The sequence below is a fragment of the Heptranchias perlo genome, unplaced genomic scaffold, assembly GCF_035084215.1.
Source record: "Heptranchias perlo isolate sHepPer1 unplaced genomic scaffold, sHepPer1.hap1 HAP1_SCAFFOLD_240, whole genome shotgun sequence".
NCBI lineage: Eukaryota > Metazoa > Chordata > Chondrichthyes > Hexanchiformes > Hexanchidae > Heptranchias > Heptranchias perlo.
In genome coordinates, this window is record NW_027139252.1 from 109,092 (window position 1) to 170,039 (window position 60,948).

Sequence of the window (60,948 nt, forward strand, 5' to 3'; positions counted from 1 at the left end):
TTACCAGGTATGGAGCCAGGCAGCACCACCAAGTAGGACAGCTTGCAAGGTATTGAAGGCCATAACATATTGCATAAAAAAATCGAAGCCAGGTAGGAATCGAACCTAATGCGTTATCCATTGCACCACTGGCCCAGATTATAACGAATTGGTAGCAGTGGGAGGCAGTGGGCATGGCGGAGGTACTAAATAAATACATTGCATCTGTCTTTCCCAAGGAAGAAGACGCTGCCAGAGTGTCAGTAAAGGAAGATGTTGTAGAGATACTGGATTGGCTAAAAATTTATAAAGAGGAGGTTCTGGAAAGGCTGGCTGTACTTAAAGTAGATACGTCATCTGGTCCGGATGGGATGCATCCTCGGTTGCTGAGGGAAGTAACGGTGGAAATTGCAGAGGTACTGGCAAAAAACCTCCAAACATCCTTAGATATGGGGGTGATGCCAGAGGACTGGAGAATTGCAAATGTTACACCCCTGTTCAAGAAAGGGTGAAAGAAAAAATCCAGCAACTGCTGACCAGTCAGTTTAACCTCAGTAGTGGAGAAAGTTCTAGCAACGATAATCCGGGACAGAATTAGCAGTCAATTGGACAAGGATTAGGGAAAGCCAGCACGGATTTGTTAAAGGCAAATCGTGTTTAATTAAATTGATACAGTTTTTTGATGAGGTAACAGAGAGTAGATGAGGGCAATGCAGTTAATGTGGTGTGTATGGACTTCGAAAAGGTGTCAGATAAAGTGGCGTATAATGGGTTTGTCATCAAGATTGAAGCCCATGGAATAAAAGGGGCAGTAGCAGCATGGATACAGAATTGGCTGAATAACAGGAAACAGAGTGTAGTGGTGAACGGTTGTTTTTCGGAATGGAGGGAGGTGTACAGTGGTGTTCCCCAGGGGTCGGTGCTGGGACCACTGCTTTCCTTGATATACATTAATGACTTGGACTTGGGGATACAGGGCACAATTTCCAAATTCTTGCTACCAAAATGCTCCACTTCACTGTCATCTGCATTAAAATTCATCGGCCAATTATACACCCATTTTGCAAGTTTATTAATGTATTTTGTATTTGGTCGCAATCTTCATCAATATTATCCAAACTCCACCCCACCCCGCCAATCTGGTGTCATCTGTAAATTTTGAAATTGTACTTCCGATTCCCGAGTCCAATTCGTTGATGTGAATTGTGAACAGTGGTCCCAGAACCAATCCTTGTGGAGCCCCACTTTCCACCTTATACAGTGTGAGTCGCTACAATTAACCCCACTCTCTGTTTTAGAGCAGGAGTCAAGAGAAACTTCTTTACATAGGGAGTAGGCAGTCTGTGGAATTCACTTCCACGGTTAGTGTTTGGGGCACACAGTTCTGTAATGACAAGTGGTCCTCATGTTTTTATCCAAGACAGGCCTCAGCCCAGTCATTTACTCTAAATGCTGGTGCAATAGTTCAAGCTCAGAGGTGCCAGGTATCGGGAGCAGCAGTAGCTGTAAATAAAATCTAAATGTAAGTAAATACCAATACAGTTCATCTTCATCTATTTCTAGTTTAATAACGTTTGCTGAATGTGGCCCAGGCCAAGTGCCAGGATATCGGGTCAGGTTCACCATCGGAAATGAGTTTGACATCCCTGAGATAGACAATGTGAACCGGATTACCCTCATCCACTAACCCAGCAACTTCTTCAAAAAACTCAAGCAAGTTTGTAAGACACCATTTTCTTTCCCAGAAGCCGTGTTGAGTATCTCTAATGGCTCCCTCTCTTTCCCCGTGATCATAAACAGCATCTCTTAGGATCCCTTCAAGCATCTTCCCTCTGATCGAGGTCACACTGATGGGCCTCTCATTCCCCGGCTCTGATTTGTCCCCTTTAATGAAAATGGGAACTATGTGAGCTCCCTTCCAATCTCAGGGGACAATCCCTGACTCTATTGAGCTGTTGAAGATACAGGCAAGGGGCTCACAGAGCACCCGTCCCATCTCTTTAAACACCCGGGGGTGGATATCATCTGGACCTGGAGCACAATGCATTTTGAGAGTTCATATTTTACCCAAAGTGACATCCCATTCTATTTTAATATTTATGATGTTATTGTTGACAGCACATCCCACAGCTGGAATCTGAGCCTCATCCACAGGAGTGCAGGCTGATGAGAAATAGTCATTCAACAGCTCTGCCATAGCCCGGGAATCTGTCCTGAACTGTCTTTCAGTGGCCCTAAAGCATCTTTAATGGTCTTCTGACTCCTGACGGAGCTGGAAAGACATTTGCTATTATTCTCAGAATTGGGAACCATCTTCTTTTCCAAAGATCTCTGAGCTTCTCTAATGGCTGCTTTTGTCTCCCTCGATTGTGGGTGATATTTGACCCAATTCTCCTGTAAACTGAATTCATCCTGATCCGATCTGGGTTAAATGTAAGACAGTTCGGGGAGTCAGGAATCATTCACCGCGAGACCCACACTGAGAGGTAAAACCCCAGACGGTTCCTTCGTAAGGATTCCTCTGGTACCTCAGCATATCTTTGTCAGCTATCTTACAGTCCACTCCTGGAGGCCCCACTCCCTGAGCCTGCAACCTTCAGCAGGGTCAGTGGTGGAGTTCCGCAGTGGGAGTGATCCCAGAGTAACTGTCGGGATTGCCCCCACTCTGTGGATGGTCCGGATCGTGTATTTTTAGTGATCCTGGTGTCTAACACGCACACATCAATAAAACCGGGAATTCTGGAAACACACTGCAGGTCCTTCTTTATCTGGAGATCAAATGACTGTTGTATAATTGTACCAGCAGTTAACAGGCTCCTGTGAACTCCTCCCTCTGCTATTTTAATTCAGACTTTAAATCATTTATTTTAAATGGGTTTATTTTAAATGAGTCAACGCCTGCCTTAAATGGTAGACTCAGGACTGTCATACAAACAGGTTAAATCTTCATAGAATAATTACCAGTCATTTTTAAACTGAACGCCACACGGTGACTTTGCTGTCAGTGAAGATAGACGAGAAAGACCAAAGTGCCGTTTGCCCCTCTCAGTGTGGCCCTGAAGGACTGTGTCCAGGCTGAAGTTCTGTTCCCACCGGACGATCCTCCCCCCAGATTGTCCTTTCTGAGCTCCAGTCAGGTGATGCTAAACACTCAGGTGAGAAAGACCAAAATCTACAACAAGGGTTTAAAACAAAACTGATTTATTGAACAGATATCCTGAATATTAAACTCTAGCCCAGTTATCGGGGTTATTAACATCAGGAGAAACAAACCCCAACTGTCAGAATGAACATGGTTCAGTCCTGGATGGGATTAACAGCAGAATCCAACCCCTGCAGTCATATGTGAACTCGCTGGTGTCTCAGCACATGTGATGACTGAGTGAATCCCTTCCCACACACGGAGCAGGTGAACAGTCTCTCCCCAGTGTGAGTGCGTCGATGTCTCAGCAGATCATTTCTGATTTTAAATCTTTTCTCACAGTCAGAACATTTAAAGGTCTCTCTTCAGTGTGAACTCGCTGGTGTGTCAGAAGGAGGGATGACCGAGTGAATCTCTTCTTTCACACAGAGCAGGAGAACGGCCTCTCCCTAGTGTGAACTCGCTGGTGAGTGCGTTGGTGTTTCAGCAGATTAAATTTGCTTTTAAACCTCTTCTTACAGTCAGAACATTTAAAAGGTCTCTCATCAGTGTGAACTCGCTGGTGTGACAGCAGGTTGGATGACTGAGTGAATCCTTTCCCACACACGGAGCAGGTGAACGGTCTCTCCCCAGTGTGGGTGCGTTGGTGTGTCAGCAGTTCAATTTTGCTTTTAAACCTCTTCTTACAGTCAGAACATTTAAAAGGTCTCTCATCAGTGTGAACTCGCTGGTGTGACAGCAGGTTGGATGACTGAGTGAATCCTTTCCCACACATGGAGCAGGTGAACGGCCTCTCCCCAGTGTGATTGCGTCGATGAGTTTCCAGCTCTGAAGGGTAATTGAATCTCTTCCCACAGTCCCCACATTTCCACGGTTTCTCCATGGTCCGGGTGTCCTTGTGTCTCTCCAGGTTGGACGATCAGTTGAAGCCTCGTCCACACACAGAACACGTGTACGGTTTCTCCCCGCTGTGAATGGTGCGATGTTTTTTCAGGCTGTGTAACTGGTTAAAGCTCTTTCCACAGTCAGTGCACTGGAACACTCTCACTCGGGTGTGTGTGTGTCTCGGTGCTTTTCCACTCACACTGATGTTTGAAATCTTCTCCCACGGATAGAACAGACAAACATTTCTCCTTCCACATTCAAAGGCCGATGATATTCAGGTCCTGATGAATCGAGTGACTCTGTCAGATCTTGACGTGATCTTTGATTTGAGTTTCCCTCTGCAAATCCTCCCCTGTTAAAGGAGTTTATAAAAGTTATCAATGTAAGTACAGGATAGAAATTCAGATCAGATAACTCGACTTTCTATGGAACATTATTTCCTCTCTCATTCCTCAAAGCTGTAAATCCCCGTCCCACACATTCTCCCTCCTCCCTGTGCTGAAATCCAAACCCATCGCATCATCTTTCAGTGGCCCTAAACCGTGAGTGAAAGGGTGAGAGAGGAATGTGAGAGTGAGAGTGTGAGAGTGTGAGTGTGAGAGAAAGTGTGAGAGAGTGTGAGTGATTGTGAGAGAGTGAGTGTGAGAAAGTGTGAGTACAGCAGTGGGCTCGGTGTGGAGAATGAAGTGGGGCAGGTGGAGCATCTTTCAGTGGGGCAGCAGTGATCATAATCTCATGAGGTTTAGAATAGTTACGGAAAAGGACAAGGAACAGTCAAATGTGAAAATTCTTAACTGGAGGAGGGCAAATTCCAGTGAGTTAAAAAGGGATCTTGTCCGTGTGGATTGGAATCAAAAATTGGCAGGCAGAACAATAATTGAATGATTGGAGGCCTTCAAGGAGGAGTTGGTTTGGGTGCAGAGTAGACAGATGTCTACGGGAGAGAAAGGAAGGACATCCAAAGCTAGAGCTCCCTGTATGACGAAAGAGATAGAGATTAAAATGAAACAGAAAAAGGAGGCTTATGAGGAATGTAAGGTTCATAATACAGTTGTGAACCAGGCTGAACAAAGAAAGTACAGAGATCTAAAAAAGGGAATAAGAGGTGCAAAGAGGGAGTATGAGAATATATTGGTGGTAAACATAAAAGGGAATCCAAAAGTCTTTTATAAACATACAAATGGTAAAAGGGGAGTCAGAGGAAGGGCGGGGTCGATTCGGGACAAAAAAGGAGATCTTCTTGTGGAGGCAGAGGGCATGGCTGAGGCACTAAATGATTACTTTACATCCGTCTTCACAAGAGAAGAGGATTCTGCCATTTTAGCAGTGAAGGAGGAGGTAGTTCTGATATTGGAGACGATAAAAATCGATAAAGAGGAGGTACTTAAAAGATTGGCAGTGCTCAAAGTAAAAAAGTCTTTTGGTCCAGATGGGATGCCTCCTCGATTACTGAGGGAAGGAAGGGTGTCGATAGCAGAGGCTCTGACCACAATCTTCCAATCCTCCTTGGATATGGGAGTGGTGTCTGAGGACTGGAGGATTGCAAGTGTCACACCCCTGTTCATAAATGTGGGAGAGGGATAAACCCGGCAATTACAGGCCAGTCAGCCTAACGTCGGTGGTGGGAAACTTCGAGAGACCCGAATCTGGGACAAAATTAATTCTCACTTGGAAGAACGTGGGTTAATAAATGAGAGCCAATATAGATTTGATAAAAGTAAAATCATGTCTGACTAATTTGATTGAGTTCTTCAATGAAATAACGAGAGGGTTGATGAGGGTCGTGACTCGATGTTGTGTACATGGACATTTAAAAGGCGTTTGGTAAAGTACCACCAAATGGACCTGTTGGTAAAATTGAAGCCCATGGCAGCATGGATACAAAATTGGCTGAGAGACAGAACGTGGAGATCAGTGATGAACCGTTGTTTTACAGACTGGAAGGAAGTATACAGTGATGTTCCACAGGGGTTGGTATTCGGACCATGACTCTTTTTTGAGATATATTAATGACCTAGAAGTGTAACCAGTGGGTGCCGCAAGGATCAGTGCTTGGGCCTCAGCTGTTTACAATATATATCAATGACTTAGATGATGGGACCGAATGTAATGTATCCAAGTTTGCTGACAATACAAAGCTAAGTGGGAAAGTAAGTTGTGAGGGGGACACAAAGAGTCTGCAAAGGGATATGGACAGGTTAAGTGAGTGGGCGAGAAGGTGGTAGATAGAGTATTATGTGGGGAAATGTGAGGTTATTCACTTTGGTAGGAAGAATAGAAAAACAGAATACTTTTTAAATGGTGAGAAACTATTAAATGTTGGTGTTCAGAGGGATTTGGGTGTCCTCGTACAAGAAACACAGAAAGTTAACTTGCAGGTACAGCGAGCAATCAGGAAAGCAAATGGAATGATGGAATTTATTGGAAGGCAGTTGGAGCAGCTCCCGAACCGATCACCATTTGTCCTTTATCAACGGATGCTCCCTGACTCACCACCATTTCTCCTTCATTTACAGATACTCCCTAACTTATCTCGATCTCTCCTTCATTTACAGACGCTCCCTGGCCGATTACCACTTCCCCTTAATTTACTGATGCTCCCTGGCTTATCACCATTTCTCCTTTTACAGACGCTCCATGACCGAACACAATTTCTCCTTCATTTATAGCGCTCCCTGACCGATCACCATTTCTCCTTCATTTACAGACGCTCCCTGACTGATCACCATTTCTCCTTCATTTACAGACACTCCCTGACCGATGACTATTTCTCCTTCATTTATAGACGCTCCCTGACCAATCACATTTCTCCTTCATTTACAGACGCTCCCTGACCGATCCCCATTTCTCCTTCATTGACAGACGCTCCCTGATTCGATGAGTCACGAGGTTTGACGCTGACACTGCGCATGCTCGGAGGCCGCGGGCCGTGTGTTGAGTTTCGGGTCTGATCTAAACCGGAGCCCCCGGAGTGTAGAGAGAGAGAGGAGAATGTTCACTGTTTGATATTCGGGCCCGGGGCCGCACTCGGGGTTTGTGAAGCCCCCGCCCCCTCCCCCGGGGTTTATTAACCCGCTCCCCCCGCCCATCTCTCACCTGTTGCCGACACGATCTCGGCCTCACTCCCCGCCCGCCGCGCATGCTCAGCTCACACTGCCCGGGTGATTGACGGGAGCTCCGGACCAATAGGAAGAGCGGAGAGGGGCTGGAGGACCGAGCGGGCGGTTGGTCCTCCAACCAATGGGAGTGGGTGAGGGGCGGGACTTGCGGCACCGAGTGGGCGGGGCTGAGCCCGGATCTCCCTCATTGGCTGAAACTCTGCATCAATTTTAAACCTGATTGATGTCAAACTCGAGGGAAAAACTGGACTTTAATAAAGGACAAAGAGGAGGGAATATTGGAGGGAATAACACAGTGTAGGGATAAAATGGATTAATTCAGGACAGACAGCAGGGATTATTGGAGGAAATAACACAGTGTAGGGATAAAATGGATTAATTCAGGACAGACAGCAGGGATTATTGGAGGGAATAACACAGTGTAGGGATAAAATGGATTAATTCAGGACAGACAGCAGGGAATATTGGAGGAAATAACACAGTGTAGGGATAAAATGGATTAATTCAGGACAGACAGCAGGGAATATTGGAGGGAATAACACAGTGTGGGGATAAAATGGATTAATTCAGGACAGACAGCAGGGAATATTGGAGGGAATAACACAGTGTGGGGATAAAATGGATTAATTCAGGACAGACAGCAGGGAATATTGGAGGGAATAACACAGTGTAGGGATAAAATGGATTAATTCAGGACAGACAGCAGGGAATATTGGAGGAAATAACACAGTGTAGGGATAAAATGGATTAATTCAGGACAGACAGCAGGGAATATTGGAGGGAATAACACAGTGTAGGGATAAAATGGATTAATTCAGGACAGACAGCAGGGAATATTGGAGGAAATAACACAGTGTAGGGATAAAATGGATTAATTCAGGACAGACAGCAGGGAATATTGGAGGGAATAACACAGTGTAGGGATAAAATGGATTAATTCAGGACAGACAGCAGGGATTATTGGAGGGAATAACACAGTGTAGGGATAAAATGGATTAATTCAGGACAGACAGCAGGGAATATTGGAGGGAATAACACAGTGTAGGGATAAAATGGATTAATTCAGGACAGACAGCAGGGAATATTGGAGGGAATAACACAGTGTAGGGATAAAATGGATTAATTCAGGACAGACAGCAGGGAATATTGGAGGAAATAACACAGTGTAGGGATAAAATGGATTAATTCAGGACAGACAGCAGGGAATATTGGAGGGAATAACACAGTGTAGGGATAAAATGGATTAATTCAGGACAGACAGCAGGGAATATTGGAGGGAATAACACAGTGTGGGGATAAAATCGATTAATTCAGGACAGACAGCAGGGATTATTGGAGGAAATAACACAGTGTAGGGATAAAATGGATAATTCAGGACAGACAGCAGGGAATATTGGAGGGAATAACACAGTGTAGGGATAAAATGGATAATTCAGGACAGACAGCAGGGAATATTGGAGGGAATAACACAGTGTAGGGATAAAATGGATTAATTCAGGACAGACAGCAGGGATTATTGGAGGGAATAACACAGTGTAGGGATAAAATGGATAATTCAGGACAGACAGCAGGGAATATTGGAGGGAATAACACAGTGTAGGGATAAAATGGATTAATTCAGGACAGACAGCAGGGATTATTGGAGGAAATAACACAGTGTAGGGATAAAATGGATTAATTCAGGACAGACAGCAGGGATTATTGGAGGAAATAACACAGTGTAGGGATAAAATGGATTAATTCAGGACAGACAGCAGGGAATATTGGAGGAAATAACACAGTTTAGGGATAAAATGGATTAATTCAGGACAGACAGCAGGGATTATTGGAGGGAATAACACAGTGTAGGGATAAAATGGATAATTCAGGACAGACAGCATGGAATATTGGAGGGAATAACACAGTGTAGGGATAAAATGGATGAATTCAGGACAGACAGCAGGGATTATTGGAGGGAATAACACAGTGTAGGGATAAAATGGATTAATTCAGGACAGACAGCAGGGATTATTGGAGGGAATAACACAGTGTAGGGATAAAATTGATTAATTCAGGACAGACAGCAGGGATTATTGGAGGAAATAACACAGTGTCGGGATAAAATGGATTAATTCAGGACAGACAGCAGGGATTATTGGAGGGAATAACACAGTGTAGGGATAAAATGGATTCATTCAGGACAGACAGCAGGGATTATTGGAGGAAATAACACAGTGTCGGGATAAAATGGATTAATTCAGGACAGACAGCAGGGATTATTGGAGGAAATAACACAGTGTAGGGATAAAATGGATTAATTCAGGACAGACAGCAGGGATTATTGGAGGGAATAACACAGTGTAGGGATAAAATGGATTAATTCAGGACAGACAGCAGGGATTATTGGATGGAATAACACAGTGTAGGGATAAAATGGATTAATTCAGGACAGACAGCAGGGATTATTGGAGGGAATAACACAGTGTAGGGATAAAATGGATTAATTCAGGACAGACAGCAGGGATTATTGGAGGGAATAACACAGTGTAGGGATAAAATGGATAATTCAGGACAGACAGCAGGGATTATTGGAGGGAATAACACAGTGTAGGGATAAAATGGATTAATTCAGGACAGACAGCAGGGATTATTGGAGGGAATAACACAGTGTAGGGATAAAATGGATAATTCAGGACAGACAGCAGGGATTATTGGAGGGAATAACACAGTGTAGGGATAAAATGGATAATTCAGGACAGACAGCAGGGATTATTGGAGGGAATAACACAGTGTAGGGATAAAATGGATTAATTCAGGACAGACAGCAGGGATTATTGGAGGGAATAACACAGTGTAGGGATAAAATGGATAATTCAGGACAGACAGCAGGGATTATTGGAGGGAATAACACAGTGTAGGGATAAAATGGATAATTCAGGACAGACAGCAGGGATTATTGGAGGGAATAACACAGTGTAGGGATAAAATGGATTAATTCAGGACAGACAGCAGGGATTATTGGAGGGAATAACACAGTGTAGGGATAAAATGGATAATTCAGGACAGACAGCAGGGATTATTGGAGGAAATAACACAGTGTAGGGATAAAATGGATTAATTCAGGACAGACAGCAGGGATTATTGGAGGAAATAACACAGTGTAGGGTTCAAATGGATTAATTCAGGACAGACAGCAGGGATTATTGGAGGGAATAACACAGTGTAGGGATAAAATGGATTAATTCAGGACAGACAGCAGGGATTATTGGAGGAAATAACACAGTGTAGGGATCAAATGGATTAATTCAGGACAGACAGCAGGGATTATTGGAGGAAATAACACAGTGTAGGGATCAAATGGATTAATTCAGGACAGACAGCAGGGATTATTGGAGGAAATAACACAGTGTAGGGATAAAATGGATTAATTCAGGACAGACAGCAGGGATTATTGGAGGGAATAACACAGTGTAGGGATAAAATGGATTAATTCAGGACAGACAGCAGGGAATATTGGAGGAAATAACACAGTGTAGGGATAAAATGGATTAATTCAGGACAGACAGCAGGGAATATTGGAGGAAATAACACAGTGCAGGGATAAAATGGATTAATTCAGGACAGACAGCAGGGATTATTGGAGGAAATAACACAGTGTAGGGATAAAATGGATTAATTCAGGACAGACAGCAGGGATTATTGGAGGAAATAACACAGTGTAGGGATAAAATGGATTAATTCAGGACAGACAGCAGGGAATATTGGAGGAAATAGCACAGTGTAGGGATAAAATGGATTAATTCAGGACAGACAGCAGGGAATATTGGAGGAAATAACACCGTGTAGGGATAAAATGGATTAATTCAGGACAGACAGCAGGGATTATTGGAGGAAATAACACAGTGTAGGGATAAAATGGATTAATTCAGGACAGACAGCAGGGATTATTGGAGGAAATAACACAGTGTCGGGATAAAATGCAATGGATGTTGTGAAGATGGATTGTTAAAAAGTGTTGGATAAGATGCCGTACAGGAGGCTTGTTGATAAGATTAAAGCTCACGGTATTACAGGGAGTGGGTCAGTGTGGATGGGAAGATTGATAAAGGGCAGAGTATTGGTTAATGGATGTTTTTCAGACTGTGGGGATGTAAACAGTGGTGTCCCCCAGGGGCAGTGTTGGGACCATTGCTCTTCTCAATACAATTGTAAACAATTTTACAACCCCAAGTTATAGTCCAGCAATTTTATTTTAAATTCACAAGTTTTCGGAGGCTTCCTCCTTCCTCAGGTGAACGTTGTTGGAAATAAGGAAGGAGTAAGCCTCCGAAAGCTTGTGAATTTAAAATAAAATTGCTGGACTATAACTTGGTGTTGTAAAATTCTTTACAATTGTCAACCCCAGTCCATCACCGGCATCTCCACATCATGGCTTCTCAATACAGAGCAATGACCTGGGCTTGGGTACAAGGGCATAAGATCAACATTTCCTGACAACACCAAGATCGGGAGCATTAAGAACTGTGAAGAGGAATGTTAGCAACTTCAGTGTGACATCGGAACATTGCGAACAGGAGTAGGCCATTCAGCCCCTCGATCCTGTTCCACCATTCAGTGAGATTGGTGTCAGTGACTGTGGGATTGTTTATATCAGAGTGGAGGAGATTGGTGTCAGTGAGTATGGGATTGGTTTATATCAGAGTGGAGGAGATTGGTGTCAGTGACTGTGGTGTTTGGTTTATATCAGACAGGAGGAGATTGGTGTCAGTGACTGTGGGATTGGTTTATATCAGAGTGGAGGAGATTGGTTTCAGTGACTGTGGGGTTGGTTTATATCAGAGTGGAGGAGATTGGTGTCAGTGACTGTGGTGTTTTTTTTTATCAGACTGGAGGTGATTGGTGTCAGTGACTGAGTTCAGGAACTGGAATTAACCATTTAGACCCTGAAGCCCACTCCGCTGTTCAATTGGATCAAGACTAATCTGTGCCACAACTCCATTTACTCTTCTTTGCTCCATGTCCCTTTCAACCCTCACACAACACAAATCTATCAATCTCAATATTGAACATTTCAATCGAGCCCCAGCATCCACAGCCTTTCGGGGAAGTGAGTTTGTAATTTCCACTAACCTTTGTGTGAAAAATTGCACCTTATTTTGCTCGTAAATGAGCGAGCTCTAATTTTAACATTACCAAGAAGGTGGCAGATGGAGTATAATGTGGGGAAATGAGGAAATTATTCACTTTGGTAGGAAGAATAGAAAAGCAGAATATTTTTTTGAAAAGTGAGAGTCGAAGAAATGTTGGTGTTCAGAGGGATTTGGGTGTCCTTGTACATGGATCACAGAAAGTTAATATGCAGGTGCAGCAAACAATTTGGAAAGCAAATATTATGTTGGCCTTGATTGCAAGGGGGTTGGAGAATAAGAGTAAGGGAGCCTTGCTGCAATTATATCGGGCTTTGATGAGACCACACCTGGAGCACTGTGTACAGTTTTGGTCTCCTTACCTGAGGAAGGAAATACTTGCCTTAGAAGGGGTGCAACAAAGGTTCACTGGATTGATTCCTGGGATGAGAGGGTTCTTGTATGAGGAGAGAATGAGCAGAATGGCCCGATATTCTCTGGAGTTTAGAAGAATGAGAGGTGATCTCATTGAAACGTCTAAAATTCTTAAAGGGCTTGACAGGGTGGATGCTGAGAGGATGTTTCCCCTTGCTGGAGAGTCTAGAACTCGGGGGCATAGTCTCAGGATAAGGGATCGGCCATTTAAGACTGAGATGAGGAAAAATGTCTTCACTCAGAGGGTTGCGAAAGGCTGTGGATGCTGGGGCTCGATTGAAATGTTCAATATTGAGATTGATAGATTTGTGTTGTGTGAGGGTTGAAAGGGACATGGAGCAAAGAAGAGTAAATGGAGTTGTGGCACAGATTAGTCTTGATCCAATTGAACAGCGGAGTGGGCTTCAGGGTCTAAATGGTTAATTCCAGTTCCTGAACTCAGTCACTGACACCAATCACCTCCAGTCTGATAAAAAAAAACACCACAGTCACTGACACCAATCTCCTCCACTCTGATATAAACCAACCCCACAGTCACTGAAACCAATCTCCTCCACTCTGATATAAACCAATCCCACAGTCACTGACACCAATCTCCTCCTGTCTGATATAAACCAAACACCACAGTCACTGACACCAATCTCCTCCACTCTGATATAAACCAATCCCATACTCACTGACACCAATCTCCTCCACTCTGATATAAACAATCCCACAGTCACTGACACCAATCTCACTGAATGGTGGAACAGGATCGAGGGGCTGAATGGCCTACTCCTGTTCGCAATGTTCCGATGTCACACTGAAGTTGCTAACATTCCTCTTCACAGTTCTTAATGCTCCCGATCTTGGTGTTGTCAGGAAATGTTGATCTTATGCCCTTGTACCCAAGCCCAGGTCATTGCTCTGTATTGAGAAGCCATGATGTGGAGATGCCGGTGATGGACTGGGGTTGACAATTGCAAAGAGGGAGTATGAGAATATATTGGTGGTAAACATAAAAGGGAATCCAAAAGTCTTTTATAAACATACAAATGGTAAAAGGGGAGTCAGAGGAAGGGCGGGGTCGATTCGGGACAAAAAAGGAGATCTTCTTGTGGAGGCAGAGGGCATGGCTGAGGCACTAAATGATTACTTTACATCCGTCTTCACAAGAGAAGAGGATTCTGCCATTTTAGCAGTGAAGGAGGAGGTAGTTCTGATATTGGAGACGATAAAAATCGATAAAGAGGAGGTACTTAAAAGATTGGCAGTGCTCAAAGTAAAAAGTCTTTTGGTCCAGATGGGATGCCTCCTCGATTACTGAGGGAAGTAAGGGTGTCGATAGCAGAGGCTCTGACCACAATCTTCCAATCCTCCTTGGATATGGGAGTGGTGTCTGAGGACTGGAGGATTGCAAGTGTCACACCCCGTTCATAAATGTGGGAGAGGGATAAACCCGGCAATTACAGGCCAGTCAGCCTAACGTCGGTGGTGGGAAACTTCGAGAGACCCGAATCTGGGACAAAATTAATTCTCACTTGGAAGAACGTGGGTTAATAAATGAGAGCCAATATAGATTTGATAAAAGTAAAATCATGTCTGACTAATTTGATTGAGTTCTTCAATGAAATAACGAGAGGGTTGATGAGGGTAGTGACTCGATGTTGTGTACATGGACATTTAAAAGGCGTTTGGTAAAGTAGCACCAAATGGACCTGTTGGTAAAATTGAAGCCCATGGCAGCATGGATACAAAATTGGCTGAGAGACAGAACGTGGAGATCAGTGATGAACCGTTGTTTTACAGACTGGAAGGAAGTATACAGTGGTTTTCCACAGGGGTTGGTATTCGGACCATGACTCTTTTTTGAGATATATTAATGACCTAGAAGTGTAACCAGTGGGTGCCGCAAGGATCAGTGCTTGGGCCTCAGCTGTTTACAATATATATCAATGACTTAGATGATGGGACCGAATGTAATGTATCCAAGTTTGCTGACAATACAAAGCTAAGTGGGAAAGTAAGTTGTGAGGGGGACACAAAGAGTCTGCAAAGGGATATGGACAGGTTAAGTGAGTGGGCGAGAAGGTGGCAGATAGAGTATTATGTGGGGAAATGTGAGGTTATTCACTTTGGTCGGAAGAATAGAAAAACAGAATATTTTTTAAATGGTGAGAAACTATTAAATGTTGGTGTTCAGAGGGATTTGGGTGTCCTCGTACAAGAAACACAGAAAGTTAACTTGCAGGTACAGCGAGCAATCAGGAAAGCAAATGGAATGATGGAATTTATTGGAAGGCGGTTGGAGTAGCTCCCGAACCGATCACCATTTGTCCTTCATGAACGGATGCTCCCTGACTGATCACTATTTCTCCTTCATTTACAGACGCTCCCTGACCGATCACCATTTCTCCTTAATTTACAGACGCTCCCTGACTCATCACCATTTCTCCTTCATTGACAGATACTCCACAACTGATCACGATTTCTCCTTAATTTACAGACGCTCCCTGACTCATCACCATTTCTCCTTCATTTACAGATACTCCACAACTGATCACGATTTCTCCTTAATTTACAGACGCTCCCTGGCTTATCACCATTTCTCCTTCTTTTATAGACGCTCCAAGACCGAACACAATTTCTCCTTCATTTACAGACGCTCCCTGACCGATCACCAATTCTCCTTCATTTACAGACGCTCCCTGACCGAACACCATTTCTCCTTCATTTACAGACTCTCCCTGACCGATCACCATTTCTCCTTCATTGACAGACGCTCCCTGACCGATCACCATTTCTCCTTCATTGACAGACGCTCCCTGACCGAACACAATTTCTCCTTCATTTACAGACGCTCCCTGACCGATCACCATTTCTCCTTCATTTACAGACGCTCCCTGACCGATCACCATTTCCCCTTCATTTACAGACGCTCCCTGACCGATCACCATTTCCCCTTCATTTACAGACGCTCCCTGACCGATCACCATTTCCCCTTCATTTACAGACGCTCCCTGACCGATCACCATTTCCCCTTCATTTACAGACGCTCCCTGACCGATCACCATTTCTCCTTCATTTACAGACGCTCCCTGACCGATCACCATTTCTCCTTCATTTACAGACGCTCCCTGATTCGATGAGTCACGAGGTTTGACGCTGACACTGCGCATGCTCGGAGGCCGCGGGCCGTGTGTTGAGTTTCGGGTCTGATCTAAACCGGAGCCCCCGGAGTGTAGAGAGAGAGAGGAGAATGTTCACTGTTTGATATTCGGGCCCGGGGCCGCACTCGGGGTTTGTGAAGCCCCCGCCCCCTCCCCCGGGGTTTATTAACCCGCTCCCCCCGCCCATCTCTCACCTGTTGCCGACACGATCTCGGCCTCACTCCCCGCCCGCCGCGCATGCTCAGCTCACACTGCCCGGGTGATTGACGGGAGCTCCGGACCAATAGGAAGAGCGGAGAGGGGCTGGAGGACCGAGCGGGCGGTTGGTCCTCCAACCAATGGGAGTGGGTGAGGGGCGGGACTTGCGGCACCGAGTGGGCGGGGCTGAGCCCGGATCTCCCTCATTGGCTGAAACTCTGCATCAATTTTAAACCTGATTGATGTCAAACTCGAGGGAAAAACTGGACTTTAATAAAGGACAAAGAGGAGGGAATATTGGAGGGAATAACACAGTGTAGGGATAAAATGGATTAATTCAGGACAGACAGCAGGGATTATTGGAGGAAATAACACAGTGTAGGGATAAAATGGATTAATTCAGGACAGACAGCGGGGAATATTGGAGGGAATAACACAGTGTAGGGATAAAATGGATTAATTCAGGACAGACAGCAGGGAATATTGGAGGAAATAACACAGTGTAGGGATAAAATGGATTAATTCAGGACAGACAGCAGGGAATATTGGAGGGAATAACACAGTGTGGGGATAAAATGGATTAATTCAGGACAGACAGCAGGGATTATTGGAGGGAATAACACAGTGTAGGGATAAAATGGATTAATTCAGGTCAGACAGCAGGGATTATTGGAGGGAATAACACAGTGTAGGGATAAAATGGATTAATTCAGGACAGACAGCAGGGATTATTGGAGGAAATAACCCAGTGTGGGGATAAAATGGATTAATTCAGGACAGACAGCAGGGATTATTGGAGGGAATAACACAGTGTAGGGATAAAATGGATTAATTCAGGACAGACAGCAGGGATTATTGGAGGGAATAACACAGTGTGGGGATAAAATGGATTAATTCAGGACAGACAGCAGGGATTATTGGAGGGAATAACACAGTGTGGGGATAAAATGGATTAATTCAGGACAGACAGCAGGGATTATTGGAGGGAATAACACAGTGTAGGGATAAAATGGATTAATTCAGGACAGACAGCAGGGATTATTGGAGGGAATAACACAGTGTAGGGATAAAATGGATTAATTCAGGACAGACAGCAGGGATTATTGGAGGAAATAACCCAGTGTAGGGATAAAATGGATTAATTCAGGACAGACAGCAGGGAATATTGGAGGGAATAACACAGTGTAGGGATAAAATGGATTAATTCAGGACAGACAGCAGGGAATATTGGAGGGAATAACACAGTGTAGGGATAAAATGGATTAATTCAGGACAGACAGCAGGGAATATTGGAGGGAATAACACAGTGTAGGGATAAAATGGATTAATTCAGGACAGACAGCAGGGAATATTGGAGGGAATAACACAGTGTAGGGATAAAATGGATTAATTCAGGACAGACAGCACGGAATATTGGAGGGAATAACACAGTGTAGGGATAAAATGGATTAATTCAGGACAGACAGCAGGGAATATTGGAGGAAATAACACAGTGTAGGGATAAAATGGATTAATTCAGGACAGACAGCAGGGAATATTGGAGGGAATAACACAGTGTGGGGATAAAATGGATTAATTCAGGACAGACAGCAGGGAATATTGGAGGGAATAACACAGTGTAGGGATAAAATGGATTAATTCAGGACAGACAGCAGGGATTATTGGAGGAAATAACCCAGTGTGGGGATAAAATGGATTAATTCAGGACAGACAGCAGGGATTATTGGAGGGAATAACACAGTGTAGGGATAAAATGGATTAATTCAGGACAGACAGCAGGGATTATTGGAGGGAATAACACAGTGTAGGGATAAAATGGATTAATTCAGGACAGACAGCAGGGATTATTGGAGGGAATAACACAGTGTAGGGATAAAATGGATTAATTCAGGACAGACAGCAGGGATTATTGGAGGAAATAACCCAGTGTAGGGATAAAATGGATTAATTCAGGACAGACAGCAGGGAATATTGGAGGGAATAACACAGTGTAGGGATAAAATGGATTAATTCAGGACAGACAGCAGGGAATATTGGAGGGAATAACACAGTGTAGGGATAAAATGGATTAATTCAGGACAGACAGCAGGGAATATTGGAGGGAATAACACAGTGTAGGGATAAAATGGATTAATTCAGGACAGACAGCAGGGAATATTGGAGGGAATAACACAGTGTAGGGATAAAATGGATTAATTCAGGACAGACAGCACGGAATATTGGAGGGAATAACACAGTGTAGGGATAAAATGGATTAATTCAGGACAGACAGCAGGGAATATTGGAGGGAATAACACAGTGTAGGGATAAAATGGATTAATTCAGGACAGACAGCAGGGAATATTGGAGGGAATAACACAGTGTAGGGATAAAATGGATTAATTCAGGACAGACAGCAGGGAATATTGGAGGGAATGACACAGTGTGGGGATAAAATGGATTAATTCAGGACAGACAGCACGGAATATTGGAGGGAATAACACAGTGTAGGGATAAAATGGATTAATTCAGGACAGACAGCAGGGAATATTGGAGGGAATAACACAGTGTAGGGATAAAATGGATTAATTCAGGACAGACAGCAGGGAATATTGGAGGGAATAACACAGTGTAGGGATAAAATGGATTAATTCAGGACAGATAGCAGGGAATATTGGAGGGAATAACACAGTGTAGGGATAAAATGGATTAATTCAGGACAGATAGCAGGGATTATTGGAGGGAATAACACAGTGTAGGGATAAAATGGATTAATTCAGGACAGATAGCAGGGATTATTGGAGGGAATAACACAGTGTAGGGATAAAATGGATTAATTCAGGACAGACAGCAGGGATTATTGGAGGAAATAACACAGTGTAGGGATAAAATGGATTAATTCAGGACAGACAGCAGGGAATATTGGAGGGAATAACACAGTGTAGGGATAAAATGGATTAATTCAGGACAGACAGCAGGGAATATTGGAGGGAATAACACAGTGTAGGGATAAAATGGATTAATTCAGGACAGACAGCAGGGATTATTGGAGGAAATAACACAGTGTAGGGATAAAATGGATTAATTCAGGACAGACAGCACGGAATATTGGAGGGAATAACACAGTGTAGGGATAAAATGGATTAATTCAGGACAGACAGCAGGGAATATTGGAGGAAATAACACAGTGTAGGGATAAAATGGATTAATTCAGGACAGACAGCAGGGAATATTGGAGGGAATAACACAGTGTAGGGATAAAATGGATTAATTCAGGACAGACAGCAGGGAATATTGGAGGGAATAACACAGTGTAGGGATAAAATGGATTAATTCAGGACAGACAGCAGGGATTATTGGAGGGAATAACACAGTGTAGGGATAAAATGGATTAATTCAGGACAGACAGCAGGGAATATTGGAGGGAATAACACAGTGTCGGGATAAAATGGATTAATTCAGGACAGACAGCAGGGATTATTGGAGGAAATAACACAGTGTAGGGATAAAATGGATTAATTCAGGACAGACAGCAGGGAATATTGGAGGGAATAACACAGTGTAGGGATAAAATGGATTAATTCAGGACAGACAGCAGGGAATATTGGAGGAAATAACACAGTGTAGGGATAAAATGGATTAATTCAGGACAGACAGCAGGGAATATTGGAGGGAATAACACAGTGTAGGGATAAAATGGATTAATTCAGGACAGACAGCAGGGATTATTGGAGGGAATAACACAGTGTAGGGATAAAATGGATTAATTCAGGACAGACAGCAGGGAATATTGGAGGAAATAACACAGTGTAGGGATAAAATGGATTAATTCAGGACAGACAGCAGGGATTATTGGAGGGAATAACACAGTGTAGGGATAAAATGGATTAATTCAGGACAGACAGCAGGGAATATTGGAGGGAATAACACAGTGTAGGGATAAAATGGATTCATTCAGGACAGACAGCAGGGAATATTGGAGGGAATAACACAGTGTAGGGATAAAATGGATTAATTCAGGACAGACAGCAGGGATTATTGGAGGAAATAACACAGTGTAGGGATAAAATGGATTAATTCAGGACAGACAGCAGGGAATATTGGAGGGAATAACACAGTGTAGGGATAAAATGGATTAATTCAGGACAGACAGCAGGGAATATTGGAGGAAATAACACAGTGTAGGGATAAAATGGATTAATTCAGGACAGACAGCAGGGAATATTGGAGGGAATAACACAGTGTAGGGATAAAATGGATTAATTCAGGACAGACAGCAGGGAATATTGGAGGGAATAACACAGTGTAGGGATAAAATGGATTAATTCAGGACAGACAGCAGGGATTATTGGAGGGAATAACACAGTGTAGGGATAAAATGGATTAATTCAGGACAGACAGCAGGGAATATTGGAGGGAATAACACAGTGTAGGGATAAAATGGATTAATTCAGGACAGACAGCAGGGAATATTGGAGGAAATAACACAGTGTAGGGATAAAATGGATTAATTCAGGACAGACAGCAGGGAATATTGGAGGGAATAACACAGTGTAGGGATAAAATGGATTAATTCAGGACAGACAGCAGGGATTATTGGAGGGAATAACACAGTGTAGGGATAAAATGGATTAATTCAGGACAGACAGCAGGGAATATTGGAGGAAATAACACAGTGTAGGGATAAAATGGATTAATTCAGGACAGACAGCAGGGATTATTGGAGGGAATAACACAGTGTAGGGATAAAATGGATTAATTCAGGACAGACAGCAGGGAATATTGGAGGGAATAACACAGTGTAGGGATAAAATGGATTAATTCAGGACAGACAGCAGGGAATATTGGAGGGAATAACACAGTGTAGGGATAAAATGGATTAATTCAGGACAGACAGCAGGGATTATTGGAGGAAATAACACAGTGTAGGGATAAAATGGATTAATTCAGGACAGACAGCAGGGAATATTGGAGGGAATAACACAGTGTAGGGATAAAATGGATTAATTCAGGACAGACAGCAGGGAATATTGGAGGAAATAACACAGTGTAGGGATAAAATGGATTAATTCAGGACAGACAGCAGGGAATATTGGAGGGAATAACACAGTGTAGGGATAAAATGGATTAATTCAGGACAGACAGCAGGGAATATTGGAGGGAATAACACAGTGTAGGGATAAAATGGATTAATTCAGGACAGACAGCAGGGATTATTGGAGGAAATAACACAGTGTAGGGATAAAATGGATTAATTCAGGACAGACAGCAGGGATTATTGGAGGGAATAACACAGTGTAGGGATAAAATGGATTAATTCAGGACAGACAGCAGGGATTATTGGAGGAAATAACACAGTGTAGGGATAAAATGGATTAATTCAGGACAGACAGCAGGGATTATTGGAGGGAATAACACAGTGTAGGGATAAAATGGATTAATTCAGGACAGACAGCAGGGATTATTGGAGGAAATAACACAGTGTAGGGATAAAATGGATTAATTCAGGACAGACAGCAGGGATTATTGGAGGAAATAACACAGTGTAGGGATAAAATGGATTAATTCAGGACAGACAGCAGGGAATATTGGAGGGAATAACAGTGTAGGGATAAAATGGATTAATTCAGGACAGACAGCAGGGATTATTGGAGGGAATAACACAGTGTAGGGATAAAATGGATTAATTCAGGACAGACAGCAGGGAATATTGGAGGAAATAACACAGTGTAGGGATAAAATGGATTAATTCAGGACAGACAGCAGGGATTATTGGAGGAAATAACACAGTGTAGGGATAAAATGGATTAATTCAGGACAGACAGCAGGGATTATTGGAGGGAATAACACAGTGTAGGGATAAAATGGATTAATTCAGGACAGACAGCAGGGAATATTGGAGGGAATAACACAGTGTAGGGATAAAATGGATTAATTCAGGACAGACAGCAGGGAATATTGGAGGAAATAACACAGTGTAGGGATAAAATGGATTAATTCAGGACAGACAGCAGGGAATATTGGAGGGAATAACACAGTGTAGGGATAAAATGGATTAATTCAGGACAGACAGCAGGGAATATTGGAGGAAATAACACAGTGTAGGGATAAAATGGATTAATTCAGGACAGACAGCAGGGAATATTGGAGGAAATAACACAGTGTAGGGATAAAATGGATTAATTCAGGACAGACAGCAGGGATTATTGGAGGAAATAACACAGTGTAGGGATAAAATGGATTAATTCAGGACAGACAGCAGGGAATATTGGAGGGAATAACACAGTGTAGGGATAAAATGGATTAATTCAGGACAGACAGCAGGGAATATTGGAGGGAATAACACAGTGTAGGGATAAAATGGATTAATTCAGGACAGACAGCAGGGATTATTGGAGGGAATAACACAGTGTAGGGATAAAATGGATTAATTCAGGACAGACAGCAGGGAATATTGGAGGGAATAACACAGTGTAGGGATAAAATGGATTCATTCAGGACAGACAGCAGGGATTATTGGAGGGAATAACACAGTGCAGGGATAAAATGGATTAATTCAGGACAGACAGCAGGGATTATTGGAGGGAATAACACAGTGTAGGGATAAAATGGATTAATTCAGGACAGACAGCAGGGAATATTGGAGGGAATAACACAGTGTAGGGATAAAATGGATTAATTCAGGACAGACAGCAGGGATTATTGGAGGGAATAACACAGTGTAGGGATAAAATGGATTAATTCAGGACAGACAGCAGGGATTATTGGAGGGAATAACACAGTGTAGGGATAAAATGGATTAATTCAGGACAGACAGCAGGGATTATTGGAGGAAATAACACAGTGTAGTGATAAAATGGATTAATTCAGGACAGACAGCAGGGAATATTGGAGGAAATAACACAGTGTAGGGATAAAATGGATTAATTCAGGACAGACAGCAGGGATTATTGGAGGAAATAACACAGTGTAGGGATAAAATGGATTAATTCAGGACAGACAGCAGGGAATATTGGAGGAAATAACACAGTGTAGGGATAAAATGGATTAATTCAGGACAGACAGCAGGGAATATTGGAGGAAATAACACAGTGTAGGGATAAAATGGATTAATTCAGGACAGACAGCACGGAATATTGGAGGAAATAACACAGTGTAGGGATAAAATGGATTAATTCAGGACAGACAGCAGGGATTATTGGAGGAAATAACACAGTGTAGGGATAAAATGGATTAATTCAGGACAGACAGCAGGGAATATTGGAGGAAATAACACAGTGTAGGGATAAAACGGATTAATTCAAGACAGACAGCAGGGAATATTGGAGGAAATAACACAGTGTAGGGATAAAATGGATTAATTCAGGACAGACAGCAGGGATTATTGGAGGAAATAACACAGTGTAGGGATAAAATGGATTAATTCAGGACAGACAGCAGGGATTATTGGAGGGAATAACACAGTGTAGGGATAAAATGGATTAATTCAGGACAGACAGCAGGGAATATTGGAGGGAATAACACAGTGTAGGGATAAAATGGATTAATTCAGGACAGACAGCAGGGAATATTGGAGGAAATAACACAGTGTAGGGATAAAATGGATTAATTCAGGACAGACAGCAGGGAATATTGGAGGGAATAACACAGTGTAGGGATAAAATGGATTAATTCAGGACAGACAGCAGGGAATATTGGAGGGAATAACACAGTGTAGGGATAAAATGGATTAATTCAGGACAGACAGCAGGGAATATTGGAGGAAATAACACAGTGTAGGGATAAAATGGGTTAATTCAGGACAGACAGCAGGGATTATTGGAGGAAATAACACAGTGTAGGGATAAAATGGATTAATTCAGGACAGACAGCAGGGATTATTGGAGGAAATAACACAGTGTAGGGATAAAATGGATTAATTCAGGACAGACAGCAGGGATTATTGGAGGGAATAACACAGTGTAGGGATAAAATGGGTTAATTCAGGACAGACAGCAGGGATTATTGGAGGAAATAACACAGTGTAGGGATAAAATGGATTAATTCAGGACAGACAGCAGGGATTATTGGAGGAAATAACACAGTGTAGGGATAAAATGGATTAATTCAGGACAGACAGCAGGGAATATTGGAGGGAATAACACAGTGTAGGGATAAAATGGATTAATTCAGGACAGACAGCAGGGAATATTGGAGGGAATAACACAGTGTAGGGATAAAATGGATGAATTCAGGACAGACAGCAGGGAATATTGGAGGGAATAACACAGTGTAGGGATAAAATGGATTAATTCAGGACAGACAGCAGGGATTATTGGAGGGAATAACACAGTGTAGGGATAAAATGGATTAATTCAGGACAGACAGCAGGGAATATTGGAGGGAATAACACAGTGTAGGGATAAAATGGATTAATTCAGGACAGACAGCAGGGATTATTGGAGGGAATAACACAGTGCAGGGATAAAATGGATTAATTCAGGACAGACAGCAGGGATTATTGGAGGGAATAACACAGTGTAGGGATAAAATGGATTAATTCAGGACAGACAGCAGGGATTATTGGAGGGAATAACACAGTGTAGGGATAAAATGGATTAATTCAGGACAGACAGCAGGGATTATTGGAGGGAATAACACAGTGTAGGGATAAAATGGATTAATTCAGGACAGACAGCAGGGATTATTGGAGGAAATAACACAGTGTAGGGATAAAATGGATTAATTCAGGACAGACAGCAGGGAATATTGGAGGAAATAACACAGTGTAGGGATAAAATGGATTAATTCAGGACAGACAGCAGGGATTATTGGAGGAAATAACACAGTGTAGGGATAAAATGGATTAATTCAGGACAGACAGCAGGGAATATTGGACGAAATAACACAGTGTAGGGATAAAATGGATTAATTCAGGACAGACAGCAGGGAATATTGGAGGGAATAACACAGTGTCGGGATAAAATGGATTAATTCAGGACAGACAGCAGGGATTATTGGAGGGAATAACACAGTGTGGGGATAAAATGGATTAATTCAGGACAGACAGCAGGGATTATTGGAGGAAATAACACAGTGTAGGGATAAAATGGATTAATTCAGGACAGACAGCAGGGATTATTGGAGGGAATAACACAGTGTAGGGATAAAATGGATTAATTCAGGACAGACAGCAGGGAATATTGGAGGGAATAACACAGTGTAGGGATAAAATGGATTAATTCAGGACAGACAGCAGGGATTATTGGAGGAAATAACACAGTGTAGGGATAAAATGGATTAATTCAGGACAGACAGCAGGGAATATTGGAGGGAATAACACAGTGTAGGGATAAAATGGATTAATTCAGGACAGACACAGGGAATATTGGAGGAAATAACACAGTGTAGGGATAAAATGGATTAATTCAGGACAGACAGCAGGGAATATTGGAGGAAATAACACAGTGTAGGGATAAAATGGATTAATTCAGGACAGACAGCAGGGATTATTGGAGGGAATAACACAGTGTAGGGATAAAATGGATTAATTCAGGACAGACAGCAGGGAATATTGAAGGGAATAACACAGTGTAGGGATAAAATGGATTAATTCAGGACAGACAGCAGGGAATATTGGAGGAAATAACACAGTGTAGGGATAAAATGGATTAATTCAGGACAGACAGCAGGGAATATTGGAGGGAATAACACAGTGTAGGGATAAAATGGATTAATTCAGGACAGACAGCAGGGAATATTGGAGGGAATAACACAGTGTAGGGATAAAATGGATTAATTCAGGACAGACAGCAGGGATTATTGGAGGAAATAACACAGTGTAGGGATAAAATGGATTAATTCAGGACAGACAGCAGGGATTATTGGAGGAAATAACACAGTGTAGGGATAAAATGGATTAATTCAGGACAGACAGCAGGGAATATTGGAGGAAATAACACAGTGTAGGGATAAAATGGATTAATTCAGGACAGACAGCAGGGAATATTGGAGGAAATAACACAGTGTAGGGATAAAATGGATTAATTCAGGACAGACAGCAGGGAATATTGGAGGAAATAACACAGTGTAGGGATAAAATGGATTAATTCAGGACAGACAGCACGGAATATTGGAGGAAATAACACAGTGTAGGGATAAAATGGATTAATTCAGGACAGACAGCACGGAATATTGGAGGAAATAACACAGTGTAGGGATAAAACGGATTAATTCAGGACAGACAGCAGGGATTATTGGAGGAAATAACACAGTGTAGGGATAAAATGGATTAATTCAGGACAGACAGCAGGGAATATTGGAGGAAATAACACAGTGTAGGGATAAAACGGATTAATTCAAGACAGACAGCAGGGAATATTGGAGGAAATAACACAGTGTCGGGATAAAATGGATTAATTCAGGACAGACAGCAGGGAATATTGGAGGAAATAACACAGTTTAGTGATAAAATGGATTAATTCAGGACAGATAGCAGGGAATATTGGAGGAAATAACACAGTGTAGGGATAAAATGGATTAATTCAGGACAGACAGCAGGGATTATTGGAGGAAATAACACAGTGTAGGGATAAAATGGATTAATTCAGGACAGACAGGGGGGATTATTGGAGGAAATAACACAGTGTAGGGATAAAATGGATTAATTCAGGACAGACAGCAGGGATTATTGGAGGGAATAACACAGTGTAGGGATAAAATGGATTAATTCAGGACAGACAGCAGGGATTATTGGAGGGAATAACACAGTTTAGGGATAAAATGGATTAATTCAGGACAGACATCAGGGATTATTGGAGGAAATAGCACAGTGTCGTGATAAAATGGATTAATTCAGGACACACAGCAGGGATTAATGGAGGAAATAACACAGTGTAGGGATAAAATGGATTAATTCAGGACAGACATGAGGGATTATTGGAGGAAATAGCACAGTGTCGTGATAAAATGGATTAATTCAGGACACACAGCAGGGATTAATGGAGGAAATAACACAGTGTAGGGATAAAATGGATTAATTCAGGAGAGACAGCAAGGATTATTGGAGGAAATAACACAGTGTAGGGATAAAATGGATAATTCAGGACGGACATCAGGGATTATTGGAGGAAATAACACAGTGTAGGGTTAAAATGGATTAATTCAGGACAGAGCAGGGATTATTGGAGGAAATAGCACAGGTCTGGGGAGCTGGGACTTGGCCATGAGAGTAATTGAAGGTATGGGAACTGAAATAATCTACAGTGAGAAAGGAGAAAAGGCAAAATAATCGGTAATGAGTACATCAATTAGTCTCTTGTGTTGAATTCATCAAGGAATTGACCCATTCTGTTTGAAAGAAAGTTGATTTATTTGACAGAGATCCAGAATATTGAATTTCAGCCCAGTTATTGCGGTTATTAACATCAGCAGAAACAAATCCCAACTCCCAGAATGAAGTTCTGCTGCTGAAACCCTCATCCGTGCCTTTGTTTACCTCCAGACTCGACTATTCCAATGCTCTCCAGGCCCGGCCTTCCACTTTACACCCTCCATAAACTTAAACCCACAATCTCCAGATCAATAATCAGTCCCATTATTCATTGTGTCACTGGCCCAGGCTGTGGAGAACACGGAGCAGCTCCCACTCCCACAGCACTGCGGTATGAGCAGGTACCGAGTCAGCCTCAGTCATGAGCACTGGAATCCACGAGTCCGGGTGTGTCAAAGGTGCACGGTGAACAATCACCAAAGTGAAACATTTTTCCGCTTCCCTTCGATACCTCAGCTGGTCGAGCGACAAGACTGTCGTGGAAAATAAGACAAAGTCATCCTTCCGTCATTTGTTCAATTCCTGCTCGAAGGAGAACACGTGATTTTGCAATAAGCAGCAATTAGTTCAAGGTCGTTCTCTTAACTTTACAGGCACCTCACAGATTAACATGTTGCCATGAAGGCACAGGACGTCTCTTTTCCTTTCTCAAACCTGAAAACTTTCTGTGTCTGCCCAAACAAGGCTGCTCTGCCTCTGCTCACCAGCAGGGAGCGCTTTTGAGCAGCAACACTTCAAAACACTCAGCTCTCGCTTTCAGGCAAAAGAAGTCTTCGATCAGCACCGGACTCCACGAGTCTGAACGTGTCAACAGGCGCACGGTGAACAATCACCAAAGACAGCACTGTTTATCACTTCCCTTCGATAGCTCAGCTGGTAGAGCGGAGGACTGGAGTGAATAAAACAAAATAAAGTCATCCTTAGGTCGCTGGTTCAATTCCGGCTCGAAGGAGTGAGTGTGATTTTGGAATAAGCAGCAATTACCTCAAGGTCACTCTCTGAACTTCACAGGCAGCTCACAGATTAACATGTTGCCACTCAGGCACAAGACACCTCTTCAACTTTCCAAAACCGAAAATCTCTCTGTGTCTGCCCGAGCACGGCTGTTTCACTCGAGCATTTCCCTCTGCTCACCAGCAGGGAGTGCCTTTGAGCAGCAACACTTCAAATCGCCCTCAATTTCAGGCAAAATGGTCTTCGATCAGTCAGTCAGTCAGGGCTCTCGCTGCTCCTCGAGCTCGGGCGGCTGTTGCTTTCCGGTGACCTCATCTTCCTTCCGAAGGCTCGGGCTCTTCTCAGCATCACTCATGATGACTGCGGCTTCCCGTTCTGCTGTTCCTCACTTGCTGATGCTCGATACCGCCGATTGGAGCAAAGTATTTAATATATTCAGGGAGCGGCAACCCAAGGCAAGATTTCTCTGCTGGTCTTGGAGCAGCTTGAAGGCGAGTGTGAGGCAGGAACTGTGAGGGGCGATTTACAAACAGCAAACGAGGAATTAGCTCAACTGGTGGAGCGCTCACTTGGCCTGTGAGAAGTAGCGGGATCGTTGATTATATTCTCCACTCACCGTTTGTCTTGGTGCAATTATACAGAAACAAGAGTGTTGTCAGTGAGTCCATCGCCCATGGACTTCCGAAACTTCACTGTGTGTTTGGATACAGAGAGATCAAGGGGCAGCAAATCTTTTGATGTGCTGCAGTAAGCAAAAGTTCTTGATTTTGCGATGCAGCAAAGATGGAAAGATGAGGTGAGAGATGGAAAATAAGCTTCGTAATCCTTGATACCTTCTCTGAAGATTGAATTCAGGACCTTCAGATTATGACACTGATGCACTGCTTGCTGCACTGAGAAGGCACTTACCAGGTATGGAGCCAGGCAGCACCACCAAGTTGGACAGCTTGCAAGGTATTGAAGGCCATAAAATTTTGCATAAAAAAATCCAAGCCAGGTAGGAATCGAACCGAATGCGTTATCCATTGCACCACTGGCCCAGATTATAACAAATTAGTAGCAGTGGGAGGCAGTGGGCATGGCGGAGGTACTAAATAAATACATTGCATCTGTCTTTCCCAAGGAAGAAGACGCTGCCAGAGTGTCAGTAAAGGAAGATGTAGTTGAGACACTGGATTGGCTAAAAATTTATAAAGAGGAGGTACTGGAAAGACGAGCTGTGCTTAAAGTAGATACGTCATCTGGTCCGGATGGGATGCATCCTCGGTTGCTGAGGGAAGTAACGGTGGAAATTGCAGAGGTACTGGCAAAAAACCTCCAAACATCCTTAGATATGGGGGTGATGCCAGAGGACTGGAGAATTGCAAATGTTACACCCCTGCTCAAGAAAGGGTGAAAGAAAAAATCCAGCAACTGCTAACCAGTCAGTTTAACCTCGGTAGTGGAGAAAGTTCGAGCAACGATAATCCGGGACAGAATTAGCAGTCACTTGGACAAGGATTAGGGAAAGCCAGCACGGATTTGTTAAAGGCAAATCGTGTTTAATTAAATTGATACATTTTTTGATGAGGAAACAGAGAGCAGATGAGGGCAATGCAGTTAATGTGGTGTGTATGGACTTCGAAAAGGCGTCAGATAAAGTGCCGCATAATGGGTTTGTCATCAAGATTGAAGCCCATGGAATAAAAGGGGCAGTAGCAGCATGGATACAGAATTGGCTAAATAACAGGAAACAGAGTGTAGTGGTGAACGGTTGTTTTTCGGAATGGAGGGAGGTGTACAGTGGTGTTCCCCAGGGGTCGGTGCTGGGACCACTGCTTTCCTTGATATAATGTGGAGATGCCGGTGATGGACTGGGGTTAACAATTGTAAACAATTTTGCAACACCAAGTTATAGTCCAACGATTTTATTTTTAATCCCACAAGCTTTCGGGGGCTTTCCCCTTCCTCAGGCGGTGTGGAAAACTTCTTTACTTTACATAGGGAGTAGGCAGTCTGTGGAATTCACTTCCACGGTTAGTGTTTGGGGCACACAGTTCTGTAATGACAAGTGGTCCTCATGTTTTTATCCAAGACAGGCCTCAGCCCAGTCATTTACTCTAAATGTTGGTGCAATAGTTCAAGCTCAGAGGTGCCAGGTATCGGGAGCAGCAGTAGCTGTAAATAAAATCTAAATGTAAGTAAATACCAATACAGTTCATCTTCATCTATTTCGAGTTTAATAACTTTTGCTGAATGTGGCCCAGGCCAAGTGCCAGGATATCGGGTCAGGTTCACCATAGGAAATGAGTTTGACATCCCTGAGATAGACAATGTGAACCGGATTACCCTCATCCACTAACCCAGCAACTTCTTCAAAAAACTCAAGCAAGTTTGTAAGACACCATTTTCTTTCCCAGAAGCCGTGTTGAGTATCTCTAATGGCCCCTTCTCTTTCCCCGTGATCATAAACAGCATCTCTTAGGATCCCTTCAAGCATCTTCCCTCTGATCGAGGTCACACTGATGGGCCTGTCATTCCCCGGCTCTGATTTGTCCCCTTTAATGAAAATGGGAACTACGTGAGCTCCCTTCCAATCTCAGGGGACAATCCCTGACTCTATTGAGCTGTTGAAGATACAGGCAAGGGGCTCACAGAGCACCCGTCCCATCTCTTTAAACACCCGGGGGTGGATATCATCTGGACCTGGAGCACAGTGCATTTTGAGAGTTCATATTTTATCCAAAGTGACATCCCTTTCTATTTTAATATTTATGATGTTATTGTTGACAGCACATCCCACAGCTGGAATCTGAGCCTCATCCACAGGAGTGCAGACTGATGAGAAATAGTCATTCAACAGCTCTGCCATAGCCCGGGAATCTGTCCTGAACTGTCTTTCAGTGGCCCGAAAGCATCTTTAATGGTCTTCTGACTCCTGACGTAGCTGGAAAGACATTTGCTATTATTCTCAGAATTGGGCACCATCTTCTTTTCCAAAGATCTCTGAGCTTCTCTAATGGCTGCTTTTGTCTCCCTCGATTGTGGGTGATATTTGACCCAATTCTCCTGTAAACTGAATTGATCCTGATCCGATCTGGGTTAAATGTAAGACAGTTCGGGGAGTCAGGAATCATTCACCGCTGGACCCACACTGAGAGGTAAAACCCCAGACGGTTCTTTAGTAAGGATTCCTCTGGTACCTCAGCATATCTTTGTCAGCTATCTTACAGTCCACTCCTGGAGGCCCCACTCCCTGAGCCTGCAACCTTCAGCAGGGTCAGTGGTGGAGTTCCGCAGTGGGAGTGATCCCAGAGTAACTGTCGGGATCGCTCCCACCCTGTGGATGGTCCGGATCGTGTATTTTTAGTGATCCTGGTGTCTAACACGCACACATCAATAAAACCGGGAATTCTGGAAACACACTGCAGGTCCTTCTTTATCTGGAGATCAAATGACTGTTGTATAATTGTACCAGCAGTTAACAGGCTCCTGTGAACTCCTCCCTCTGCTACTTTGATGCAGACTTTAATCCATTTATTTCAAATGGGTTTATTTTAAATGGGTTAATGCCTGCCTTAAATGGTAGACTCAGGACTGTCACACAAACAGGTTAAATCTTCATAGAATAATTACCACAGTCATTTTTAGACTGGACGCCGCACAGCGACTTTGCTGTCAGTGAAGAGAGACGAGAAAGACCAAAGTGCCGTTTGCCCCTCTCAGTGTGGCCCTGAAGGACTGTGTCCAGGCTGAAGTTCTGTTCCCACCGGACGATCCTCCCCCCAGATTGTCCTTTCTGAGCTCCAGTCAGGTGATGCTAAACACTCAGGTGGGAAAGACCAAAATCTACAACAAGGTGTTTAAAACAAAGCTGATTTATTTCACAAATATCCTGAATATTAAACTCCAGCCCAGTTATAGGGGTTATTAACATCAGAAGAAACAAACCTCAACTGTCAGAATGAACATGGTTCAGTCCTGGATGGGATTAACAGCAGAATCCAACCCCTGCAGTCATATGTGAACTCGCTGGTGTCTCAGCACGTGTGATGACTGAGTGAATCCCTTCCCACACACGGAGCAGGTGAACGGTCTCTCAACCAATGGGCATGCGTTGATGTGTCAGCAGTTCATTTCTGCTTCTGAAGCTCTTCTCACAGTCACTGCATTAAAAGGTCACTCAATAGTGTGAACAAGTTAATGTTTCAGAAGGTGGGATGACTGAGTGAATCCCTTCCCACACACGGAGCAGGTGAACAGTCTCTCCCCAGTGTGAGTGCGTCGATGTCTCAGCAGATCATTTCTGATTTTAAATCTTTTCTCAGTCAGAACATTTAAAAGGTCTCTCAGTGTGAACTCGCTGGTGTGTCAGGAGGCCGGATGACTGAGCGAATCCCTTCCCACACACGGAGCAGGTGAACGGCCTCTCCCCAGTGTGACTGCGTCGATGAGTCTCCAGCTCTGAAGGGTAATTGAATCCCTTCCCACAGTCCCCACATTTCCACGGTTTCTCCGTGGTCCGGGTGTCCTTGTGTGTCTCCAGGTTGGACGATCAGTTGAAACCTCGTCCACACACAGAACACGTGTACGGTTTCTCCCCGCTGTGAATGGTGTGATGTTTTTTCAGGCTGTGTAACTGGTTAAAGCTCTTTCCACAGTCAGTGCACTGGAACACTCTCACTCGGGTGTGTGTGTCTCGGTGCTTTCCCACTCACACTGATGTTTGAAATCTTCTCCCACAGACAGAACAGACAAATGTTTCTCCTTCCACATTCAAAGGCCGATGATATTCAGGTCCTGATGAATCGAGTGACTCTGTCAGATCTTGACGTGATCTTTGGTTTGAGTTTCCCTCTGCAAATCCTCCCCTGCAAAAGGAGTTTGTAAAAGTTATCACTGTAATTACAGGATAGAAATTCAGATCAGATAACTTTACTTTCTATGGAACATTATTTCCTCTCTCATTCCTCAAAGCTGTAAATCCCCGTCCCACACACTCTCCCTCCTCCCTGTGCTGAAATCCAAACCCATCGCATCATCTTTCAGTGGCCCGAAACCATGAGTGAAAGGGTGAGAGAGGAATGTGAGAGTGAGTGTGAGAGAGTGAGTGTGAGAGTGAGTGTGAGAAAGTGTGAGTACAGCAGTGAGCTCGGTGTGGAGAATGAAGTGGGGCAGGTGGAGCATGTTTCAGTGGGGCAGCAGTGATCATAATCTCATTAAGTTTCGAACAGTTATGGAAAAGGACAGGGGACAATCAAATGTGAAAATTCTTAACTGGAGGAGGGCAAATTCCAGTGAGTTAAAAAGGGATCTTGTCCAGGTGGATTGGAATCAAAAATTGTCAGGCAGAACAGTAATTGAACAGTGGGAGGCCTTCAAGGAGGAGTTGGTTTGGGTGCAGAGTAGACAGATTCCCACGAGGAGGAAAGGAACAGCATCCAAAGCTAGAGCTCCCTGGATGACTTAAGATATAGAGATCACAATTTCTCCTTCATTTACAGACGCTCCCTGACCGATCACTGTTTCTCCTTCATTTAAAGACGCTCCCTGACCGATCACCATTGCTCCTTCATTTACAGACGCTCCCTGACCGATCACTGTTTCTCCTTCATTTACAGACGCTCCCTGACCGATCACCATTGCTCCTTCATTTACAGACGCTCCCTGACCGATCACTGTTTCTCCTTCATTTAAAGACGCTCCCTGACCGATCACCATTGCTCCTTCATTTACAGACGCTCCCTGACCGATCACCATTTCTCCTTCATTTACAGACGCTCCCTGACCGATCCCCATTTCTCCTTCATTTACAGACGCTCCCTGACCGATCCCCATTTCCCCTTCATTTCCCGGCGGGTAGTGAGGGGGGGATAATGTTCACTGTTTTATATTCGGGTCTGGGCCCGCACTCGGGGTTTGTAAAGCCTGAGCCTGGGCCTGAGCCCGGACCCGGGCCCCGGGGTTTATTGAGCCTCTTGCTCCGATCCTCTGACCTGCACCGAACGCGCTCCTCCCGCAGCCTCGACTGGCCGCGCATGCTCAGGACACACTGACCGGTAATGAGTCACTACTGCGCCTGCGCACTGGGCTCCACTGATTCAGATAGGGCACAATCTGTACCGCGCTGCATGCTGGGTGATGCAGCCGCCATTGATGATCTTAATACCAGGCCGAAAAACAAAGACATTGGAAGCAGGGCGAGTGCTTTTGGACCAAGGAAAATGAAATAAACTGAAAGCCCAGCCCTTCGTGCCATTTAAACCGGCACAAACACACAGCATAGAAGCCCCCCCCCACTTTGGTGAACTCCAGATAATATTTTTTTCATTTACTTTTATTAATTTCGTTTTATTAATTGTTGCAACTGACGGGTTCAATGAATGTTTATTTTCCAACTGCACCACAGGACCGTCAGTTTCACCATTAACCCCGCCCTGGTGATTAAGGAGATATCCGGACCAATTGGAGCAGCAGGAATTTATCGGAATTTCCAGTAATGAGTGGGGTGCCGCAGGGATCAGTGCCGGGGCCTCAACTATTTACAATATATATTCATGGCTTGGATGAAGGAACAGGGTGTCTTGTGGCCAAATTTGTTGATGATACAAAGAAAGGTGGAAAAGCAAGTTGCGATAAGGACACAACTTGTCTGTAAATAGATATTGACAGATTAAGCGGATGGGCAAAAAATTGGTGGATGGAATATAATGTGGGAAAATGTGAAGTCATCCACTTTGGGAGGAAAAATAAAAAAGCAAAATATTATTTGAATGGAGAAATACTACAAAACGCTGCGGTACAGAGGGACCTTGGTGTCCTCGTACATGAAACATAAAAAGTCAACATACAAGTGCAGCAGGTAATCCGGAAGACATACGGAATATTAGCCTTTATTTCCAGCAGGATGGAGTATAAAAGCAGGGAAGTCATGCTACAACTGTACAGGGTGCTGGTGAGACCACATCTGGAGTACTGCGTACAGTTCTGGTGACCTTATTTATGGAAGGTCATACTTGCATTGGAGGCAGTTCAGAGAAGGTTCACGAGGTTGATTCCGGCGATGGAAGGGTTGTCTTATAAGGACAGATTGAACAGGTTTGGTCTATAATTATTGGAGTTTAGAAGAATGAGAGGAGATCTTATTGAAACATACAAGATTCTGAGGGGACTTGACAGGGTTGATGCTGAGAGGTTGTTACCCCTCATGGGGGAATCTAAAACTAGGGGGCATAGTCTCAGAATAAGGGGTCGCCCGTTTAAGACGGACATGAGGAGGAATTTCTTCTCCCAGAGGGTTGTGAATCTTTGGAATTCTTTACCCCAAAAAGCTGTGGAGGCTGAGTCATTGAATACATTCAAGGCTGAGTTCGAAAAAAAATTGATTTGCAAGGGAGTCAAAGGATATGGGGAAAGGGCGGGAAAGTGGAGTTGAGGTAAACATCAGATCAGCCATGATCTCATGAAATGGCGGAGCAGGCTCGAGGGGCCGAATGGCCTACTCCTGCTCCTATCTCTGATGATCTTATGGTCTTATGGTAAATTGACTGGAGGGATGAGAGAACAGTTGGTCCTCCAACCAATCGGAGTGTGAGAGGGGCGGGAGTTGCGGCACCGAATGGGCGGGTCTGAGCCCAGATGTCCCTCATTGACTGAAGCATCATTTTAAAAAAATAATTTATCTTAAGCTCCAGGAGAAAACACGACCTTTCTGTTGTGGCTTGAAACAGATGAAACCAGATGAGATGGAGCAAACATTTCAACATTTGTTGGAAAAACACATTAATTAAGAACAGCCAACATGGATTATTTGAGATAACTCGAGTATACTGATAAAGGGGATGTAATGGATGTTGTGTAGATGGATTGTGAAAAGGTGTTTGATAAGATGCCGGACAGGAGGCTTGTTGATAAAATTAATACCCACGGTATTAAAAAGAATGGGGCAGTGTGGATAGGAAGTTGTGTAAAGGGCAGAAAACAGAGAGTAGTGGTTAATGGATGTTCTTCAGACTGGAGGGATGTTAACAGTGGTGTCCCCCAGGGTCAGTGTTGGGACCATTGCTCTTCTCAATATAGAGAATGATCTCAGCTTGGGTATGTGGGACACAAGGTGAAAATCTATAGATGACGCCAACATTGGCAGCGTGGGGAACTGGGAAGAGGAGTCAGTGACTTCATTGTGACGTCCACGGGTTAGTAAACAGGCAGGTGAAGTTTAATGCAGAGAAATGTGACGTTTTGCATTTTGAGAGGAATAAAAATGAGATGAAATGTACACTAAATGGTCAAAGTTTAAAAGTAGAGGAGCAGAGAGACTGTTAATTAGACTCATAGAATCAAAGAAATTGATGGCACAGAAAGAGGCCATTCGGCCCATCGTGTCTGTGCCGGCCGAAAAAGAGCTATCCAGCTTAATCCCACTTTCCAGCTCTTGGCCCATAGCCTTGTAGCTTCCGGCAGTTCAAGTATTCTTCAAATGCGATGAGGGTGTCCGCCTCAACCACCCTTTCAGGCAGTCAGTTCCAGACCCCCACAACCCTTGGGTGAAATAATTTCTCCTCAGTTCCCCACTAAACCTTCTATCAATCACTTTAAATCTATACCCCTGGTTATTAACCTCTCTGCTAAGAGAAGTGGGTCCTTCTAATCCACGCTATCTGGGACCCTCATAATTTTGTTCACCTCAATTAAATCTGCCTTCAGTCTCCTCTGTTCCAAAGAAAACAACCCCAGCCTATCCAATCTTTCCTCATAGCTAAAATTCTACAGTCCAGGCAACATCCTTGTAAATCTTTCTTGCCTTGTGTATAAAATGTCTGCTATTTGAAAGTCGTGACATTGATCAAAGTCCACGTTAAGTTTTCTTGCCATTTGTGTCAAGATTTGGAGAAGATCTGACACTTTCAATATTGCTGACCTTTAACTGTAGCTCACAGTGTCTGAACAGTCACTGTTATCAATATCCTTTTATGTATCTCTTTGTGCTCCATCTCCTTAACAGCACAAGCTGATCACAGCAATGTTTTCTTCAAATGGAATCCCAATGTGAGAAAATGCAAAATTTCAAAGTGAAGCATCACATGCAGGATTGGAAGGAGAGTGTGAGTGGAGATAATTGGCTTGGATCAGTGATCTCTTGAGCATTAAGACATTCATTATCTGAAAGAAGCACGGAGATGAGATTTTTGTCTATATTTATCAATATAGAAAAGAAGCAGGGCGTTGAGATACTTTTGTCCATTCATCCTGCCATCTACAAAATCCATCACCTCTCAATGCCCAGCATCTTTCGTTCCAACTCCTTGCTCTACAGGGAAGTCTTGGTTTCATTAATTCTCCGTGTTTTCAGCAAACATCTCATTCACCTCGCAAATCTGACTTATAAGTCATCCCATCGTGTTGACATCATGTTAGCAACTCAAGATAAGCTGCTTTATGTTGATGGAATGCATTCGAGTCAGTTTTCAGGATCAATATGTCGAGGAATCTACAAGGGAACAGGCTATTTTAGATCTAGTATTGTGTAATGAAACAGGGTTAATTGATAATCTTATAGTAAATGATCCTCTGGGGAAGAATGATCATAATATGGTAGAATTTGATATTGAGTTTGAAAGTTTGAGAGTGATGTCATTAAGTCGGAAACTAGGGTCTTAAATTTAAACAAAACCAATAACGTAGTTATGAGGATTGAGTTGGCTAAGGTAGTTTGGGAAATTAGATTTAAAAATATAATGATAGATAAGCAATGGCGAAGATTTAAAGAAATAATTTATAATTCCTCAACAAAATTACATTCCCTTGAGGGTTAAAAACTCCACCGGAAAAGTGGTCCAACCTTGGTTAATTGGAGAGATTAATGATATTTTAGGTTAAAAGAGGCTTATAATGTTGCCAACAAGAATAGTAAGCCTGAGGATTAGGAGAGTTTTAGAAATCAGCAAAGGATGACCAAGAAATTGATAAATATGTATAAAGGAAGAGATTAGCGAAAGTAAACATGGGTCCATTGGAGACAGAGACAGGAGAATTTATAATGGAGAATAAGGAAATGGCAGAGACGTGAAACAAGTATTTTGTATCTGTCTTCACAGTAGAGAACACAAAAATCATACCAGAAGTATTGGGGAACCAAGGTTTTAATGAGAGTGAGGAACCTAAAGCAATTAAGATTAGTAAATAAAAAGTACTGGAGAAATTAATGGGACTAAAAGCTGACAAATTCATTGGCCCTGATGGCCTACATCCTAGGGTTTTAAAAGAGGTGGCTGCAGAGACAGTGGATGCATTGGTTTTATCTTCCACAGTTCCCATGATTCTAGAAAGTTCCCCATGGATTGGAAGGTACCAAATGTAACCCCTCTATTCAAGAAAGGAGGGAGTGAGAAAAGAGGGAACTACAGGCCCTTTAGCCTGACAATAGTAGGAGGGGAATTGCGGGAATCTATTACTAGGGACGTGGTCACAGGGCACTTAGAAAATCATAATATGGTTAGGCACATGCAACAAGTTTTATGAAAGAGAAATCGTGTTTGACAACTCTATTAGAGGTTTTGAGGGTTTAGATAGCAGGGTTGGTAAGGGAGAACCAGTGGATATAGAATATTTGGATTTTCAAAAGGCATTCGATAAGGTGCCACACAAAAGTTTGTTGAACAAGATTAGGGTTCATGGGATTGTGGGTAATATATTAACATGGTTTGGGGATTGGTTGACTTACAGAAAACAGAAAGTCGGAATAAACAGGTCATTTTGGGGTTGGCAGGTTGTAACTAGTGGGGTGCTGTGAAGATCAGTGCTTGGGCCTCAGCTATTTACAATCTATATTAATGACTTAGATGAGGGGACCGAGTGTAATGTATCCAAGTTTGCTGACGATACAAAACTAGGTGGGAAAGTAAGCTGTGAGGAGGACGCAAAGAGGATGCAAAGTGAAACAGACAGGATAAGTGAGTGGGCTAGAAGTTGGCAAATGAAGTATAAAGTGGGGAAATGTGAGGTTATTCACTTTGGTAGGAAGAATAGAAAAGCAGAATATCTTTCAAACGGTGAGAGACTACGAAGTGTTGGTATTCAGAGGGATTTGTGTGTCCTTGTACACGGATCAGAGAAAGTTAACATGCAGGTGCAACAAGCAATTAGGAAAGCAAATGGTGTGTTGGCCTTTATTGTGAGGTGGTTGGAGAACAAGGATAAAGAAGTCTTGCTGTAATTATATAGGGCTTTGGTGAGACCGCATCTGGAGTACTGTGTACAGTTTTGATCTCCTTAGCTGGGAATGATACACTTGCCTTAGAGTGGGTGCAACAAAAGTTCACTAGATTGATTCCGGGGATGAGAGGTTTGTCCTGTGAGGAGAGATTGAGCAGAATGGGCCGATATTCTCTGGAGTTTACAATGATGAGGTGATCTCATTGAAACATATAAAATTCTTAGAGGGCTTGACAGGGTAGATGCTGGGATGCTGTTTCCCCTCGCTGGAGAGTCTAGAACTAAAGGTTATAATCTCAAGATAAGGGGCCGGCCATTTAGTTCAGAGATTTCTTTGCTGAGAGGGTTGTGAACCATTGGAATTCTCTACCCCTGAGGGCTGTGGATGCTGAACCATTGAATAGATTCAAAACTGATGGAGATCGAATTTTGGACACGAAGGAACTCAAGGGATATGGGGATCGGTCGGGAAAGTGGAGTTGAGGTCGAAGATCAGCGTTATCAAATGGCGGAGCAGGCTCGAGGGACTGAATGGCCAACTCTTGCTCCTTTCGCTGATGTTGGTCCGCTGGAAAAGCCGAACTTGCCAGCTGTTTTAAAACTTTTAGCCTGAACAGGGACTTGAACCCTGGACCCTCAGATCACTACCTGTTTTAAAAGTCTGATGCTTTACCGACTGAGCTATCCAGGCTCGTTGTTCGATTGGTTTCCATCAGACAGATTCATGGTGGGACTCTGAATTATCCCTGTCGATGTCGAATTCGGGGGAGCATCTCTTCGACAATTTTCAGCAACGTGTTGAGGAGAATCCTTGTTTCTGTTGAACATGATGTAAGAAACATGGACAGCGAACTCATGAGTTTACAATTCTTCTTGTTTGTACAAAATGTCTTGTCATTCGTTCGCAGCAATTTTAAAAATACACTTTACCCAATGGCTCAAAAGCTGAACTTGTTCCACACGGGAGCTGGAAAAGGCCTCTCGAGATTTCAGCCGATCAACAATTGAAAGCTGAATAATTTCACCCGTTACACCGTGACACCAGGCAGCAGATTTGCCTCCCGAATTTTCCCTACACGACACTTCAAACCGATGAATCCCTGCTTCACGGAAAGAAGAATTGTGTGTTTGGTTCTTTAGATTTAAAGATGTCGTGCCGGCCGCTTCACCATTTCAGCTCTCGCCAATCGCCCCCTCTCCCTCCTATAAACAAATAAACTCTCACCTGCTATTGCAAGACGGGAGGCCCGAGGAGCCTCAGTGCCCACATGGGGACATGAAGAAGTCGACGTGTTATGGAACCGGTTGTACCTTGAACTCCAGTCAAAATGTTTAGAAGGTTCAACTACTTTAGATGGCGCTGGAGCTCACAACCCCAGCATTTCTCGAGTGTATAATTATTGTAGAAATAACGCGCGCTGACCGATTGCTCCACTGGAGCCGCGCACGGTCTGTGTCCCCAGTGCTCCCATCAAACAGCTTCATCCTCGGTCTCTCAATTATCACTTCCTGATCTTTCCCACACAGAAGCCTCCAAACAAGAGGCGATTCGTTAAACATCCGCAGTGACCTTTAAAAGCCGTGGAATCTGAAACAAAACCCCAGACGATAAGAACTTTTAATTATATTATTATTATTAACGTAAGGACAATTATTTTCATGCTACTTTGAGGATTTGGGGAAATTGGGAGCTGAAACTAAGAAACTCTCTCTGGACTGTCGGTGATTGGAGAGATGGGCGTTATTTCATTTCAAAACCGAGGCTCGGAACTTCCTGATGGAGAAGTGTGAGAGAAGATTGTGGTTAGTGGCAGTTACCGGGGAGATCGAGAGGAGAGGGAGAAAAGTCAAAGTCACAGCTGTGACAGCTCAAGTGCTCTGCTTATCTGTAATATTTAGACAGTAATGTAAAATACAGGACAAACCAGTTTGGTATCGGTTATCAAAAATACTAAAAGTCCCGGGTTCAAAGGCGGATTTGTGAAGAGGGAACTGATTTAACCGCCAGACCGAAATCATTCCCCATGAATCTGAAGCGTCTTGCGGAAAACGGCAGTGCGAACTGTTCTGTTCGTGTCATGACTTGAAAGACCCTCCAATTCCCGACAGTATCTTTGAATGAGTTGTGCAGACAAACCGCGATAGAAGCCGCTTTGCATTCGTCAAACGTGCAGGTGACGATATTGGGGGTGATCAGGGTCGATTTCAATTATTTGAAATCTCTCCATGTGACCCGAAGATTGACGGCAGAATCGAGTTTTTCCTGTAAGTCCTGAATTGAAGGGAAAGGCGCAACAAGCAGGTCGGAGAAATGAAGAGCAGAAAATGTGGGTGAAACTTGCACGAGTGAAAATCCCTGTATGTTGGAAGACTCAGTCCCCAGTGGTGGAGAGGATTGGGATTTCAAGCTGTCTCACAGCTCACACACACACCATTGGCTCATTTAATCACCTTCAACAACTCGAATACATCAACACTTAATCTTCTATACACAAGGAAATACAAACCTTTTCTCTGCAACTTGTCTGCATAATTTAAACATTTTAGCCCCGGTATCATTCTGGTGAATCTGCACTGCACCCCCTCCAAGGCCAATATATCCTCCCTGAGGTGTGGTGCCGAGAACTGAATGCAGGACTCGAAATGTGGTCTCAGCAGAGTTTATATAACTGGAACAATGCGAAGTACTCATTTAGTACCTCTGCCATGCCCACTGCATCCATGAGTAGATCTCCTTTATGGTCCCTAATCGTCCCCGGCCCCTCCTCTTACTACCCGTTTATTGTTAACATGTCTGTAGAAGACTTTTTGATTCCCTTTTATGTTTCCCGCTTCATCTTACTCTCTATCTCTCTTATTATCCAGGGAGTTCTGGCTTTAGTTGCCCGACCTTTCTACCTCGTTGGAATGTACCTTCTCTATACCTGAATCATCTTTTTATAAGGCGCCCACTATCCAATTATAGTTTTGCCTGACAATCTTTAATTCCAATTTACCGGGGCCAGATCTGTTCTCATCCCACTGAAATTGACCCTCCTCCAATTGAGTACTTTTACTTTAGAGTGGACAGAGTCCATTTCCATTGCTATTCTAATCCTTATGATACTGATCGCTGCTCCCTAAATGCTCCCCCACTGACACTTGCTCCACTTGGCCCGCCTCATTCCCTTGCACCAAGTCCAGCAATGCCTCCTTCCTCAGTGGGCCAGAAACGTACTGGTCGAGAAAGTTATCCTGAACACATTTCAAAAATTCTTCCCCTTCTTTGCGCCTTATATTATTGTTATCCCAGTCTATATTAGGATAGTTGAAATCCCCTGTTATCACTACTCTATGGCTTTTGCAACTCTGTAATTTCCCTGCAAATTTGCTCCTCTATATCGGTCCCACGAGCTGGTGGCCTATAGAATACACCAAGTACTGTAATCGGACCTTTATTGTTCCTTAACTCGAACTCAGTACCCAGGAGAAATCCCCTCGTTCCTGGGAACTTTGTATAAAACAGATGTTAGCAGCAAAAAGTGTTCGTGGTGGGACTGAGAAATGCTTAAACAGCCGACACCCTGTAAAACAGAGCTCCAAGTATCGGTTTAAATTAAGTCCTGAACTGACAGAGCGGCGGGCAGATGAGGATTGAATTAAATCCCAATTCACTGAATCTAAACAAGGTTTAAATAAGTGAATCTGTCAGGAGTGGGATTCCTGAGCTTGTGTGTGAGCTGAAACTGGATCGGTCCCGTTCTGTGAAGACTGAATGGCAGGCGGCTCCCAGACAGGGCTCAGGCCGGGACTGGCAGCTCTCCGCAGGGAACGGCTGGATTGGAGAGCGGGGCTCCTGCGGTGCTGCTGCTGCTGCTTCCGCCTCTTCGAGTCCCTGTGGCGGTCGGTACCGATCTCCCTCCTATGGATCCGGCTCCAGGTGGGCGCTGTGGACCTCGTGGCGCAACGGTAACGCGTCTGACTCCAGATCAGAAGGATGCGTGTTCGAATCACGTCGGGGTCATTGCATTTTCACAACGTTTCAGTGTCACTCTGTTTTATCGCAGGGCAGTCTTTCAGGGATGGTCTGTTCACTGTGTGTAAAATAATATTTATCACAGAATGAACACACCACAGAAGGAGGCCATTCAACCCATCAATCCCTTACCTGCCTTTTGTAAGACCAATCCCATTAGTCCCATTCCCCGTCCCTTTCCCCGTGGCCCTGCATTTTCCCCTTCAAGTATTTATCAAATTCCTTTTTGAAAGCCACGATTGAATCTGCTTCCACCGCCCTTTCAGGCAGCGCATTCCAGATCATAACCATTCGCTGCGTAAAAAAGATTTTCCTCATGTCGCCTTTGGTTCTTTTGCCAATCACCTCAAATCTGTGTCCTCTGGTTCTCGACACTTCCGCCAATGGAAACAGCTTCTCTTTATTAACTTTATCTGAACCCTTCATGACTTTGAACACTTCTATCAAATCTCCTCTGAACCTTCTCTGCTCGAAGGAGAACAACCCCAGCACGAGGTAAATGCGGTCAATTGGCTCCAATTTATTTATTTGGGCATTAAACAAAATGTGAAAGACCGGCAAGGCGTTGTGCGAACGGAGCTCACTGCTTTCAGACAATAAATCCAATCACTGCGTGGGCGCTGGGTTCAAATCTCACCACTGATAGAATTTCTGGCAATGTTCATTTTGACCTGTTCGCAGAAAACCCGATTGTCGTGCGATGGAGCAGAGGATGTGAAAGAAGCTGAAAGTGGAAGTGCAGATATTAGTTTCATCACAGTGACTGGACACGTTTCCACAGGTTCGGGTCTCTCACCTTAAGATTCTTTCCAGCAGAGTGGGACAGGTGATCAGAGTGACCGGACTCCAGCGGCGCAATCGGTCAGTGCGCGGTCCTTATCTGACAGGACAGGGTCGGGAAATACCGAGGTTGTTAATTCGAGTCTCACCGAGATCAAACAATCCTTTTTCTTGTGAACATTTCGACCGGAGTTGAAGGTACATTTGGTTTGTTCCAAAATGCATCTACTTATTTGAATTGCCATGTGGTTCCTCCGGACTGCGCTGTTGCAATCGCAGATGAGATGTTCAGTATTACTTGTTTACAGGAGGGACGCTGCGGTTTTGGAGACACAAACTATGATTTTGATCCATCTACAAATCGTGGGATTTAACTGGAGCTTTAAACCAGCGCCTTCGACCGCTCAGCCAGGATACTTTCCATCCGACACTTCAGGAGCTAGTTTTACAGGAATAGAATTACTACAAGCAAGAATTCTCCCCCTCAAGCACCAATGCTCACACGGCAGCAGGATGCATGTGTCCAGTTAGAAACCTGTCTGAAGGAACATTCAGTCTGACAGAGCCGGAAGTCCAGCAGATTGACTTTCGGTCTGAGCAGATGATGAGTCTCCTCCTTGAGAGTGTTTCGCCAATCCAGCTCAGAGTGGATTTAGAATCATAAATCCGGGTGTGACTGGAGCCACTTGTGTAAGATGATGTGTCGGGGGCAGTTTCCCGTCCTTGACGGACATTAATGACCCTGTTGCGGTTTTGCTGCAAAATTTCACTTCCCAGCTCCCTGAACTAAAATCCAACTCTGGTGGGACTCGAACCCACAACTTTTGAATGTCTTCTCCAACCATTTAAGTAGAAGTCCAACACGCTGTCCATTGCGCCACAGAGTCAGTTACGTTCTGAAAGGGGGAGTGGGGATTCTGTGCTGTGGTTGAGGCGGTCAGGCTGCTCCTGCTTCCGCCTCTCACATTCCGAGAGCCGGGGCGGCAGTCTGCACCGATCGCCCTCCAATGGATCCGGCTCCAGCCGCTTGTTGTGGGCCTGGTGCAAGAACAGTCGCGTCTGACTCCACATCAGAAGGCTGCGTGTTTTGAACCAGGTTGAAATCACAGCATTTTCACTGTGGCTCAGGGTCCTGCCGACTGATTTTAGATCGGGACAGTGTTTTAGTGATGGGATGTTCAGTGTTTGTGCAATAATATCAAAAATAATTTTGATACATTAATTTGCTTTTTTTCTGTTACTTTCCATTTACACCCTCTCCAGCTCGGGTTGTTCTCCTCAGAACAGAGAAGGTTGAGAGGAGATTTGATGGAAGTGTTCAAAATCATGACGGGTTTCGATAAAGTAAATACGGAGAAAGTGTTCCCATTGGCGGAAGGATCGGGAACCAGTGGACACAGATTTGAGGTGATTGGCAAAAGAACCAAAGGCGACATGAGAAAAAAATAAGCAGCGAGAAGTTCTGATCTGGAATGCGCTGCCTGAAAGGGTGCAAAATCGTCGAGCAGAAATTAATAGCCAAGTTCCGCACCCATGAGGACGGCCTCAACCGGGATCTTGGGTTCATGTCACACTGCACGTTACCCCACCAGCGAACAAATGTTATCTGTTTTTAATATAACGGGTCATTGACTGTCTCTCTCTCTCTCTCTCTCTTTTGGGGGGTTTGTATATTCAGTGGCCTTTTAGATGACACCTTTCTGTCTGCTCACTGTGATTGCCTTGGCAACGGGCAGTAATCAGCAGGCATTGTTATGTGATCTTAAAATGCGAAGGATTCGAAATTGTCATTTCCACACCGCCTGAGGAAGGGGAAAGCCCCCGAAAGCTTGTGGGATTAAAAATAAAATCGTTGGACTATAACTTGGTGTTGTAAAATTGTTTACAATTGTTAACCCCAGTCCATCACCGGCATCTCCACATCATGAAAGGGTGGGGGAAGCAGATTCAATCGTGGATTTCAAAAGGGAATTGGATAAATAGTGTAAGGGAAAACATTGCAGGGCTACGGGGAAAGAGCGAGGGAATGGGACTAACTGGAATATTCTTACAAAGAGCCGGTACAGACTCGACGGGCCGAATGACCTCCTTCTCTGCTCCAACGATTCAATGATTTGTCAAGCTCGAAGTGCTTGCGACTTCAGTGGGAGGTCCGTCTGTACAAAGAAGGAGCACTTCCGCATTGCAGTTCTGCAGCACTTTCCTTGTTGGCTCCGGAATTAATACAAATACCGCCCTGTGTTATTTTGTCGTTTAATTCACAAATGAGGTAAATATCAGAGAGAATAAAAAGGCACCGCTGGGAATCGAACCGATGAACTCTTGTTACGGAAAAGGCAATTTGCCCAGCTTCGCCAAGGAGACAAATTAAGCTGCAAAGGCCCCAGCTCCTCAGACTGATACCGAGCATCGACCTGTCACTGTCTGACAGCGTTTGAGACAGTTTGTATTTTCCCATTTCTCTTGTCTATTTCGCTGTGTTTACCGATACTCTGTATCTCTCGCTGTGTTTACCGATACTCTGTATCTCCCGCTGTGTTTACCGATACTCTGTATCTCTCGCTGTGTTGACCGATACTCTGTATCTCCCGCTGTGTTTACCGATACTCTGTATCTCTCGCTGTGTTTACCGATACTCTGTATCTCTCGCTGTGTTTACCGATACTCTGTATCTCTCGTTGTGTTTACCGATACTCTGTATCTCTCGTTGTGTTTACCGATACTCTGTATCTCTCGATGTGTTTACCGATACTCTGTATCTCTCGTTGTGTTTACCGATACTCTGTATCTCTCGTCGTGTTTACCGATACTCTGTATCTCTCACTGTGTTTACCGATACTCTGTATCTCTCGTTGTGTTTACCGATACTCAGTATCTCTCGTCGTGTTTACCGATACTCTGTATCTCTCGCTGTGCTTACCGATACTCTGTATCTCTCGATGTGTTTACCGATACTCTGTATCTCCCGCTGTGTTTACCGATACTCTGTATCTCTCTGTGTGTTTACCGATACTCTGTATCTCCCGCTGTGTTTACCGATACTCTGCATCTCTCGCTGTGTTTACCTATACTCTGTATCTCTCGCTGTGTTTACCGATACTCTGTCTCTCTCGCTGTGTTTGCCGATACTCTGTATCTCTCTGTGTGTTTTCCGATACTCTGTATCTCTCTGTGTGTTTACCGATACTCTGTATCTCTCGCTGTGTTTACCGATACTCTGTACCTCCCGCTGTGTTTACCGATACTCTGTATCTCTCTGTGTGTTTTCCGACACTCTGTATCTCTCGCTGTGTTTACCGATACTCTGTATCTCTCTGTGTGTTTTCCGATACTCTGTATCTCCCGCTGTATTTACCGATACTCTGTATCTCCCGCTGTGTTTTCCGATACTCTGTATCTCTCGCTGTGTTTACCGATACTCTGTATCTCTCGATGTGTTTACCGATACTCTGTATCTCCCGCTGTGTTTACCGATACTCTGTATCTCTCTGTGTGTTTACCGATACTCTGTATCTCTCACTGTGTTTATTGATACTCTGTATCTCTCGTTGTGTTTACCGATACTCTGTATCTCCCGCTGTGTTTACCGATACTCTGTATCTCTCGCTGTGTTTACCTATACTCTGTATCTCTCGCTGTGTTTACCGATACTCTGTATCTCTCGCTGTGTTTACCGATACTCTGTCTCTCTCGCTGTGTTTACCGATACTCTGTATCTCTCGCTGTGTTTACCGATACTCTGTATCTCTCGCTGTGTTTACCGATACTCTGTATCTCCCGCTGTGTTTACCGATACTCTGTCTCTCTCGCTGTGTTTACCGATACTCTGTATCTCTCGCTGTGTTTACCGATACTCTGTATCTCTCTGTGTGTTTTCCGATACTCTGTATCTCTCGCTGTGTTTACCGATACTCTGTATCTCCCGCTGTGTTTACCGATACTCTGTCTCTCTCGCTGTGTTTACCGATACTCTGGATCTCCCGCTGTGTTTACCGATACTCTGTCTCTCTCGCTGTGTTTACCGATACTCTGTATCTCTCGCTGTGTTTACCGATACTCTGTATCTCTCTGTGTGTTTTCCGATACTCTGTATCTCTCGCTGTGTTTACCGATACTCTGTATCTCCCGCTGTGTTTACCGATACTCTGTCTCTCTCGCTGTGTTTACCGATACTCTGGATCTCCCGCTGTGTTTACCGATACTCTGTATCTCTCGCTGTGTTTACCGATACTCTGTATCTCTCGCTGTGTTTACCGATACTCTGTATCTCTCTGTGTGTTTTCCGATACTCTGTATCTCCCGCTGTATTTACCGATACTCTGTATCTCCCGCTGTGTTTTCCGATACTCTGTATCTCTCTGTGTGTTTACCGATACTCTGTATCTCTCGCTGTGTTTACCGATACTCTGTATCTCTGGCTGTGTTTACCGATACTCTGTATCTCTCGCTGTGTTTACCGATACTCTGTATCTCCCGCTGTGTTTATGTCTGTGTCAATCCGTGGTCTGATTCTGAATGAACAATGAAATAAATGAGGAGTTTTAGACAATTCTCCCTCTGACACTGAGGAACCAATGAGCGAAACTTTATAATAAGATATTGTTTATTGTGAAGCAGCAAAGAAAACATTGCATTTTGAATGTTTTAGGTTCTGTTATGTCCAAAAAGAAACTGTGAGCACAACGTGTTTACAACAAGCCGCCTTTTAAGTTGATGTCCGGCTCGCTAACATTGCAGCACGAGGTGTGGGCACCGCACTGATAACCTTCATGTGTATCCGGGCCTTTCAGACACTTTGTGTGACACAAGAGCTTTCCAATCCCCGCCAGCTCCTGGACACCGAGACTTCCGTTGAAGCAGCATTCACCGGCAGGACCGATATCGCGCCCCCTTTGCCGGACTTCAGCAAATTGAACTTTGAAGATACAAAGCAGGGCGGAAAGTATCTGGAAAACAGTTAAACTTTCAGTGTTCAGACTTTAGTGAGAACAATAAACAGGACTTTGGGTCGATATCAAGTGGGTGTGCTGTCGGAGTGCGCTGTTGCTTCCTGAAGTGTGGGAGTGTAGATATGAGTGTGATGTTCACATATGAACTGTGGGTGTGTATATATGAGTGCGATGTTTATATATGAACTGTGGGTGTGTATATATGAGTGTGATGTTTATATTTGAACTGTCGGTGTGTATACATGAGTGTGATGTTTTTATTTGAATTGCGGAATGAACAGGAGAGGCAATGCCTCCTGGGGTTATATTTTTTTGAAGACAATGACATAAAGGGCAACATTGACGTGGGGCTGAAATAGCTCAGTTGGGAGAGCGTTAGACTGAAGATCTAAAGGTCCTTGGTTCAATCCCGAGTTTCGGCAGTTTTTGGTTGTTTAGTTTCTTCTTCTTCGCTTCGATTCCCGCATTTATTGACAGTGAAATTTGATCCCCGCCACTGAAGCATTGGGGATTGAATTGAGCGACATCAAGGATGGGAAATATTTCTCTCGTCTGTATTTGGCTTTTATTTCTCTGTTACCTTCTGCCTTTTTCTCTTGGTTTTGTCTCTCTCGGTGCCGGGTGACTATTTGATTTGATGCACTTTATTCGAAAGTGATGCCTTTTCCCCATCTCGGGGCGGTCAGACCCGCTCTGTCTGTCTGTTGCTGCTGATGATCATTAATGGGAACAGGCCGCGAGTTAAACGTTTATCTGCAAACCGGAGAAAGACAAATAAAAAGAAAGACGTGTTTCTCCGGCCCAGGGGCAAAGTTACAATGGATGTTGTTCAATAAACTGTCCCCGTGAATTTTTCTGTGGTTTTTTTCTGTAAAGCTTCGATTTTAAAAGTTACAAAAACCCGAAATAAATAAAGTAAATTACAAGAATCGAATCCGTGATCATGACATTACGATACACTCTGTGCAAATAAGCTAACCGGCCGTACGAACCGCACATTCGGCTGTTCACTTATTTTTTGTACCTGTACGCTGGTTGGTAGCGGTTTCTGTACATGGACCCCTAAATCTCTCTGCTCCTCCACAGTTCCGAGCTTCTCACCATTTAGAAAATACACTGATTGATCTTAGATTTAAAGTGGATGACCTCGCTCTCCCCCACATTGAACTCTATTTGCCGCAGTTTTACCCACTCACTGAATCGATCAATTCCCACTTTTCAACTTCCTGCTTCTATCCACATTATTTATTCCGCCACCAGAAGGCTGAGTGTTCAAATCACGGGGTAACCGTTGCTTTTCGAGCTGATCGGATTCTGGATCGTTCCGGAATGAATGTTTTATCTGCTTTTTCTCAATAAACAGAACCTTGCTCTAAAGTCTGATTCCCGAGTTCCCAAATGTCAGGAAGGCGTCTCACTCTGCCCTCGACTTTTGATCTTGAACTGCGGTTGGAACTTTTGCAAAGAAGGAAAAGAAGTCCCCAAATCGCTCCACCTGAATCTCAAACGCTTTGGGAAGAAGTTCAGTTCAAATAATCAGGACTTTAAAGGCCCCTCAATGACCTGCACTTTCATTGAATGAGTTTTGTTCGCCATTGTATTCGACCGTGAAATCGCTCTCCGCTTTCATCTCACTGGTGAAGAGTGTGACGGCCTTGTATCTGTCAGCGTGTAAGTGACGAGTTTGGGGTGAGCACGGGTCGCCTTTATTTTTGAAATCTCACCAAGCACCGGGGAAAAGAAACTTAGAATCAAACTGTCCCTGTCAGTGATGAATTGAAGTGAATATCGCTCCAAGCAGATCTGGACAATGCGCAGCGCAGCCGCACAGGAGTTCCAAATCCACCCTCTCCCCACTCGGCAATCACATTAACTGAACTTTACTCTGACCCAGTGTCACCGCGCTGAAATCGAGTATTTCTCGGCCACAATTTTTTTAACATCATAGTTCCTGGTTTAATAGTGAAAACTGTCGTCCGCTTCACTGTCCGTGCAGGCGATAACTTTGTAGACACCGTGTAGTGTCACAGACCTGCTCGTTGGACCTGCACATTTCATCTCATCTCATTTTCAGCAAACCTGAATATTACTGGAATAGAGAATGGAGAATCACAGCTCAAAAAATCAATCCTCTCGACCACGAGGGGACCGAGTCTTTCAACATACAGGTGTTTAATGGCAAGGTGAGCTTCATGTTCAGAAATAATACAGCACAGATTTTCATCGGTGCAAGCTGCACACCCTTTATTTTGGAAAAGTAAACTGATAGTAGAGCGATGTTATATTGATCGCTGCAACCTGAAGCTTTAGCTCGGTGAATTAGTCCTTCAGCAAGAGCAAAATCGTATCTCTGTCGTGCAATTCATTAGCGCGTTCGGCTATGAACTGAAAGGTTGATGATTCGAGCTGACCCGGGGACGCCAGCGGACCTTTTACCTTAACCTTCATTGTCTCGCATTCCCAGGGTTCGAATGTGGGTCTTGTCTGCAACAAAATGTAACGTCAACATTGCCAGCTGAGTGCGTCTGATTTTCCACCATTTAATCTGCTGTCGGATAGCAGGCGTCTGAAAAATATCCAAAAAAACTGAGATTGGCTTGAAGAAATCGGAATACTTCTTGACAGATAAGGTTTCAGGCGAGCTCATTCACTCTGACATGGATATTTCTGCAGTGAGTGACTCCAGACTGTTTCCACAATGAATGACACTCCCTTTATTTTGGAAAAGTGAAATGATATTCACATTCCGACTGGTTTCAGTTGATTTGTGAGAGATCATTAAAGGATCAATCTCCGGTTAAGGCGGCCTTTCTCTCTCTCTCTGTTGGCCGAATCCAAAATGAAATTGGAGCTGGACCAATCAGGCAAGAAATCAGGAATCACTTCAGCAAACAAAATACGGCCGAAAGCTGGAACTCTCTCATCCCAAAGGATGTGGATTGAGGCTCAATTCAAATTTTCAAATCTGATATTGATAGATCTTTTTCCGGTTCGGTTACCAAGGGATATGAGTCCAAGGCGGGGAAACAGAGATGAGTTATAGATCACCTCATGATCTAATTGAATGGGGCAGCAGATTCGAAGGGCTGAATGGTCTTCTCCTGTCCCGATGTTCCTCTCCTGCTCAGCGCGGGGCTGGACGACTGGTGAGAGGCATCAGACTGACTCCAGAATGAAAAGCGGGTGTTCAGATTCAGCCACCTTGGGATTGTCGGACAAACTGAAACCCCGACAGCAACGTCACCACCCGCCTCTCTGCAATAATCGGATGGGAAGGAGCCCTGCCGCTGGCCCGGCTAGCTCAGTCGGTAAAGCACGAAATTCCTAATCTCAGGGTCGTGGGTTTAAACCACACATTGGGCGTTTTGTGTTCTATTTTTCACAGTGGGTGATGAAAGGTTCAAAGTGCAACCTCTTATCTCCAGTTCAAGAAATCCAGTTATATAAACAGACACAACCCTGAGCTGTGTGAAAGGAAACCGTGAGCGTTGCCAAATATCCAGTCCCTCCCGATTCTATCTTCTCATTCCCTCCACATGGGACACGGCAGATACCGTTTCAATAGGATTCATTTTTGCTGTTATTAAAAATGTTGATGGTTAGGAAGTGTAATATTTAGAAGATGCCAACTCTGGATCCATTCGCCTCTCTGATACCTCCTGAGCCCACCTTACCCTCTTTGATTCTCCCTGAGCTCCGCATCTTCTCTGATACCCTCAGAGAGTCCATTATCCTCTTTGAACCTTGTCAGCGCCCTTTACACTCTCTGGTACCCGCTGAGTGCCCCTCACCCACTGATACGCCCTGAGCGCCCTTACACTCTCTGATACCCTCTGGCAGTCCTTCCCCTGTGCGAGATCTCAATATACTCTCTGATACCCTATGACTGCCCCTACCCCTCTCTGAGCCCCGTTACACTCTCTGATGCCCTCTGACTGCCCCTTCCCCTCTCTGAGATGCCCTTGTCCCAATGCATCGCCACTAAGAAGCCATTAGACGCCCTGATGCGTTCTCAGAACCCGTTACCATCCCTGCGAACAAAGTGCGGTGTAACTTCACAGGTGAATCTACCGGTCTGTGTTAAGGATGAGATCCAGAGTTTGTTCGGTCGCTGTTGCTTCCGCCTCTCCCACTCTGAGAGCTCCATTGGCAGTCGGTACCGATCTCCCTCCTATAAAATGGGTGTGGATCTATGAGTGCGCTGCTGATTTATTAACTTTGGGAGTTTATGTATGACAGTGCTGTTTATATATGAACTGTGGGTGTGTATATATGAGTGCGATGTTTATATATGAACTGTGGGTGTGTATATATCAGAGCGATGTTTCTATATGAACTGTGGGTGTGTATATATCAGTGCGATGTTTATATATGAACTGTGGGTGTGTATATATGAGTGCGATGTTTATATATGAACTGTGGGTGTGTATATATCAGTGCGATGTTTCTATATGAACTGTGGGTGTGTATATATGAGTGTGATGTTTATATATGAACTGTGGGTGTGTATATATGAGTGCGATGTTTATATATGAACTGAGGGTGTGTATATATCAGTGCGATGTTTATATATGAACTGTGGGTGTGTATATATGAGTGCGATGTTTATATATGAACTGTGGGTGTGTATATGTGAGTGCGATGTTTTTATCTGAATTGTGGAATGAACAGGAGGGGCAATTTCTCCTGGGGTTATATTTTCTTCCACGACAATGACACAAAGTAAAGATTGCATGTGGGGCCGAAATAGCTCAGTTGGGAGAGCGTTAGACTGAAGATCTAAAGGTCCTTGGTTCAATCCCGAGTTTCGGCAGTTTTTGGTTGTTTAGTTTCTTCTTCTTTGGGTCGATTCTCACATTTATTTGCAGTGAAATTTGATCCCCGCCACTGAAGGATTGGGGATTGAATAGAGAGACATCAAGGATGGGAAATATTTATATCGTCTGTATTTGGTTTTTATTTCTCTGTTACCTTCTGCCTTTTTCTCTTGGTTTTGTCTCTCTCGGTGCCGGGTGACTATTTGATTTGATGCATTTGTCCGAAACTGATGCCTTTTCCCCATCTCGGGGCGGTCAGACCCGCTCTGTCTGTCTGTTGCTGCTGATGATCATTAATGGGAACAGGCCGCGAGTTAAACATTTACCTGCAAACCGGAAAAAGACAAATGAAAAGAAAGACGTGTTTCTCCGGCCCAGGGGTAAAGTTACAATGGATGTTATTCAATAAACTGTCCCCGTGAATTTGTCTGTGGACCTGTTTGTAAAGCTTGGATTTAAAAGTTACAAAAACCCGATATAAATAAAGTAAATTACAAGAATCGAATCCGTGATCATGATATTACGGTAAACTCGATGCAAATGAACTAACCGGCGGTCCGAAAGGCACATTCGGCTGTTTAATTAATTTTTGTTCCTGTACGCTGGTTGGTCGCGGTTTCTGTACATGGACCCCTAAATCTCTCTGCTCCTCCACAGTTCCTAGTTTCTCACCATTTAGAAAATACACTGATTGATCTTAGATTTAAAGTGGATGACCTCGCTCTCCCCCACATTGAACTCTATTTGCCGCAGTTTTACCCACTCACTTAATTTATCAATTCCCACTTTTCAACTTCCTGCTTCTATCTACATTATTTATTCCGCCACCAGAAGGCTGCGTGTTCAAATCACGGGGTAACAGTTGCTTTTCGAGCTGATCGGATTCTGGATCGTTCCGGAATGAATGTTTTAGCTGCTTTTTCACAATAAACAGAACCTTGTTCTAAAGTCTGCTTCCCTCGTTCCCAAATGTCAGGAAGGCGTCTCATTCTGCCCTCGACTTTTGATCTTGAACTGCGGATGAAACTTTTGCAAAGAGAGATACGAATCCCCAAATCGCTCCACCTGAATCTCAAACGCTTTTTGAAGAATTTCAGTGCAAACAATCAGGACTTTAAAGGCACCTCAATGACCTGCACTTTCTTTGAATGAGTTTTGTTCGCCTTTGCAATCGACGGTGAAATCGCTCTCAGTTTTCGTCTTAATGAACCAGAGTGTGACCGCCTTGTGTCTGTCAGCGTGGAACTGGCGAGATTGGGTTCAGCACGGATCGTTTTCAACTTTTGAAATCTCACCAAGCACCAGAGAAAATAAACGTGGAATCAAACTGTTCCTGTCAGTGATGAATTGAAGTGAATATCGCTCCAAGCAGATCAGGACAACTCGCAGTGCAGCCGCACAGGAGTTCCAAATCCACCCTCTCGCCACTCGGCAATCGCATGAACTAAACTTTACTCTGTCCCAGTGTCACCGCGCTGAAATCGACTCTCCCACGAGGGGACCGAGTCTTCCACCATACAGGTGTTTAATGGCAAGGTGAGTTTAATGTTCAGAAATAATACAGCACAGATTTTCACACCTTTATTTTGGAAAATTAAGCTGATGGTGGAGAGATGTTATTTTGATCGCTGCAACCTGAGTTTTTAGTTGGTTGAAATAATGGTTCAATAGGCATCCCCCTGTGTCTATGTGGTGTAATTTGTTAGCGCGTTCAGCTGTTAACCAAAATGTTGGTGGTTCGAGCCCACCCAGGGACGTTAGGGCAACTTTTACCTTAAGATTCATTGTCTTGCTTTTTCTGGTTTCGAATATTTGTTTTGGCTGCTTTGAAAGTGCATGGTTTATATGGCCAGCTGAGCACGGCCGATATTCCACCATTTAATCTGTGATTGGATTCACGGAAATCAGAATTCTGCTTGACAGACAAGGTCCGAAGGTTGCAGGAGAGCCGCTTCACTCTGACATGGACATTTTGCAGTGAGTGACACCAGACTGTTTCCACAATGAATGTCACTCCCTTTATTTTGGAAATATAACATTGTATTCACATTCCGAAGGGTTTCAGTTCATTACCTTTCAATACTGTGGCAGATGGAATTCAATGTGGGAAAGTGTGAGGCCAGCCACTTTGGACCGAGGAAAGGTCGATCAGAGTTTTTTTTTATAAATGGTGAGAAGCTGGGAACTGTAAATGAGCAGAAATATTTGGGGGCCCAAATCAGGAAAATCTAGTTCACGGGTACAAAAAACTTGAAAAGGTTTATGGAACACAAAGGGGTGAAAGTTATGTTGCAGCTGTACAGAGTTCTGAATAAAACCCATTTAGTGGACTCTTTTCCGCTCTGGGCACTGCACCTCACGGAGGAGAGATTGGCCTTGAAATGGGAATAACCCAGATTCACCATAAACAAACTGATCGTTGAGAGATGTTGTCTTGGTCGCTGTAACCTAAATTTTTAGCTCGTTAAATCAGTTGTTCAATTATGGAGCTGCAGCGCAATCGGTTAGTGCGTTCGGTTAGAAAACGGGAAAGTTGATGGTTTTGAGCCCACCCAGGGACGATAGGGAAATGTTTTACTTTAAGATTCATGGTCTCGCGTGTCCTGGTTTCTCATGTGTGTTTTGGCTGCAAAAAAAAGTGCACGGTTGAGATGGCCAGCTGAGGACGGCCGATCTTCCACCATTTAATCTGTGATTGGATTCACGGAAATCAGAATTCTGCTTGACAGACAAGGTCTGAAGGTTGCAGGAGATCCGCTTCACTCTGACATGGATATTTCTGCAGTGAGCGACACCAGACTGTTTCCACAATGAATGTCACTCCCTTTATTTTGGAAACGCTAATTGTATTCACATTCCGAAGGGTTTCAGTTATTTTTGGAAGAGATCATCAAAGGATCCTGCAGCACTGCCTCGGATAATAACAACAGTTCTAAGCCGCATTTCAGTCGGGGCAACAAATCATTACATCCATTTATCTGCACCCTTAAATCCAAGCATCTGCACCCTTATACCGGAGTATCTGCACCCTTATACCGGAGTATCTGCATCCTGATACCGGAGTATCTGCATCCTTATACCGGAGTATCTGCATCCTTATACCGGAGTATCTGCACCCTTATACCGGAGCATCTGCATCCTTATACCGGAGTATCTGCATCCTTATACCGGAGTATCTGCATCCTTATACCGGAGTATCTGCACCCTTATACCGGAGTTTCTGCACCTTTACACAGGAGCATCTGCACCTTTATACCGGAGTACCTGCACACTTACAGCGGAGTATCTGCACCCTTATACCGGAGTATCTGCATCCTTATACCGGAGTTTCTGCACCCTTATACCGGAGCATCTGCACCTTTACACAGGAGCATCTGCACCTTTATACCGGAGTACTTGCACACTTACAGCGGAGTATCTGCACCTTTACATCGGAGTATCTGCACCTTTACACCGGAGTATCTGCATCCTTATACCGGAGTATCTGCACCCTTACACAGGAGCATCTGCACCCTTACACCGGAGGATCTGCACCCTTATACCGGTTAATTCAGTAACCGTCCCCAATCACCTTTAACAGCATCTGGAACCCTAAACAAAACCCAACACAGAAGAAATGACCTTTAGAACTTTTCACTCATGTTCGGACACATTTTTATTTACTGTACTTTAAGGGAGATTTGGGGAAAGTGGGCGCTGATACTCAGAAACTCTCCCTCGCGTGTCGCTACTTGGTGCTAATTTTTCAGCGGGCTCGTTGGTCTACGGGGACTGATTCTCGCTTCGGGTTTGCTGATTGAAATATGCGAGAGATCCCGGACGAGCCCTCATTTTCCCCACGCCTTTTGATGTTGACCTGCTGTTAAAACTAGCGATTTCGGTGCTCGAAAGTAAAATTTTGTAGCAAAACCGCAACAAGATCAATAATGTTCGTCAAGGAAGGGAAATAATCCCCCACACTTCATCTTACACAAGTGGCTCCACTCCCCCCGAATTTATAATGCTTAATCCACTCTGAGCTGGATTGGTGAAACACTCTCAAGAAGGAGGCTCATCATCTGCTCAACACAAAAGTCAATCTCCTGGACTTCTAGCTCTGTCAGACTGCATGTTCCCTCAGACAGGTTTCCAACTGGACACAAGCATCCGGCTGCCGTGTGAGCATTGGTGCTTGAGGGTAGAATTCTTGCTTGTAGTAATTCTATTGCTGTAATAGTAGCGCCAGAAGATCGCAAGATGGAAAGTATCGTGGCTGAGCGTTCTAACGCGCTGGTTTAAAGCTCATGCTAAATCCCATAATTTGCAGATGGATCAAAATCATAGTTTGTGGCTCCAATTCCGCAGTCTACCTCCTGTAAAATAATAACACAAAACATCTCATCTGCTATTGCAAAAGCGGAGTCCGGAGGAACCACATGGCAATACAAATAAGTAGATGCATTTTGGAACAAACCAATTGTACCTTCAACTGCGGTCAAAATGTTCACAAGGCAAAAGATTGGTTGATCAAAGTGAGACTCGACTAACAACCTCGGTATTTCCCGACCCTGTTCTGTCAGATAAGGACCGCGCACTGACCGATTGCGCCGCTGGAGCCCGGTCACTCTGATCACCTGTCCCACTCTGCTGGAAAGAATCTTAAGGTGAGAGGCCCGAACCTGTGGAAACGTGTCCTGTCCCCGTGATGAAAATAATATTTGCACTTTCACTTTCAGCTTCTTTCACATCATCTGCTCCATCGCACGACAATCGGGTTTTCTGTGAACAGGTCAAAATGAACATTGCCAGAAATTCTAACAGCAGTGGGATTCAAACCCACGCCTCCATAGAAATTTGATGGAACACCTTAGACCGCGAGGCCGCGCTATCATAATGTCAGAGTAACGTTCAAAGAGCTGTTCAATGCTCAAATAAATGAACTGAAGCTAATTGACCGCATTTACCCCGTGCTGGGGTTGTTCTCCTCAGAGCAGAGAACGTGAAGAGGTGATTTGATCGAAGTGTTCAAAGTCATGAAGGGTTGAGATAAAGTTAATAAAGAGAAGCTGTTCCCATTGGCGGAAGGGTCGAGAACCAGAGGACACAGATTTAAGGTGATCGGTAAAAGAACCAAAGGCGACGTGAGGAAATGCTTTTTTTTACCCGGCGAGTATTTATAACCCGCAATGCGCTGCCTGAAAGGGTGGTGGAAGCAGATTCAATCGTGGCTTTCAAAAAGGAATTTGATAAATAGTTGAGGGGAAAAATTGCAGGGTTACGGAGAAGGAGCGGGAGAATGGGACTAATTGGATTGCTCTTACAATGAGCCGGCACGGGCAGGATGGGCCGAATAGCCTCCTTCTGTGCTGTTGTCATTTTATAATTCATATTCTATATAAATTTCTCTATCTCTCCCTGTCTCGGTCTCTTGTGTTGTCCCCTGATGGACTTCTCAGGCTTCCTTGAACGGCAATGCCTGATCGAAGCTGCAACACCAGCAGAGAAGGTTAAAGAAAGATTGAGACGGTAGGAAAAGTACAGGTGCAACCGAGCTGCTGCAGCCAATGTCTCCACATTAATGTCTCTTCGCTCACACAGTGAAACAAAGCACCAATTTGATTAAAGTATGCTTATGGTAGAGTGTATATTAACACCATGCCGAGACAGACGGCAATCAAATCATAGAATCATACAATCATTGAAATTTACGCCACAGAAGGAGGCCGTTCTGCCCATCATGTCTGTGCCGTCCGAAAAAAAACAGGCATCGAGCCTCATCCCACATTCCAACGTTTCCTCCGTCGTCTTTTCGGTTCTGGCTCTTCAAATGCATATTCAAGTTCTTTTTAGATGCGATGAGGGTTTCTGCCTCTACCACCCTCTCAGGCAGTGAAATTCCAGACCCCCACCTCCCTCTGGGTGAAAAAATTCTCCTGCGCTCCCCTCCAATCCTTCTACCAATTAAATTAAACCTATGCCCCCTGATTATTGAGCTCTCTGCTGAGGGAAGTAGGTCCGTCCTATCCAATCTATCTCGGCCGGTCATTATTTTATACGCCTCAATTAAATCTCTCCTCAGCCTGCTCGGTTCCAAAGAAAACCACCCCAGCCTATCCAATCTATCCTCATAACTAAAATTCTCCAGCCCTGGAAACATCGTGGTAAATCTCCTCTGTACCTTCTCCAGTGCAATCACATTTTTCCTGTAGTTTGGTGACCAGAAATGTACACAGTACTCTAGCTGTGACCTAACTAGTGTTTTATACAGGTCTAGCATAACCTCCCTGCTCTCATATTCTATGCCTCGCCTAATTAAGGAATGTATCCTGTATGCCTTCTCAACCACCTTACCTACTTTTCCTCTTACCTTCAGGGATCTATGGACATGCGCTCCAAGGTCCCTCTGTTCATCCACATCTCTCACTATCCTCCCAAGTAATGTAGTTTCAGAGCAATTAATTCTGAAACGTCTTACTTGATAATTCAAGTCGTACACTCGAAACAAATTTGGTAAAAGGAAACTAATATTGGTGATTGGAAATAGTTAGTGTACAACATGAAATTGCTGTACACCGGAATAGAAAAAGAGATTGGCTGGACAGAAGAGGACTGAAAGGATGGCCGATCGGCTCTGGGAAGTAGCGAACCATTACACTGGCTGCACGATTCGATCAACAGCGGCTTGTTGGTCTCGGGGTCTGACTCTTGCTTCGTTGATAGCATTGATGAATAGTCAAAAGGTCTTGGGCTCCAATCGCGGACGAGCCCTGCTGTCTCCCCATATTTAGTGAAAAGTCATCAATTGGTTTATGACAGCTTTTCCATGTCGTTGTTGGTAGAATTGAATTATATCGAGAGGATGTTTGATGCTCCAGAGGACAGAGTGCGGAAGTTGCCAAGGTGCAACACACGTGAAGGAAATAAAATGTCTCAAGATGATGAGGAGATTGATGCTGAAT

The 60,948-nt window shown here is 43.9% G+C and overlaps 6 non-coding genes across 6 annotated transcripts; 4 read left to right on the forward strand and 2 right to left on the reverse strand.

The window, feature by feature from the left end:
- Nucleotides 1-28,160: 28,160 nt before the first annotated feature.
- trnas-gga (transfer RNA serine (anticodon GGA)) lies at nucleotides 28,161-28,254 on the forward strand. The gene is made up of 2 exons: nucleotides 28,161-28,197; nucleotides 28,219-28,254. It is a non-coding gene; the product is annotated as a tRNA-Ser (tRNA).
- An 11,801-nt stretch (nucleotides 28,255-40,055) lies between these two features.
- Nucleotides 40,056-40,140, reverse strand: trnak-uuu (transfer RNA lysine (anticodon UUU)). Its single transcript is given in 2 exon segments — nucleotides 40,056-40,091; nucleotides 40,104-40,140. It is a non-coding gene; the product is annotated as a tRNA-Lys (tRNA).
- Nucleotides 40,141-43,380: 3,240 nt separating this feature from the next.
- trnaw-cca (transfer RNA tryptophan (anticodon CCA)) lies at nucleotides 43,381-43,452 on the forward strand. The gene has a single exon. It is a non-coding gene; the product is annotated as a tRNA-Trp (tRNA).
- Nucleotides 43,453-45,038: 1,586 nt separating this feature from the next.
- trnar-ucu (transfer RNA arginine (anticodon UCU)) lies at nucleotides 45,039-45,131 on the reverse strand. Its single transcript has 2 exons — nucleotides 45,095-45,131; nucleotides 45,039-45,074 (listed from the first exon to the last, which is right to left on the reverse strand). It is a non-coding gene; the product is annotated as a tRNA-Arg (tRNA).
- A 4,411-nt stretch (nucleotides 45,132-49,542) lies between these two features.
- Nucleotides 49,543-49,615, forward strand: trnaf-gaa (transfer RNA phenylalanine (anticodon GAA)). Its single transcript has one exon. It is a non-coding gene; the product is annotated as a tRNA-Phe (tRNA).
- A 4,318-nt stretch (nucleotides 49,616-53,933) lies between these two features.
- On the forward strand, nucleotides 53,934-54,006 carry trnaf-gaa (transfer RNA phenylalanine (anticodon GAA)). Its single transcript has one exon. It is a non-coding gene; the product is annotated as a tRNA-Phe (tRNA).
- The last annotated feature ends 6,942 nt before the right edge of the window (nucleotides 54,007-60,948 follow it).